General features: G+C 45.4%; 1 pseudogene; it reads right to left on the minus strand.

Moving 5' to 3' along the window:
* Positions 1–17,304: 17,304 nt before the first annotated feature.
* On the minus strand, positions 17,305–17,589 carry LOC100675401 (leydig cell tumor 10 kDa protein homolog; annotated as a pseudogene).
* Between the last annotated feature and the right edge of the window lie 54,500 nt (positions 17,590–72,089).

The raw sequence follows: 72,089 nt of genomic DNA on the forward strand, positions 1-72,089 counted from the left end.
AGGCTTCTCTGTTATAGCAGCTTAACATATACCCTAACACAATCATGTACCAGCTGTGTGAATTTGGGCAAGTTATTTAACCTCTCCATGTTTCTGTGACTTCATCTATTAAAGAAACTCGTTGCTGTCGAGTTGATTCTGACTCTAGAAATCCAACAGGACAGCATAGAACTGCCCCACAGGGTTTCCAAGCTGTTAATCTTTACAGAAGCAGACTGCCACATTTTTCTCCTATGGAGTGGCTGGTGGGTTTGAACAGCGGACCTTTCAGTCAGCAGCTGAGTGCTTAACGAGGGCGCCACCGGGGTCCTTTCATCTATTAAATGGAGCTAATAGTACCTACCTCATGGTATTGTTGTGAGGATTAAAGATATCAATACATGAAAGGGGCTTGTAACAAGCCCTCAATAAATATAAGCTATCATTATACATTTATCTTCATAGCTCTTACTGCTCACTGACATATTATATATGTATTTGTTTACTTGCTTATCGTCTATCTTCCCAACTAGAATGTAAGTTTCATGGGGCAGGGGCTATGCCTGTCTTGCTCAGAGCTATAATCCCAAATCCAGAACAGTGCCTCCTCCTGAGTAGAAACTCAACAAATATATGTTAAATAAGTGACCATGAATGCTTGCATGAATTCACTCCTTGTTCATCTTCTCCTTCTCTTATTAATTAATTGTTCTACTCGTTCCAGCTTTGAAGTTCTCTGCTTCTTTTTAGCTATTCATGGAGCCATCGCCCAAGAAAGGAGTGAGCACACGTTTTAGCTCAATCCAGCTTAACCGCCTCATGAAGGCTCTGCCTGCTGTTTAATCACAAACTGCCAGGACCTCTCATGGTTGCTCTCTTCCTGCCCTATTGCTCTGACAGCCATGCACTCACAATTTCCTCTGCTGATTTAGTCACGGGATGGAGACAAGCAGCATCCCAAAGCTTCCTCTCTCTGTTCCCACCCCTCCCTGAAGAAACAATCATCCTGTCTCCTCCCCTGTCTCCTCTCACTCGTCACTGTCTCCCAAGGCACCTTGGGGCATGTATCAGAGGCTGGCCGGGTAATGAGTCCTGTTCTTTTTGTTGCAACTCAGAAGAGGGAGCTTCCTGACCTGACCTTGCTTTGGTGCTGAGGGAGCAAGCAAGCAGAGATGCCAGAGGCCAGGAGTGAGTTGATCTCTCACCCACTCAAGCTACACTTTGTGCTGAGCTGAATAGATCCAAGCCCTGTCCTCACAGATCTGAGGGAGACAGACAAACATCAAATTATCAAATACATAAACCGCACAAACTGGAATAAGTTCATTGGGGAAGAGGTTCATTATGCCATGAGAGAGTGTAACAGGAGACGTGAACATTTGAGCTGAGAGAGCAAAAGGGATAGATTTTAATTAGGAAACAGAGGTAGGGTGCGTAAGAGGAGACAGCGTAACAAGTAGAGAGGTAATAGGATGTGCAAAGGACCTGTGTTAGGAGAAACAGAACTGCCTGGTGCACAGAGAGTGAGATTGAGACTAGTCATAGTTAGGGGCTGGACCATGTTGACCCCAAGAAGGATTTTGGTCTTTATCCAAAGAATAATTGTTTTGAGCAGAAGGAGGTGACATGATCACATCTGTGTCTTAAAGAGCTAAGTCTGACTGCTGTGTGAAGAAAGAATTGGAGAAGATAAAAGTAGAGCTGGAAATATGAATTAGCAGGCTGACAAGAGATGAAGCCCTGGCAAAAGATGAAGGCAGCTTAGATTCTGACTTACAAAAACCCTATTAAAAAAAAAAAAAAAAAACCCAGTGCTGTTGAGTTGATTCCGACTCACAGTGACCCTATAGGACAGAGTAGAACTGCCCCATAGGGTTTCCAAGGAGCAGCTGGTAGATTCAAACTGCTGACAAAAGTCCTCATTATCCAACTCCCCAGTCCCCGGAAACCTCTAACCTACTTTAGTCTCTACACGTTTATCTATGCTAGATATTTCATGTAAGTGAAACCGTACACTATTTGTCCTTTTCTGTCTGACTTACCGTACTCGGCATAATGATTTTAGGGTTTATCCATGTTGTGGCATGTATCAGAACTTCATTTTTTTATGGCCGAATAATAACCCATTGCATGTATGTACCACACACACATACATACAGTGGATTGTTACCAGGTTACCAGGGGCTGGGGTGGGGGCGGGAGAGTCATTAGGACTTATTGCTCAATGGGTACAGAGTTTCTGCTTGGGGTTATGAAAAAGCTTTGAAAATATTGTGAATGTAATTAAAACCACTGAATTGTACATTTTAAAATGGTTAAGATGGCAAATTTTGTTTTTTGTTTTGACCACAATTAAAGCCTTTCTATCTACCTACCTACCTATCTATCAAAATCCAAAAAGGGCTTCCACAGAAAGAGAGCCAGAAAGGACTTGTTCCCTATTGGCAGGCTGGGCCCGCCTCTGCCCCCTACTGGTAAACCCAAGCACGTAGCTACCAAGTCGATTCCGACTCATAGCAACCCTATGGGACAGAGTAGAACTGCCCCATAGGATTTCCAAGGCTGTAATCGTTACAGAAGCAGGCTGCCATGTCTTTCTCTTGTGGTGTGGCTGGTAGGTTTGAACTGCTGACCTTTTGATTAGCAGCCAGGTGTATAACCATTGTGCTACCAGGGCTCCCAGGTGTCCTGGGTGCTCGTTCTCCATTCCACATCCCTCTTTGTCCAGTGGCCTGCCACAGGTTGCTGGTTTATCCAGCAGGCATGGAAGCTGACCCCTGCTGGAGAGAAGTCACCTGGCACCACCGTAAGTGCTCTGACCTCCTGTTTAAAAGCACGTTGACTCCCCCATTCATTCACATAACCTGGCAGAATATTTTCGAATAAATCATAAGCAAGGCAGTTACATTCTCTAAACCACATTGGAAAAAGGATTATGGTATTTACTGTAGAGACAGGAAGATTGATTCTCGCACAGAAAATCTGCCAGGTTCCTGATTTAGGGTGCTGGTGATCAGCACAGGTTAGCTCTGATTTATATCAGCTTGGCTTTCCCAGAGGTTCCTCTCCAGCTCCAGGGGACATTTCAGGTGGGATGGCTCTGGCACAACTATCGTCCTGCTAGTTCCTTCCAAGATGGCTCATCGTGGAGGGCAGCTGTTACTGCAGACACGGGCACAGCTCATTGTCCCTAATCCTGACCCCTGCTTCAATGGCCCCTGTCACTTGCTGGATAAAGTCCATCTTTTTAGCCTAGAATTCTGGGACCTTCTTGATAGAGCCTCTCTGCTACCTCTCCAGCCCCTTCTCCCGTCACCCCTTTCCACCTGCGTACTCTGTAGCTTCCCCTCAGTGCACCTAACATGTGACTGACCCTTTCCTACAACAATGGACAAGTGTGGGAACCAGAGAGCATCCCTGCCCTTGATCTGTTCAGAGGCTGGCACAAGACCCCAACTTATGACGAGATCATCAATCCAGCATGGTAAGTTTCATGATAGGGTGGGCTGAGGGGGCTTGGAGGAGGTGGCACCTGCACAGCTCCACCAGGCATCACCTCTTCTGGGAGCTTTCCCTGACCTCTGTGCTCCCACAGTGTACCAGGGCCACCTTTGTCAAAACCCTAGCTCACCTTCTTGTCCTTGACTCCTTATTCATCATTCATTTATGCTACTTTCTTGTTCACTCAGTGCCTAGCATGAGGTCTAAAGTTAAGTGTAACTTACATTTTAGACTCAATAAATGTTCATTGACCTGAACTGAACCATCAGTGCCCTTGGTCCAGGACCAAATCTATCCTTGGCACTTCTTGTGGGGATCACTGCACTTCTTGTAGGGATCACTGAAGGGACAGTGGGCATGTAATCAAGACCACTCATCCAACAAGCCAACAGGGTTTGGAACTAGTAGACTCAGGTGCTTCAGCGACTGCTCAGGTACTGTTACTGGAATAAGGTTCTTGCCTCTCACTGGTCAAGAATGAGCAGGTAAGGCACGTAGAGTTTTCCACACGAGACGAACAGAGCTTTATTAAAGGGGCTTGCAAATGGACACGAGGAGGGCCTAAGCAATGCATGCCCCTGTCTCACAGAATAGAGGACTTGCCTGGGTTTTTAAAGTTCCTGGGCGGGAAAAGATTCATGTTTATTCAGAGTCATAGGCTTGGTTTTCCGGCAAGTAGCTCATTTGGGGTGGGGGTGGGTTAACTAAGGTCCATGCACAGCAGCTTTCTAAGATGGCTCCTGTCCCAGAGGCCTCTGGGATTCATAGCAGGACTTATTATGGGGTGTCATGCCTGCGCAGTCTCTCACTCCCCAAGTTCAATTCCCGGCTGCTGCTGCTGCCTCTCACTGCCCCTAGTGGAAGGTCATACAGAGGTCACAGGTGGATGTTCTGCACGTGTCCCTGGGGCTGGTTTTATCCAGCTGCTTCTGCAAGACAACTTTAAAGAAGTTTGTGGGCTATTTTCTGATATCTGGCCCCATTGTTCTGAGGGAATGGCTTTGTTTCTGCGCCCCGGCCCCTTTTTCTGTACTTTGTTTGCAGATTTTGGGGCCCCTCTGTTCCCTGTCTTAAAACCAGATTCCTCAGACTCTGCTCCAAACCCCTTGCCCAGCTGTCCCTCCAATGCTTCTGCTCATGATGGCTGGTGGAAGGCTTTGGTGTCATTGGACACTACTGTTTTCTACCAGGGACCTCTCAGCTACCACCTGTGCTTCACTCTTTAGTCATCCTGAACCCAAGTACAGGGCCAGCCCTCCACTTAATTCTCTACAGCTCAGCCTAAAAGAAACTTCAGCTTTGGATAACACTTTCCTAAAGGTTCTGGGATCATAGAAGGGAAGAACAATACAAAGAGGAAATTATGCCTGCTGTCAATATAGCTGTACTCAGATGCCAGGGCCCAGACCCCTCTCTGGGGACTCTACAGAGCAATGCTTGCTTTACTTCCAGCTGCCTCCACATGACAAAGACCAGCTCAGCTCAGAGAGAGGCTGGGTCTTCTCTCTTCCCCGATCTAATGTCTGCCTTCTTCCCATCCTCCACTTCCTGCCCTGAGATCAGGCACATCCACTCCTTTCAAGGGAAACCCTGCTCCATAAGCATATGGTAGTAGACATTCAGCGTTATTGATCTTACATAACTTCATTCAAAGGACAGTCCTATCCACTTCTCTTTCCCTCTCTTATCTCCATCAAGAAGTAAAGGAGATATATCAGCATGCTTTCTTTGAGGTCAGTTCCTTCTCTCCCATAAAGAATGGCCTAGAAAAAAACAAAAAAACTAGTTGCTGTGGAGTTGATTCTAACTTACGATGACCCCATGTATGTCAGAGTAGAACTGTGCTCTGTAGGGTTTTCAATGGCTGATTTTTTGAGGCAGATCACCAGGTCTTTCTTCTGAGGTGCCCCTGGGTAGACTCGAACCTCCAACTTTTGGGTTAGTAGCCGAGTGTGTTAACAGTTTCCATCACCCGGGGCCTCCATAGCCTGAGGTGGGGCGGGGAACTCCTTTCCCCGGGAACCAGCACTGGTTTCCAGCTCAGTTTGTTCAGAAGGAAGAAATAATTCTCTCTAACTTTTACAAACTGCCTCTCCTGTGCCCCTCGAAAGGGAGAAGGGGCAAGAAAGTCTCAGAGATATATGATACAAGGCAACTGTTCCCCAACTTATACTGCCAAGCAGAACACATTTGAATACTTAGTTTAAAACATTTGTATTCAAGTTAATGGTGATTTCATGGTTTTCTCCAAGAACAACCGGTGAGTGTTTGTGTAACTAAAAAGCACTTCGGGGTGATTTTCCTAAAAGGAAGGAAGAGCTTGCTCCCTAAAGATGAATGCAAGGTTCTTAGGGGGAAAAGTAAAGGTGTCCTGATGTGTTAAACAGCAGGGTCCCCTCACTCCCCAACTTGACACACTAAGGTTTCACGAGTTTTCATGTCCAGGTAGAGGGTCCCTCCTCTACTACATCAGTCACCTTAAGAAGTCCAGATTTCCAGGCAGAAAGGAACCCTAGAATTAGCCATTGTACACCCAGGAATCAGGGGCCTCCCTATAACATCCCCATCGATTAATCTCCCAGGCTGACTTGCATGCCTTTCATGAAGCAGAACCCCCTCCCTCCCAGACCAGTCCTTCACTGGTCAGCTCTGACAATAGAAATGTCTTCCTCAGCTTCTCCAGCTGGCTCCAGTCCCACCCCTTGGAACTACGCAGAATCTTACTGCTCTGCCTGGGACGTCACCCCACAGACATATCAAACGTATCGCTTGACCTAACCTTCTCTAGGCTGAGACAGAACACCCATTCCCTTATCCACCCTCCTGCCATCAGCTCTTAAAGCCACTGCCACAGTTTTCTGTGATATGACATCTCCCACCCCTTTCTCACTCTGGCCTTCTCCTGGGTGTATGGTCCATCTGCCTAGTTCCTTCCCATGACCTGAGCTGTGAGGGCAGACAAAGCATCAGGGCTGCTGCCCAGGTTCTGGAAAATGCATTCCTAAGACCCCTGCTCATTAGGTCTTTTTGACACTTATGTTATAGTCTGGCTCAGACAGGCCTGGGAGGTGACTGATACATGTAGGGCTTGCAGCTACAGATGTGAGTGAGTGTCTAGACATGCTCTCACTGACAGCTTTGAGTACACATGTGCAGTTCTTCTGGGTTGAAACAGAAGCAGATGATTCTAATGATGACATGAGATGAATTCTCGGAAGATGGTGGCCTGAGTGTCCATCCTACCTCCTGTTTACCGCCCATAAACCCATTGCCATCAAGTCGATTCTGACTCATAGCCACCCTATAGGACAGAGTAGAACTGCCCCAGAGAGTTTCCAAGGAGTGCCTGGTAGATTTGAACTGCTTTGGTTAGCAGCTGTAGCTCTTAACTACTACACCATCAGGGTTTCCTCTGTTTACCAACTACCCCTCAAACACGGCTTTGAACCAGTTCTCCCCGGTTCAGTCATGGTTGAGGAAGTGAAATTTTTAGAATTTTCTTTTTTTTTAATTTGAGTAAACCAGAACAGGAAAAATTACGGTTCGAAGCCCTGCTAGAAACCTAATCTCCCTGTTAGAAAACAAGAGCAGCTTGCTTGTACACTGCATACCAACCAAGTCTTTTGCCTGTTGGATTTTTTGTTTGTTTGTTTTTGAAATTTTATGGTGTTTTAGGTGAGAGTTTACAGAGCAAATTAGTCGATCATTCAAAAATGTATACACAATCAATAAATGCACACATACATAAAGAAGAAAGAGCCAAAATCAGAGAACTGTCCCTACAACTTGAACAAATACAAAGAGACTAACAAAAGAAATAGGCACCAGAAGAAAACAAACAATAAAAATTAGAGCAGAATTAAATGAATTAGAGAACAGAAAAACAGTTGGAAGTGTTAATAAGGCCAAAAGCTGGTTCTCTGAAAAAATTAACAAAATTGATGAACCATCGGCCAGACTGATTAAAGAAATGCAGGAAAGGAAACAAATAACTCAAATAAGAAATGAGATGGGCCATATCATCCAACTGAAATTAAAAGAATCATATCAGATTACTATGAAAAATTGTACTCTAACAAATTTGAAAACCTAGAAGAAAGGGATTAATTCCTAGAAACACAGTACCTACCTAAACTAACACAAACAGAAGTAGAACAGCTAAATAGACCCATAACAAAAGAAGAGATTGAAAAGGTAATAAAAAAACTGCCCCCCACCCCCGCCAAAAAAAAAGCCCTGGCCCAGACGGCTTCACTGCAGAGTTCTATTAAACTTTCAGAGAAGAGTTAGCACCACTACTACTAAAGGTATTTCAAAGCATAGAAAAACGATGGAATGCTCCCTAACTCATTCTATGAAGCCAGCATATCCTGATACCAAAACCAGCTAGACAGCAGAAAAAAAGAAAATTACAGACCTATATCCCTCATGAACATAGATGCAAAAATTCTCAACAAAATTCTAGCCAATAGCATTCAACAACATATCAAAAAAATAATCCACCATGACCAAGTGGGATTTATACCAGGTATGCAGGGATGGTTCAATATTAGAAAAACAATTAATGTAATCCACCATATAAATAAAACAAAAGACAAAAACCACATTTTATCAGTTGATGCAGAAAAGGCATTTGACAAAGTCCAACACCCATTCATGATAAAAACTCTCAGCAAAATAGGAATAGAAGGAAAATTCCCCAACATAAAGGGCATTTATACAAAGCCAACATCATCCTAAATGGAGAGAGCCTGAAAGCATTTCCCCTGAGAACAGGAACCAGACAAGGATGCCCTTTATCACTGCTCTTATTCGACATTTGTGCTGGAGGTCCTAGCCAGAGAAATTAGGCTAGACAAAGAAATAAAGGGCATCCAGTTTGGCAAGGAAGAAGTAAAATTATCTCTATTTGCAGATGACATGATCTCATACACAGAAAACCCTAAAGAATCCTCAAGAAAACTACTGAAACTAATAGAAGAGTTCAGGAGAGTATCAGGTTACAAGATAAACATACAAAAATCAGTTGGATTCCTCTCCATCAACAAAAAGAACATCGAAGAGGAAATCACCAAATCAAGACCATACACGATAGTCCCCAAGAAGATAAAATACTTAGGAATAAATCTTACCAAAGATGTAAAAGACTTATACAAAGAAAACTAAAAGATACTACTGCAAGAAACCAAAAGAGGCCTACATAAGTGGAAAAACATACGTTGCACATGGATAGGAAGACTTAACATTGTAAAAATATCTATTCTACCAAAAGCCAGCTATATACACAATGCACTTCGGATCCAAATTCCAGCGACATTTTTTAATGAGATGGAGAAACAAATCACCAACTTCATATGGGAGTGAAAGAAATCCCAGCTAAGTAAAGCATTACTGAAAAAGAAGAACAAAGTGGGAGGACTCACTCTACCTGATTTTAGAACCTATTATACCTCCACAGTAGTCAAAACAGCCTGGTACTGGTACAACAGCAGACACATAGACCAATAGAACAGAATTGAGAATCCAGATATAAATCCATCCACATACGAGCAGCTGATATTTGACAAAGGCCCAGTGTCAGTTAATTGGGGAAAAGATAGTCTTTTTAACAAATGGTGCTGGCATAACTGGATATCCATCTGCAAAAAGTTAAACAGGACCCATACCTCACACCATGCACAAAAACTAACTCCAAATGTATCAAAGACCTAAGCATAAAGACTAAAAATGATAAAGATCATGGAAGAGAAAACAGGGACAGTGTTAGGAGTCCTGATACATGGCATAAATGGAATACAAAACATTACTAAAAGTGCTGAAGAGAAGCCAGATAACTGGGAGCTCCTAAAAATCAAACACCTATGCTCATCTAAAGACTTCACCAAAAGAGTGAAAAGACCACCTACAGACTGGGAAAAAATTTTCAGCTATGACATCTCCGACCAGCACCTGATCATTAAAATCTACATGATTCTGCTAAAACTCAACCACAAACAGACAAACAACCCAATTAAAAAATGGGCAAAGGATATGAACAGGCACTTCACTAAAGAAGACATTTGGGCAGCTAACAGATACATGAGGAAATGCTCTCAATCATTAGCCATTAGAGAAATGCAAATCAAAACTATAATGAGATTCCATCTCACTCCAACAAGGCTGGCATTAATCCAAAAAACACAAAAGAATAAATGTTGGAGAGGCTGTGGAGAGATTGGAACCCTTATACACTGCTGGTGGAAATGTAAAATGGTACAACCGCTTTGGAAATTTATCTGGCATTATCTTAAACAGTTAGAAATAGAACTACCATATGACGCAGCAACCCCACTCCTCAGAATATATCCTAGAGAAATAAGAACCTTTACACAAACAGATATATGCACACCCATGTTTATTGCAGCACTGTTTACAATAGCAAAAAGATGGAAGCAACCAAGGTGTCCATCAATGGATGAATGGATAAATAAATTATGGTATATTCACACAATGGAATACTTTGCATCAGTAAAGAACAGTGAGGACTCTGTGAAACATTTCATAACATGGAGAAACCTGGAAGGCATTATGCTGAGTGAAATGAGTCAGTTGCAAAAGAACAAATATTGTATAGGACCGCTATTATAAGACCTTGAAAAATAGTTTAAACTGGAAGAACACACTCTTGTGGTTACGAGAGAGGGGAGGGAGGGAGGGTGGGAGAAGGGTATTTACTAATTAGATAGCAGATAAGAACTAAGTTAGGCGAAGGGAAGGACAACACTCAATACACGACAGGTCAGCACAACTGGACTAAACCAAAAGCAAAGAAGTTTCGTGAATAAACTAAATGCTTCGAAGGTCAGGGAAGCAGGGGCAGGGGTTTGGCGACAATGGTTTCAGGGGACATCTAAGTCAATTGGCATAATAAAATCTATTAAGAAAACATTCTGCACCCAACTTTGAAGAGTGGCGTCTGGGGTCTTAAACGCTAGCAAGTGGCCATCTAAGGTGCATCAATGAGTCTCAACCCATCGGGATCAAAAGAGAACGAAGAACACCAAGGACACAAGGTAATTACAAGCCCAAGAGACAGACGGGGCTACGTGAACCAGAGACTACACCATCCTGAGACCAGAAGAAGTAGATGTTGCCCGGCCACAACTGATGACTGCCCTGGCAGGGAACACAACAGAGAACCCCTGAGGGAGTAGAAGAACAGTGGGATGCAGACCCCAAATTCTCATAGGACCAGACTTAGTGGTCTGAATGAGACAGGAAGGACCCGGTGGTCATGGCCCCCAGACCTTCTCTTCCCCTAGGACAGGAAACGTTCCCAAAGCCAACTCATCAGACATGGGTTGGACTGGACAGTGGGTTGGTGAGGAACGCTGGTGAGGCGTGAGCTTCTTGGATCAGGTGGACACTTGAGACTGTGTTGGCATCTTCTGCCTGGAGGGGAAACGGGAGGGTAGAGGGGTTTAGAAGCTGGCAAAATAGACACGAAAAGAGAGTGAAGGAGGGAGCAGGCTGTGTCATTGGGGGGAGAGTAATTGGGAGTATGTAGCAAGGTGTATATAAGTTTTTATGTGAGAGACCGACTTGATTTGTGAACTTTCACTTAAAGCACAATAAAAATTATTAAAAAAAATATACACACAAATTGTTTTGTGATATCGGTTGCAATCCCCACAATGTGTCAGCACTCTCGGGCTTTCCTATTACACTCTGGGTTCCCCGTGTCGATTTGTCCAGGTTTCCTGTCCCTTCCTGCTTTCTCGTCTTTTCTTTTGGTAGGTGTTGCCCATTTGATCTTGTAAACTTGATTGAACTGAGAAGCACTATGTGTTATTGTTTGTTCTGTAGGCCTTTCTAATCTTTGGCTGGAAGGCGGGCTTCAGGAGTGGCTTCAGTTCTAAGTTAGAAGGGTGTCCGGGGTCCGTAGTCTCAGGGGTTCCTCCAGTCTCTGTTGGACCAGTATGTCTGGTCTTTTTTTTTTTTAGTTTGAATTTTATTTTACATTTTTCTCCTACCCTGTACGAAACCCTGTATTGTGATCCCTGTCAGAGTGGTCAGTGGGTGTAGCCAGGCACCATCTGGTTCTTCTGGGCTCAGGCTGGTGGAGGCTGTGGTTCATAGGGTCCACTAATCCTTGTTTTTTTTCTGATATTTGCCTTGTGTCTTTGGTTTTCTTCATTCTCCTTTGCTCTGAACATGATGGAACCAAAAGATGTATTTTAGATGGCCTCTTGCAAGCTTTTAAGACCCCAAGCCCTACTCACCAAAGTAGGATGTAGAACATTTCTTTATGAACTGTGTTATGCCAATTAACCTAGATGTCCCCAGAGACCATGGCCCCAGCCCTCAGCCCCTGTAACTCGATCCCTCAAAGTGTTTGGATGTGCCTAGGAAGCTTCTATGGCTTTGCATTGGTCAAATATACTGACATCCCCTCTACCATGCGCTCCTTCCTTTCACCACTTAGTGCTTGTCTACTATCTAGTTAGTGATTATCCCCCCGCCCCTCCCCTCCTTCTTAACCATCCAAGATTGTTTGTTTTTTGTGTGTTAACCTTTTCATGAATTTCTATAATAGTGGTCTCATGACTTATTTCATTCTTGTCCTCAAGATTCATCTATGTTGTGATGTTTCACAGATTCATCATTGTTCTTTATTGTTGCATAGTATTTCATTGTGTGTATTTATTTATCATAGTTTGTTTATCCATTCATCTGCTGATGGGCACTTAGGTTGTTTCCATCTTTTTGCTATTGTGAATAAAGCTGAAAAGAATATGGGTGTGCATATGTCTATTCATGTGACGGCTCTTATTTCTCTAGGATGTATTCCTAGGAGTGGGATTTGCTGGGTCATATGGTATTTCTACTTCTAGCTTTTTAAGGAAGCACCAATTTTTTTTTTCCAAAATGGTTGTACCATTTTCCATTCCCACCAGCAGTGCATAAGAGTTCCAATCTCCCCACAACCTTGCCAACATTTGTTAATTTCTGGTTTTTTGATTAGTGCCAGTAATGCCAGTAATGTTGGGGTGAGATGGTATCTCATTGTGGTTTTGATTTGCATTTCTCTAATGGCTAATGATCGGAAGCATTTCCTCATGTGTCTGTTAGCTGCCTCAATATCTTCTTTGGTGAGGTATCTGTTTATATCATTTGAATTATTTGTCTTTTTGTTATTGAGGCGTTGAAGTATTCTATAGATTTTGGAGATTTAACCTCTATTGGATAGGCCATAGCCAAAATTTTTTTCCCCGTCCGTAACTCTCTTTTTACTGTTTTGGTGTCATGCGAAACCTGGACAATGAATAAGGAAGACCAAAGAAGAATTGATGCCTTTGAATTATGGTGTTGGCGAAGGATATTGAAAATACCATGGACTGCCAAAGAACCAACAAATCTGTCTTGGAAGTAGTACAGCCAGAATGCTCCTTAGAAGCAAGGATGGTGAGACGACACCTCATATACTTTGGACATGTTGTCAGGAGGGATCAATCCCTGGAGCAGGATATCATGCTGGGCAAAGTAAAGGGTCAGCGAAAAAGAGGAAGACCCTCAGCAAGAGGGATCGACACAGTAGCTGCAACAATGGGCTCAAGCATAACGATTGTGAGGATGGCACAGGACTGGGCAGTGTTTCGTTCTGTTGTACACAGGGTCTCTATGAGTCAGAACTGACTCGACGGCACCTAACAACAGCAACAAGTGTTTAATTTTTAGGCGCTCTGATGTATTTAGTTTATCTTCTGGTGTTTGTGCGTTGTTATTTACGGTTTATATTGAATTTATGCCATGTTTTTTATTGTGTTGACTCTGTTTTTTCTTCCATGATCTTTATCATTTTAGGTTTTATATTTAGGTCTTTTATCCATGTTGCATTAGTTTTTGTGTATGGTGTGAGGTATGGGGTCTGTTTCATTTTTTCACAGATGGACATCCAGTTATTCCAGCACCACTTGCTAAAAAAACTGTCTTTCCTCATTTAATGGACTTTAGTCCTTTGTCAAAGATCTGTTGACCATGGGTGGATGGATTTATGTCTGGTTTCTTGATTCTGTTCCATTGGTCTCCATGTCTGTCATTATACAGTACTAGGCTGTTTTGACTACCGTGGCTGTGTAGTAGGTTCTGAGATCAGGTAGTGTGAGGCCTCCTACTTCGTTCTTTTTCTTCAATAATGCTTTGCTTATCCAGGACCTCTTTCTTTTCCCTATAAAGTTGGTGATTAATTTTTCCATGTCGTTAAAGAATGCTGTTGGTATTTGGATCGGGATTGCATTATCTCTGTAGATTGCTTTGGGGAGAATCGACATTTTGACAATGTTGAGTCTACCTATCCATTAGCGTGGTGCGTTTTTCCATTTATGTAGGGCTCTTTTCTTGCAATAGTGTTTTATAGTTTTCTTTGTATAGGTCTTTTAGGTCTCTGGTTAGATTTATTCCTAAGTATTTTATCTTTTTAGGGACTATTATTAATGGTATTGTTTTCTTGGTTCCCTTTTTGAAGTTCTTGTTTTTGAAGTTCTCGTTGGTGTATAGGAATCTAATTGATTTTTGTATATTGATCTCGTATCCTGCTACTCTGTTGAAGCTTTCGATTAGTTCCAGTAGTTTCCTTGTGGAATCTTTGGGATTCTTTATGTATAGGATCATATCATCTGTGGATAGGGATAGTTTTCCATCTTCCTTTCCAATTTAGGTGTTCTTTATTTCTTTTTCTTGCTTCATTGCTCTGGCTAGCACTTACGGCACAACGTTAAATAGGAGTGGTGATAAAGGGCATCCTTATCTTGTTGCCGTTCTCAGAGGAAATGCTTTCAGCCTGTCTTCATTGAGAATGATGTAGGCTGTTGGCTTCCTATAGAACAAAAACAAAACCCAAACCCGTCGCTGTCAGGTTTATTCTGACTCATAGTGACCCTATAGGACAGAGTATAACTGCCCCATAGGGTTTTCAAGGAGTGTCTGGTGGATTCAAACTGCCAACCTTTTGATTAGCAGCTGAGCTCTTAACCACTGCACCACCAGGGCTCCTGGTTTTGTATAAAAACCCAAACCCGGTGCCGTCGAGTCGATTCCGACTCACGACCCTATAGGACAGAGTAGATCTGCCCCATAGAGTTTTCAAGGAGCACCTGGTGGATTCGAACTGCCAACCCTTTGGTTAGCAGCCATAGCACTTAACCACTACGCCACCAGGGTTTCCTGGTTTTGTATAAATGCCCTTTATTAGGTTGAGGAATTTTCCTTCTATTCCTAGTTTATTAAGCGTTTTTATTAGGAATGGGTGTTGGATTTTATCAAATGGCTTTTCTGTGTCGACCGACATGATCATGTGATTCTTTCCTTTTGTTCTATTCATGTTGATTGATTTTCTAATGTTGAACCATCCTTACATACCTGGATTGAATCACAGTTGGTTGGGGTGTATTATTTTTTTGATATGATGCTGAATTCTATTGGATAGAATTTTGTTGAGCATTTTTGCATCTATATTCATAAGAAATATTGGTCTGTAATTTTGTTTTCTTTTTTGGTATCTTTTCCTGGCTTTGAAATCAAGGTCATGCTGGCTTCACAGAATGAATTTGGGAGTATTGTTTCCTTTTCTATGCTCTGAAACAGTTTGAGGAGTGGTGGTGTGAGCTCTTCTCTGAATGTTTGGCAGAATTCTCCAGTGAAGGGATCAGTCCCTAGAGAAGGATATCATGCTTGGTGAAGTAGAGGATCAGGGAAAAAAAGGAAGACCCTCAATGAGATGGATTGACACAGTGGCTGCAAAGATGGGCTTAAGTATAACAACAATTATGAGGACGGCGCAGGACCAGGCAATGTTTTGTTCTGTTGTACGTATGGTCACTATTAGTCGGAACCGACTCAATGGCACCTAACAACAACAGATGAAGGTTTATAGAACAAACTAGCTTCTCATTAAACAATTAATACATATATTGTTTTGTGACATTGGTTGCCAACTCCACGACATGTCAACACTTTCCTCTTTTGACCTTGGGTTCCCTATTACCAGTTTTCCTCTCCCCTCCTGCCTTCTCATCCTTTCCCCTGGGCTGGTGTGCCAATTTAGTCTCATTTTGTTTTATGGGCCTGTCTAATCTTTGGCTGAAGGGTGAACCTCAGGAGTGATTTCATTACTGAGCTAAAACGGTGTCCGGGGGCCATGCTCTTGGGTTTTCACCAGTCTCCGTTGGACAAGTAAGTGTGATTTTGTGTGTGTGTGTGTGAGTTAGAATTTTGTTCTACATTTTTCTCCAGTTCTGTCCGGGACCGTCTATTGTGATCGCTGTCAGAGCAGTCAGTGGTAGACTGGCACCATCTAGTTGTGCTGGACTCAGTCTGGTGGAGACTGTAGTGCTTGTGGCCCATTAGTCATTTGGACTAATCTTTCTCTTAGGTCTTTGGTTTTCTTCATTCTCCATTGCTCTAGACGGGGTGAGACCAGTGGAATATCTTAGATGGCAACTGACAAGCTTTTAAGACCCCAGATGCAACTCACTGAAGTAGAATGTAGAACATTTTCTTTATAAACTATTGAGCTAGATGTTCCCCAAGACCATGGTTCCTGTCTCATTTCTAATGTGGGTTTTTTGCTTCCTCTCCTGTTTTTCTTTTGTTAGTTTGGCAATGGCTTGTGGATTTTGTTGATCTTTTCAAAGGATCAACTTTTGGTCTTGATGATTCTTTATACTGTTTTTCTGTTCTCTTTTTCATGTATTTCTGCTCTAATCTTTATTATTTCCTTTCTTCTGGTGCCTGTGGGCTCTTTTTGCTGTTCTCTTTCTATTTATTTGAGTTGTAGGTCTAATGCTTTGATTTTGGTCCATTCGTGTTTTTTGATGTGTGTGTTTATTGCTATAAGTTGACCTCTGAGCACTGCCTTTGCTGTGTCCCAAAGATTTTGTTATGGTGTGTTTTCATTCTCATTTGATTCTAGGAATTTTTTTTTATTCCCTCTTGTTTCTTCTATTACCCCATCATTTAAAAAAAAAACCCCACTGCCGTCGAGTCGATTCCGACTCATAGCGACCCTATAAAAGCAGGGTGTTATTCAGTTTCCATGTAAATGATTTTTTTTTCTTGATCTTCTTGTTATTGATTTCTGCTTTTATGGCATTGTGATCAGAGAGAATCCTTTGTATTATTTTGATGTGTTAGATTTTATTGGGGGTTGTTTTGTGGCCTGAAATGTAGCCTATTCTGGAGAATGTTCCATGAGTGCTGGAAAAGAATGTATACTTTGTTGCTGCTGGGTGGGGTGTTCTATATATGTTTATGAGGTCAAGTTGGGTGATTGTAGCCTTTAGGTCTTCTGTATCTTTGCTGAGTTTCTTTCTAGCTGTTCTGTCCTTAAGGAGAGTGGTGTGTTGAAGTCTATTATTATTGTGTAATTATTTCTCTTTTCAGTGCTGTTTGTGTTTGTTTTCTGTATTTTGAAGCCCTGTTGTTGGGTGTGTAGACATTTATTAAGGTTATGTCTTCTGGATGAATTCTCCCTTTAATCATTATATAATGTCCTTCCTTGTCTTTTTTTTTTTTTTTTTTAAAAAACAAAGCCAATTTTTATTGCTCTGGGCTAAACCAGCAGAGAAAGACCTGGGAACACAAGAACTTGGGTTCTCGGCCTCCTGGGAAGCTAACCCTCTGTACTTGGGACCTGGTGACCACCTGCTCATGGGCCGGGTCCCCACCAAAGTCTATGTGCCACCAAGTCCTGGGAGCAGGGTTTCTCCTCTCCACAGTAGAGCTCAGGGTGCCACCTGCATAGATCTGAGCCTTGCCTGCAGTGCTGACCTCCACTGGGCAGTGTCTTTAGGAGGGCGTCTTAGCAGAGGCTGGCCCCTTCTCCTTCCCTGGAGTCTTCATCAGTGCAAGCTTCTTGGGCACACTGGTGCTGGCCTTCATCACCACGTCACGTTCAAGCTTCTTCTGGGTCCCAACCTCCAGGTCCTTCTTGAGCTTTCGCTGCTGCACCACGCACGCCTTCTTGGGGGTGATAACATGGCCACCCTTCCTCGGGCCCTGACTCTGCTCTGAAGCTGCTGCCTTGCTCTTCCCCAGCTTCTTTGCCTAGAATTTGTATTGCCTCTGCGCCATGGCCATGGGTGTGCAGAAAAAGCCTCCCTTGTCTGTTATGGTTGATTTTGCCTTAAAGTCTATTTTATCTGAGATTAGTATTGCCACTCTCACGATTTTTTGGTATACTGTTTGCTTGTTATATTTTTTCCTTTCTTTTATTTTTAATATATTTATGTCTTTGTGTCAAAGGTATGTCTCTTGTAGACAGTATATTGATGAATCATGTTTTTTTTATCCATTCTGCCACTCTCCATCCCTTTACAGGTGCACTTAAGCCATTTATATTCATTGTGATTATCGATAGGTATGAGTTTATTGCTGTCATATTGTTGTGTTTTTTTTTTTGTGTGTGTGTGGTACTGACATTTTCTTACTTCCTGTACTGAGTTCCTTTTGTTTGTGGATTTTGTTTTCTTTTGTTATTATAAATCTTCTGTTTACTGAGTCTTCATGTTTTTCTTTTTTATTCTGATGAGTAGATTTGTTACCTTGAAATTTACCCTTATCTTCCCAAGTTTGAACCACTTTTTTGTTACTTGATATCACCTTGTCTTCCTCTCCATTTAAAAGTTCTATATCTATACCATTTATTCCTCTTTTTTTTATTGTTTTGAAATTGTCATCATTTACAGATTGACATCTCTGTTTCAAGTCTTTTAGCTTTGTTTTATTATTGAGAATTCTTTACCTAGGTTGATATCTGACTGATGTTGTCCTGTGTCCCAGATTCCAGTTGTTGTCTGATGTTGTTTGTTCTCTAACTGAAGGACTCCTTTTAATATTACTTGTAAATTTGGTTTTCACAAATTCTCTTAATTTCTGTTTATTCGGAAATGTCCTAATTTCACCATCATATTTGAGAGAGAGTTTTGGAGGCTATATTATTCTTGGTTGGCAGCTTTTTTCTTTCAAAGTTTCACATGTGTCAGCCCATTGCCTTCTTGCCTTCATAGTTTCTGCTGAGTAAGTCTTCTTATCTCCCCCTTTTAAGTAACTTTTCATTTCCTCAAGCTGCTGCCAGGATTCTATCTTTGTCTTTGCTTCTGGCTAGCATGATTATGATATGTCTTGGTGACTTTCTTTTGTGGTCTATCTCCTATGGAGTTTGTTGAGTTTCTTGGATGCTCAGCTTTTTGTCTTTCATGATATTTGGGGAGTTTTCTGCCAGCAAATCTTCAACAATCTTTTCTGTGTTTTCCTTTCTCTCCCCTTGTTCTGGAACTCATATCATGTGAAGATTTTTGCTCTTGATTGTGTCCCACATGGTTTCGTAGATTTTCTTCATTCTTTTCTTTGATTTTTCCTAAAAAAAAAAAAAAAAAGGCATCCATGGGTTTGTCTTCAATCTTGCTGATTCTGTCTTTCATCATTTCAAATTTGCTCCTAAGACCCTCTATTGAGTTGCCCATCTCTGAAATTTTGTTATTTATCTTTTCTCTTTCTAGTTGCTGTTTTTATATGATTTCTAATTGTTTGTTTATTTTGACATTTTGTATTTTTTTTTCCAGAATTCTATTGCTTTGTCTGTGTTTTCCTTGATTTTGGCTATGTTTCCACTGGTTTTGTCTGTGTTTTCCATGATTAGTCTGTGTTTTCCTGGATCTTTTTCCTACTCTCTTGGAGACCCCCCAAATATTAGTATTTTGAATTCCATATCAGGTAGCTCCATTGCCTTTTCTTCTATGAAAAGGCAATCGAATTCTTTATTTCAGTTACTTGCTGGAACTGTCTTGTCCTCCTTTTTTAATGTTTTGATATTGTCTGTTGTCTCCGAGACATTAAGGTGTTGTTTTCTTTATTTATTGATTGTATGTTCATTTGTTTTGATTTGATATGTCAGGGCAGGCAGGCCAGGTATGCTTTGCTTCTTGCTCATCTGTGGGCATGATAGTTTCGCTACCTTGTGTGGGTGGCCAGAGCAGCAGCAGGCAGGGTGAGCCCACTTTGCTGTACTCTGGCTTGACAAGGTGGCTGGGGGTGAACTGGGTGGGCACTGCCCGCCTCTAGATGTTGGTCCAGCAGTGTGGGAGCATTCACAGCCCCTTGCCTGATGGTGGGGGTGTCAGATGGGGGTGGTACAGGCTCGCTTCCCACCATTCAGCAGCTGGTTGAGTGGCGGGAGGGGAGGGGTGGTACAGGCCTGGTGCAGCAGCAGCCCTGGGCACTGGAGACACTGTAGCCATGGTTTCTCTGGTCACTGGCTGCTGTGTCGCCTGTTGGGAGCTTCATGAAGTTGCCTTCCTGTACTCCCTGCCCAGGGTCCTTGCTGCCTGGGGTCTAAGATAATGACACCATGCCGTGTTAGTTAGCAGGGGACCGCCATTCCATATCTCTCCTCGTTCTCTGTTTTTCGTCAGTTTCTTCTTTCATTTGGTGTTTGATCTAGTTTCTTATCCCTTCATTTACATCTGTCTACGGTGCCATGTTGACTCCACCCTTGCCTGTTGGATTCTGAGCAGAGCCAGAAACGTGGTGTTTCACTCAAAGATGGTGAATGACCGGACCGCTTTGAATGTGTGTCACTCTCCACAGTTCTGCCAATGATCCAATCTCACACATCAGGCTTCTGAAAGGACTCATTGTGCTTCTTCCAAGTTTCCAATTCCAGGGCTTTAACCCATAATTTTTCCTGTTCCAGTTACTGCTCCAGGTCACCCAACTTGTAAAAATTCTCTTCTGTTCCAGTTTCACTTAAGTGGCCATGACTGAACCAGTTTGAAGCACTGCTCTCAACAGCCTGTCCAGAGCAAAGTGATGACATCAGTGAGCATCCTGACAAAATTAGATTGCCAGTGCTTTTGTGGGGAAGCAAACCTATTTAACAATAATTATTTCACGAATGGCCAATTAGCCATATGACCAATCTGGCCAATGACCAATTTGCAAACTGTTTTTTAAATCTTAATTTAGCTGCATCGATTTTGCCTTTTTTTGCCATTTGAGACTGAGTTGCTCACAGGTGTTGAGTTTTGGAGAGGGGTACGATTTGTACCCATTTCCCCCCAGAAGCAGAGAGGCATATTCCCCTGTTTCGACAGAGGTCTGCCACGTCAGTCACTACCAGCCCAGAGGAGCCAAAGCCCTTTTGTCTCTCATTCCTATTGGGCTGTGAGAGCTTGAACTGGCTGCCAAGTGTATATAGAGCCATGAGCTGGCAAAGAAACTAACTGCAGGTATGAAGGACAGAAATTAGAGGGAAGTAGACCTGTCAGAAGACCTGGGGCAGATGGTGTCTCTTTCTGAACTAGATCTGGGCAAGAGCCAGGTGACAGTTTCCACTTCCTGAGACTTAAAAGAAGTGATTCTTTAATTTCACAATTTTATACATGAGTAGAGATTCTCTATTGAGAATCAAAATAATACTTATAAGATGGGTGGGTGGGTAGGAGTATCTCAAAACACAGAATCCAAATACAAAGAGATAGAAAAATCAGGGAGAGAAAGAGAGAGAGAGGTGGATGAGAACTCCAGGAGACCAAATGAACACTTCGATGGTGGGACAGTGTGGGGTAATTATTGAATGCTGTTTTAATGTAGTAGTAGAAGAAGAATATAGGATACTTTGTGCATGTAAGGAGTCCTCGGGTGGTGCAAACAGTTAACATGCTCAGCTGCTAACCAAAAGTTTGGGGATTTGAGTTCATCCAGAGGCACCTCAAAGAAAGGCTTGGCGATCTACCTCTGAAAAATCAGCCACTGAAAACCCTATGGAACACAGTATACTCTGACACACATGGGGTCGCCATGAGTCAAAGTCAATTTGGCAACTGTTCTTGTTTGTCTTTAACACATGTAAAGCTTAGGACAGTAATCATGAATACAGTGAAAAACAAAGTAGAATTTCCAAAATAATGAGGGGGGCAGGTAGAAATAAATAGTTACTTGAAAAAGTCAGATAAATTAAGGAAAGAAAAAAGAAAACAACAAAGTAAATAGCAACCATAACATAAGAAAGAAGAAATTATATTAAGAGAGTCATTACTTCTGTGAAAGTGAGTTGACTGAATCCCATCACTGAAAGTCAGATACTCAAGATGGAGTTACGAAACAAAGCTTGGCTCTATGTTGTCTGCAAGAATCTTACCTATAATAGTGATTAAGAAAGGTAAAAAATAAAGGCATACATAAAAGATACATGGAACGTTTCCCAGCCCTTACAACAACCACAACAAGAAGGAAGGGCAAATAGTAATATCAAAGTGGTATTGAAGATGAAGGGCATTAAATGATATAAAGATAATGATAAAATGAAAGTAGAATGAATAATAGTAATAACTCACTGCCATCAAGTTGATCCTGACTCACGGCAACCCTACAGGACAGAGTAGAACTGTCCCATAGGGTTTCCGAGGCTGTAAATCTTTACAGAAGTGGACTGCCATGTCTTTCTCCCACGGAGCATCCGGTGGGTTCAAACCACCAACCTTTCAGTTAGTAGCAAAGCACCTAACTTCTGCGCCACCAGGGCTTCTTGGATAATAGTAGGAAGCACCATGTATTATTCCATGAGCACAGTGCTAAGGACTTTACAGAACGATGACATATAATCTTCACCAAAGACCCATGAGTAGATAAAATCATTATCCTCATTACACAGATGTAAACCAAGGCCTCAAAACTGGTAAGTGCTGAGAAGGACTCTTACCCTTAGAACCCATGCTCTGAACTAGCATGTTCTCCTTGCTCCTTATTTCACCAGACACTCTTCCTAGGCCGAGGTTCTGAATGGAGTTTTACATATTAGTTTCTTAGGGCTGCTGTAATAAATTACCACAACCTGGGTGGCTTAAAACAATAGTAATGTATTCTGTTACAATTCAGGAAGCCAGAAGTTCAAAATCAGGGTGTTAGGGAGACTGGTTTCTTCTGGAGGCCCTGATGGAGGATCTGCCTTTCTCCTAGCTTCTAGCGACTCTCGTCATCTTTAGTATTCCTTGGCTTCAATCTCTAATTCCGTCTTCAAGTGCCTTCTCCCCGGTGTGTCTCTGTGGGTTCACATAACCTTCTCATAAGGACACCAGTCATTGCCTTAGGGCCTACCCTAATCCACCATGATCTAATTTTAACTAATCACATCTACAAAAGCTCTATTTCCAAATAAGGTCTCATCCTGTAGTTTGCATGAACGTGAATTTGGGAGGGACACTATTTGATCAAGAAAGCAAAGATATCACTTTGATGACTAAGGTGTACTTGGCCCAAGCCGTGGTATTTTCAATAGCCTCATACGTACATGAAAGCTGGACAATGAAAAAGGAAGACCGGAGGAGAACTGACACATTTGAATGAATTATGAACAAATCCGTCTTGAAGGAAGCAGAGTCAGAATGCTCCTTAGAAGCAAGCATGGTGAGACTTTGTCTTCCTTATTTTGGACATGTCATCAGAAGACACCAGTTGCTAGAAACGGACATCATGTTTTGTAAAGCGGAGCATCAGGGAAAACCACTAGGAGATGTATCAACGTGGTGACTACTACAATGAGCTCAAATATACCAACGACTGTGAGGATGGCGAGGGACCCACAACGTTTCCTTCTGTTACTCATAAGGCCTCCATGAGTCGGAGCCGACTCAACAGCAATCAACAACAAGCTTTCAGCAAAGTACAGGAGACCATCCCATCTTTACATCATGTGGCCTTTGGGGGATATAACACATTTTTACATTTTTAACAATTGTTAAAATATAACAAATTGATCTCCTTTCAGTGGAACGATTCCATCTCATTAATCACGGCCACCCCACTGCTTGCATCCTGTACTCTTGTGACAGTCTCTTTGAAACTCGCTCAGACCCTGCCTCCTCCACCTTCAAAAAGACACATTAAAAGGATTCAGCCCCGTGTCCATCCAACCTTGACAGCAAGAATCAATGATTTTTTCCCATGTGGGACTCACGAATGCCTCTAGCCCCCTCATGATTTCCACGCATCGAAAACGCCTCCAAGGGAGGGGAGGTTCACCGCGATAAAATGAATCAGGTTCATGTGAGTTGGCATCAAGACAATTATAAAGTAATTCAATTAATTAAAAGGAAAACTTAATTGAGGTGGAAGGGATTTTTCAGCAGTCCTTCAATAGCTCGGCTTAGCCGAGATGATATATTAGACTAGACTTCTGCTTCTGGTACAGAAATGTGAAGCTGAAATAAACTCAGCAGTTTCTATTTTCAATGGGCAATTCAGACTTTGGATTTCCACCTGTCTAATACTTGTCAATGCGTTAGACGGACTGTTCCAAACAAGCAAGAGCCATTACTACAGAAGCTGGCGGAGGCTCTACCACACCTGCTTAGAGCAGATCTGAAAAACACCAACAAAAGTAAATAGTATTTAATGTGTCTAATTGACATCCAATTATCTTTATACGGAATTACTAGTCAAATCTAAGAGGTTTTAAATACCTGATATTGATAAGGAAATCATTATCGCTGAGCGTTTACTTACCACGTACGCCAATTTCAGTTAACTATATGACAGTAAGATTTATTCCCTACGTCAGCCCACTTCCAACAATGAATTGATAGCTAATTAACATAGGTCATCTCGTTAAAGTCCTATCTGGGACTGGAGGGCCCCCACCAGCTGTATTTCTAGAAGCCCCCTGGGCTTTCTTGTGTCCTTTGGGGGGCATCTCATGGTGGAGGTGAACGATGAATTACAGTGGTTCCCAATCTCGGCTGCATATTAGATCATCACCTGGGGAGATTTTAAAAATCCATATGCCCAGGCCGGGTCCCCCACAACAATTAAATCAGAATCTCTGGGAGTGGGACCCAGGGCTCAGCGTTACTTTCAATTACCAGGATGATTCCATCGTATCTCCAGGTTGAGAGCCAGGGGCGGATCAGACTTGAGATTTGAACTGGAGGTGGCTCCCCTGCAGTAACTGGCTTGTGGGCAGGTGAGTTCTGGGCACAGGTGGTGCAAAGGTCTGTCTCCTGTCCCATAAAGGCTGGATGGTCAGCCCTGAGCCCTGGCCTGGCTCAGCCCCTGTGCACTTGACCGCGTTCCTTACGATGGAGCTCTGCCCAGTCCTCCCCAAGCCCACTGTCTCCACTCAGCATCTTGTGACCATCTTTCAGCGGGTGCCCTTGAAGGAAGACTCACTCTTCTCCCAGCCTGCTGAACCTACCTGAGGTTGGTCTTCGGCTTTACCTCATACACCCCTCTTTTCCTCTCCCAGCCCACCCAACTCTCCTGTCTTCTTCCTTGTTCTCCTACTTTCACATCTATGAGTGTGCAACTCATTCATCACCCAGGCGGCAGTGCCCAAGTCTGTCCTCCTCTGGGAAGCCCCATAGCATGGAGCTGGGCACGTTGGCCTGGGAAGGGAGTCAGCGCCACAGGGGCAGGGACCACAACAGCTTATATATATATTTTTTTATGCAGTGCCCAGCAGAGTGGAGACTTCATAAATATTGTTAAATGAGCATTTGAAAAGCAAAGCTTTGAATAATTAAATCAGGGTCTATGTGTAGATAAAAGTCCCTGGGCGGTGCCAACGGTCTGCACTCGTTGGCAAAGGTTGGCGGTTTGAACCCGCCCAGCGGCCCGCAGAAGGAAAGCCTGGCGATCTGCTTCTGTAGAGATTACAGCCAAGAAAACCTTATGGAGTAGTTCCACTCTGTACCATATGGGGTCGCCATGAGTCAGAGTCGATTCCACAGCAATGGGTTTAGTTATTTTTTTGGCAGATGACAGTGGGTCCACATTTGACCTCGCGTAGGCTGTAAAGGCGAAAGGAGTTGCATCGTTTTGCTGGAAAACTAGTAGGAGTTCATTTTGCTATTTAGTGTGGCAAAATTCTCCCAGAGGAGCAGTGCAGATTGACAGATCCAGTGACGGGTGGGTGAATACGGGAATGTTCTCGTGTACACCGTATGCGGTTTGGAAGTGAATGCAGAGTGCACACAGGGGGTGTGTGTGCATGTGTGAGCCTGCACGTGGACACGTGCGTTAACCAGGATTCGTGGACACGTGCGTGCAGGTCTGAGTACATCCACACGTGTCTGTATTGTCTTTTGGGGGAGGCTCTGTAAGGGGCCATTACAAATACTACTTCTGCAGACAAAAGAGAGAACCTACTGCATGACTCCATTTATTAAAATTCTAGAAAATGCACCCTAATCTACAGTGACATAAAGCAGATCAGTGGATGCATGGGGGCAGAGGATGGCAAAGGACAGGAAAGAAGGATGAGAAAGAGGCACGTGGAAGCTTCTGGGGGTGATGGACGGGTCCATTATCTTGCCTGTGGGGACGATTCTATGGGTGTGTACACATGTCAAAGCTGATCCAATTGTATACTTTAAATGTGTGCAGGCTATTCTATGTCAACTATAGCTCAATAAAACTGTAAAAAAAAAAAAAAACTAAAGAAAGTGGCAAATTTTTTTTTTTTTTTAAAGCAAGGCTTCTAAAGTCAGCCTGGGTTCCAATCCTGGCGTCCCTGCTTCTTAGTTGGAATGACCTTGGGCAAGTTACTGAAGAGCTCTGTGCCTCAGTTTCTTCATCTGCAAAATGGGAACTATAATGTTATTTATTGTTCTGCTGACCCCTCATAGTTGTTTTGTGAACTGATAAGATAATCAGTGAGATAATAATGTGCTGAGTGGTTATGACCGTGCCTGGCACATTTTTATTGCTGAGTAAATGGCACCTATCACTCTTAATCCTATCCTTATCACTATTATTGGACGTGTCTGGGCATGCGTATACATGTCTGTGTGCACATCTGTGCATGCCAGTGTCTGTCGGTGCCTGCAGACATGCGGGGGTGTGGATGTGTGTGTCTGTGAGGGTGTGAGGGGGTTGTGGATCGTGCTGGGAGTGTGTGTATGTGTGTGTGCTGATTTCAGGCATGGACCCTCCTCCCCACCAGCCATTACAGCCCTCTCCCCTGCCTCCACCAGACCTGGTGGGTATTGACCTTTTTTTAACAGTTACTAAACTGCTACATTGACTGACTCATTCAGTCTTTTATCATATCCAATAATGCAGTGCATTTTGGAAATCCCATTGCCTCGGCTCCTTCATGGCTTCTGCAAATCAAATTTATTTTACCGTTGAAAATGTCAGAAGGATTCTGCCAAAGGAAACCGGGAGCTTTCTGGGGTGGCAGGACCCTGAAGCTGGCTCTTGGCCTGCAGTGAAGGCGGGTAAAGCTCCCCCTTGGATTCAATTTCTGCGAATTCCCTGAAGCTGGTAGGGAGTTAGCACATCACCCGTGAGAACAGAGGCCTCAGACCTCTCTGGAGTGGGCTCACCCAGGAGGAGGGAGTAGGCGGAGGCCTTTGGGTCTGCGTGCATGATCAGCCAGACTTCCCTGGGCCCTGTCTGAGCTGCCCTGTGCTGGGGAGGGGATGTACGAGGATCCTGGAAATCCTTGATGTGGGGTGGGGAGGGGGTGTGGATCACAGATGAGAGAGACAGAGGAGAGATCGGTGCTGCCCCCATAGCTCCCGGCTGTGCACACACCAAGCAATGGTTTCAGGTGGTGGGCTTTGGGATCTGGCTGCTCCGGGCTTGAGTTCCGGTGCTGCCACTTGGCACCTGTGCAACCTCAGTTAGGCTGCTTAACTTCTCTGAGAGTCTTATCTGTAAAATAGGATGAGTTGCCCCCCACTCCTGCCTGCTTCCAGGTTCTCAGTAATATACGTCGAGTCTGAATTTGAATCTATTCCTAGTCAGGGAATTAGGGCATCTTTATAGAAAGATCACAGCTGTACAAGGTCAAAAGCCTCAGGTGCTAGGAGTGTTAGTTTCCCAGGTTTTCAGAGGTGGGAGGCATCTCTGTCAGGAGGATAAAGCTCAAAAACCTTCATAGAGAATCCTCTGTGTGCCAGTGTCTGTCCTGGTCCTTGAGAAAGCAAACACAAATGGGGCCGAGTCTTTGACTTCCAGAACTCACCACTTTTAGGAACACGGGTATGACAGGACTCCAGGTGCTGTGTTAAAGGGACGAGCCAAGTGGGACAGAGCATGAGGCAGAGACATCTGGATTCTGGGAAAAGAGATCTTCTGAGAGGGCTTCCTGGAGGGGTTGGGTGGCGACGAGTCCTAGTGAATGAATGGCAGCTGTATACAGCAGTTAGGGATAGAAGCAGGAGTGCAGATGGCCATGGGAAGGTAGGCGGGGAACAAGGAAGAGGAGGCTGAAAGGACAGGCAGAGCCAGATCACAATGGTCCTGGTGTCAGACGGAAATGTGGGATTTGTCCTGGAGGAATACTTTAAGTGTTTCAAGCAGGGTGAGTCAAAGGTCCCTAAGACCATCCCTTAGATGATTTGCTAGGATCCTCAGGACTCAGTGTATAGTCTGTCTTAGGCTGGGTTCTCTAGAGGAGCAAAACCAGTGAGGCATATATGTGTGTGTACACATACATAAAAACATATATATACACATACATTTTCATATATATACATACATTTATATATATGTGTGTGCATATATATATAAATGTATATGTACAGAGATGTATTTCAATGAAATGGCTTATGCAGTTGTAGAGGTTGGCAAGTCCCAAATCTGTGGGTCAAGTATCAGGCTGGAGGCTTCTCCTGACTCACGTGGTTGCAGGGTCTGATGAACCCAAAATAGACAAGTCAGATGGTAGGCTGCTGGTTCATGGGACTGCGGGCAAATCCTAAAATTTGCAGGTCAGACAGCAGGCTGTTGGCTCAAGTCCCAAGAACTGGAGGTCAGAGGATGACGAGTCGGATGTGGGACTGAGAAAGAATGAGCTTTGCCAGGACATCCATATATATTGGGTGAAGGCCACACTCCCAAAGAAACTCGCCTTTCAACTGATTGACTGGTCACATCAGACCGCAAAATGGAGGATGATTACATAATATCTGCCAGACCACTGAGAATCGTGGCCTAGCCAAGCTGACACATAACCGTAACCATCACATAGTCACATTCATGGCTCAGAGTCATTGCTCACATTTATTACAGTGAAAGGATATGAAGCAAAATAAGCAAAAGGAAAAGGCATGTGGTGTGAGGTCCAGACGACACCAGGTGCAAGCTTCCAGATCCCTCTCCTGGTAGAATCACACGGGATGTTCTTAATCCCCCAGCAATGAGCTGTGACAACACATGTGAAAAGTGGTTACCAGGGAAGCTCCTGAGAGACTCGGTGCTCAGGGTTTAACTTAGGACAGGTCACCTGGGCACTCCCTACCCAGCACGTACTGAGACTCCAGATTCCGGGAAGGAAGCAGGCGGTTTGCACAAATCACGTGGTTTGCACACACAGATTAGGCCCAGTGAGCCACTCTTATCAGAAGTGTATTGCCAGGCCTTTCTTCCGGGGCACCTCTGTGTGAACTCAGACCTCCAACCTCTCAGTTGGCAGTTGAGCGTTGTTAACCAGGGAGCTGGGGATTATACAGTATAAACATGGCTGCCCCATGAGATGGTACAAAAGGGAATGAACTCATGGGATTTTGGAATCACTTACTCTGACTCTGTGATGTGTCCTCATGGTCTCCATGATTGAGTACCACCCTAAGCACCCTGAAGAAATCAGGCAATTTACTGAAAATGGGGGACAGCTAGGGCTTTGTGACATTTCAGTTCTCCTGGGAAGAAGCCAATTTCCAATTGCATTCCTATGAGTCTAGGAGAATAGGGATGTCCCAATGGGATTCAGTGTGTGTGTGTGTGTGTGTCCATGTATCCCCCAAGTGTGTGTATGTGTGTGAGTGTATGTATGCGTGTGAGTTTGTGTATGCGTGTGAGTGTGAGTACTGAGTTTGTGTATGAGTGTGTGTGTGTGTAAAATCAGAGAGCCCTCTAGAAGTGTATCTTTAGCTTGATCTTTTTTTGGCCAAAAGTCAGATTTACGTTATTGTTTTCGGTTCATAATTTCACTTCTTTTGGGTGAGGAGACATTATACTCAATATCTCTTTGGCAGTTTCACCTCTCCCATGTCCATGTCAATACCCTCCAGCTGAAGACCACCAGACACACATGTGTAACTTGACCACATCAGGTTTATTCGCTTGTCACAACAAAGGAGAAAGCCCACAGTGGGGAATCGTGACGCATCTCAGTGAGAGGCATTAGAAAGGAATTAGAGGATTTGGGCTTGTTTTGAGTGATTTGGGGAACAACGAAGTCCAGCTTTGCTCTGGATTGGATGCTGTCAGAGAGAGAGGGTAACTCTGTGATTTTGGTATCTTAATTCTTTTCTGTAAGGTGAGAAGAGCAGAGAGAGGCTAAAGGTGTGACTGATAAAGAAGCACCAGCCATATATTTACAACAACAAGAAAAAATAAAAAGAGTGCCTGCTGAGGCTGCTTATGTACAACCGAGCACCTCGCAGGATTTGGTTCCTTGGTTTAAAGGTTTAGGGTTATGGTTTCATGGGACATCCCAGTTAATTGGCCTAAAAATGTGTTTAGTACTTCAGTTCTACCTTCTTGTTCATTGAGTAGTGACTAGGGTCTTAAAAGCTTGCAAGTAGCCATCCAAGGCACAACAATTTGTCTCTATTCACCTGGAGCAATAGAGGAAGAAGGAGAGCCAGGAATAGGAGGAAGGTATGGAATGTGTGGCTAATGGCGTCTGTGAACAACTGCCTCCTTTGTCATGAGACCAGAAGAACTGGATGGTGCCCGGCTACCATTACTGAACATTTTGATCAAAGATTCCATAGAAGAATCCTGATCAAAAAAAGGAAAACGCAGAACAAAATTTCAAATTTTCATGGACTCCAGGCTTTCTGGAGCCATGGAGGCTGGATGAACCCCTGAAACTATTGCCCTGAGAAAATCTTTAAACTCTAAACCAAAAATACCCTCTGAAGTCTTAAAAACAAACAGTAGTTTAGCTTAAGTAGTAAAAAACATCTGCCTTGAGCATTATGCTGTTTTAAGAACTGTCTACATGGGATCAAGTTGACAACAGCAACTAGAAAGATTAGATAGGAACTTTGGGGGGCAGTGAGTTTATGTTAATGGAGGAGGAACAAACTCTGAAAAGGAGGGTGAGAATGGTTGCACAACTTGAAGAATATAATCACTGTCACTAAATGGTACATGTAGAAACTGTTGAATTGGTGTGTGTGTTTTGCTGTGTATATCCTCAACAACAACAACAAAATAAAATTTAGAAAAAAAGCAGCAGCAGTAGCAGTCACTCAGGTTAGTCAGCATTGGGGCTATTTAGTCACGTGCGTGTTTTGGATAACGTTCATGTTTCGGATTGGTCTTGCTTTTGTCTTGATCCATCACAGTCGTGGGGTCTCCTTGTCTGGTGTTGATGTCCTGTGAAATTGTTTATGACCCCTTGGGTGTCAAGTCACTGGAAAACAGGAAAAGGAAAATAAAGAAACAAAGGGAAAACTAAGAAAGTAGAAAACAAGGCAGCTGAAATCGGTGTGAGTAGAATCTCACTGAGGTGGATGGATTGACACAGTAGTCAAAACAATGGACTCAAGCATACCAGCGCTCACGAAGACAGCACATGGCCGGGCAACGTTTCGTTCTGTTATACATAATGTCGTCACGAGTCGGGGCTAACTCAAGGAAAACTAACAGCAACAACAAAGACAACAATATCATAAATGACAATAAGTGCAAAAATATTAAACCTACCAATTAAAAGAGATTCCTATATGTGACTTAAAAAAAAAAATAGCCACTTGCTATTTAAGAGCAAAATAGCTAAAAGTAAAAGACATGAAATTGTTAAAAAATAAAGAGATAAAACACAATAGTCCTGCAAAAGAAATACTAAAATCAGGGAAAAAAATTAATTTAACATGAAAGATATTAAAAAGGTCAGTGATAAGCATTTCATTGTGTCAATCTCACACACATAGGCCTGAAATACATAAAGCAAAAGCTGAAATAATTAGAGGGGAAAGCTGACAAACCTACGAATCTGCAGACAAAAGAAGCTGATAGATTAAGAGTCGCGTAAGGTCATGCAGGCATGCAAGTGTAAATTGAACTCAACAAATACAAAAATACATCGGGAACGCTTATAAAAACAGGCTCTGTATTAGACCACAAAGGAAGTCTCGATAAATTCCAAAGAATCTTCGTTACCGACAGGCTCGCCAGCCAGAGTACAGTAAAATTAGTAACCACCAACAAAAAGATGGTTTAAGTAGATGGTTGGACACTAAAAGACAAGCTTCTAAATTATTCCTGGGTTAAAAAAGAAAATCATAACAAATTAACAAGGGTTTTCAACGGAAAATCATGAAAGCACTACGGACCCACGCTTGTGTGGCCTGGTTTAACGGGCTCTTCAGAGGGGTGATTTATAGTCCTGAATGCCTTCATTAGGAATTCACAACAGCTGTGCCTACCGCCCCACAAGCCAATCAATCAGCTCAAGAATCTAGAAAAAGAAGAATAGAAACTAGAAAGAGGGAAATAATAAAGGTAAGGATAGAAATGAGTAAACGATAGAAGAAATGATAGCCCATCAACACAAAGACAAGACATCGACAAAACTAAAATAAGTTCCTTGGAAAGGCCAACGCTTTATTGACAAATCTCAATAAGACTGATCCAGAAAGAGAGAGAGAAGGCATTCCTCAGCCATATACAGAATACAGAGAGAAAACGGCCCCAGTTAGACTAGGGATTTTTTTTTTTTAACCGTAGAAGAATACCATGAAGCAGCATGTGCTCATCTACCTGAATTTCTGGAGAGTGCTCCCCCAGGACAGGGCACGGAAGCCTGGGACAGAACGCAATCTCCAGGGAGATGTGTTGATTTGCAGAACTGTATTTAAATCCTAGAGAAGAACAGCACTTCATTGTTTTAAGACTCCTTTCACTCAATTTTTGGGAATAAAACGCAACCAAGTGGTATTTGTTTTGGTGTGATGCATTGAGCCAGGGGAGTTTGATCAGAGAAGGTGAGGTGGAAAATCAGAGCGCGAAGCATTTACCAGGGTCTGAAGCAAAGAAAGGAACCCACTGCTAAGGGAGCAGCAATCACCTAGGGAAAGAGATGAGTCTAGGGACTGATGGGGAGTTCTTAGCAGTGTAACTTTGAGCAAGAGTCCCTGGGTGGTGCAAACAACCAGTTAGGCTGGCAACCAAAAGATTAGAGGTTCCAGTCCACCCAGGAGCACCTCAGAAGATAGGCCTGGCAACCTCCTTCTGAAAAATCAGACATTAAAAACCCTATAGAGCACAGTTCTACCCTGACACACCCGGGGTTGCCATGAGTCAGAGCTGACTTGATGGCAAGTGGTAAGTTTGAGGAAGTCCCTTAAATGAGCTAAGGCCAAGTATCCTCACTTCCGAACTGAGGATGGTCATAGCACCTACCTCATGGAACTGTGACAATGAAATACGATGAAGAATGCAGAGCTTTTGGTTCAGGGAGTCAGCGAGCAGTAAATGGAAGTGGTGGTGATGAGCGATGACAGCTGTTATTGGTGGTGGTAGGGAGGCACAGGATGTGTGGGAATGGAAAGAGGAATGTTTGAAGACAAAAAGGAAGAGCAGGTTCAGGCCAGATTGTGAAGGATCACAGATGCCACCCCAAAGGGGTAAACTTCGTTCCATACGTGCCACGGAGTCATCAAAGGCTTTGGAGTTAGGATCTGTGAGTAAAATAGGGCACAGCCTAGTGAAAGGGAGATGTGTGTGAGGGTCATCTATGAAGGGAGAAAGATCCCCAGGAAAGAAAACACTTTGTGGGTCTCGATCTGCCGATATGCCATAAGACTTGTTGTTGTCAGCTGCCATGGACTTGGCCCCTGACCAATGGCGACCCCATACACAACGGGATAGGACTATTGTGATCCACAGGGCTTTCACTGGCTGACTTTTCGGAAGGAGATCACCAGGCCTTTCTTCCTAGTCCATCTGCCTGGAAGTTCTGCTGAAACCTGCTCGACATCATAGCAACACGCAAGCCTCCCACAGACAGATGGGTGGTGGCTGCTCGTGAGTTGCATTGGCCAGGAATCGAACCCAAGTCTCTCACATGGAAAGCAAGAATTCCCCAACGAACCAGCACCGCACCCAAACCAGTCGCCATGCAGTCAGCCCTGGCTCATGGCTACCCTATGGGTGTCAGAGTAAAACTTTGCTCCATACGGTTTGCAGTGGCTGATTTTTTTGGGGAAGTAGATCAGCAGGCCTTCCTTCCAAGGCTCCTCTGGGTAAACTCAAACCTCCGACCTTTCAGTTAGCAGCCAAGCACGTTCACTGTTTGCACCATCCAGGGATTCCACCATGGATCTTGGTGCCACTAAAATCCCTGCTTTTTGATATTTTCATCCCTTTTCGATTTTCCCTGCTTTATTCTGTAGCATTGGAGCTCTCTCTCTCTCTCTCTCTGGGTGTGTGTGTAAGTCACTAAAAATAGAAGAGAAGCTTTATGCACATTCACTGTGTGGCCACGTTTATTAGGCTCCATCTATTCTTTAAACAAGAGCGCGGCGGAAGACTGTTAATCAAACATGGCTAATTAGGAAAACTCTGGCCCTGCCTGACTAGAAGGCCAGGATGGGAGCATATCTGGTGTTCTCCAGCCACGTGCGTTGTGGAATTGGCTGGCCTCGCTGCTGAAAAAAGCTTCAAAGGGTGCAGCCGCTGCATTTAATTTCCCTATCACTCTGTATCCTGAACACATTGGCAACCTCAGAGGACGCAAAGAGCTCCAGTCCTGATGATTCTTAATAAAATGTGCTACAGAAAGTCAATAGCCTGTCAACTGTGACCTGCTGGCTTCCTTCTGTTAAAATAACTTTTTTTTTTTTTTTTAAAGCTAATTTGTAGAAAAATATAGAGTCTGGTTGATGAGTTAGTGTTGCTATGCCAACTGACCCACATCTTTATTCCACATCCCACACCCCACTGGCCTCCACGTTTACACCTGGAGCCTCTCCCATGTGGATACCCTCTTCCTTTCCCTGTGCCTCCATCGGGTTTGCCAAGATAGAGGCTGAATTAATTTCTTGGACAAACATTCATGCGGCACTTACTGTGGTCCAGGTCCAATGGTGGGCACGAGTAATCCATCAATGCGGTACGTGGTCTAATTGGGGAATACGCAATGGGCAGCAGGGGTCCTGGACAGGCAGAACTTTCTAGACTGTCCAATAGAACCAGAGAAGACTTCCCTGAAAAGGTAGCATTTGAACTGAGTCTTGAAGAATTGTTGTTAGTTGTGTCAAGTTCGCTTTGACTCATGGTGACCCCAGGTATAACAGAATAAAACATCGCCCAATCCTATGCCATCTTCATGTTGGTTGGTATGTCCATTATTGCAGGCATTGTGCCAGTCAATGTCATTGAGGGTTTTCTTCATCTTTACTGGCCCTCCATTTTACCAAATACAATGTCCTTCTCCAGTGATCCGTCCTCCATGATGATACATCCAAAGTAAGCAAGTTGAAGTCTCAGACAATATTCTGTGATCCACAGTGTTTTTCATTGCCAGGCCTTTCTTCCTAGTCTATCTTAGTCTGGAAACATAGTTTTCCAGATGAGTGTGATGGGGAGACTATTCCAAGCAGAAGGGACCACATGATCCAAGATAGAGGTACAAGGCACCCTGGTGTGATTGGCTAACTTCAAGGAGGCCCCTGGGCTAGAAAAGCCACCTTGCTCAGCAGGGAGTCTACACGGGAAGCCCCCCAGCCTGTAAAGACACCAGCGCCACCAGCTGGGAGGATTTCCTGACAGAACTTGCTGAAAGGAAGCACCATTCTCACTGCCATCTTCAGTATCCTTGTCATTGCCACCATCACCACTATCTCCATTATGATCACTGTTGTTGTTAGCTGCCATCAAGTCAGCTCTGACTTATGGTGGCTTTATGTGCCACCGAAAGAAACGTTACCTGGTCCTGCATCATCATCACAATTGCCAGCATGTTTGAGTCTTTCATTGCAGCTTCCGTGCCAGGCCATCTCACCAAGGGTCTCCCTCACCCTCGTGGGGCCTCTACTTCACCAAATATGATGTCCTCTGCTGAAGATTGGTTCCTTCTCATGACATGTCCAAAGCAAATGCACTGGAGAATGTTCTGTTGTGATCCATAGGGCTTTCACTGGCTCATTTTCAGAAGCAGATCACTAGGCCTTTCTTCCTAGCCTGTCAGTCCGGAAGCTCTGCTGAAACCTGTCCACCGGGGACGACCCCTCCGGTATTTGCAATACTGGCAGCATAGTTTCCAGCATCATAGCAACACCCAAGCCACCGCATTATGACAAATTGACACACGGGTGGTAGATGATGATTGAAGGAGGAACCACTTCCTCCCTTCCCCTACATTTCTGCCAAGGTTCATAAAAAATAAAAGCGGGAATTTCAGGAGGTGTGGGCACATCGTTTCTGCTCTCGTCTCCACTCACTCCTCTGCCAGGGAGAAGTCTTATCTGGTTGTAAGATTAGGTTAGAGGACTGAGCGTGGGGTGGCTCAGTTTTTCTGGACCACTTTCTTTCTTGACCAGCCTGACCTTTCTTCCGCCCCTCTATGTGATAAGCTCACCTGGGCAGTCATGAACGGGTGTATTTAATTTAGGTAGAAACTGGTTTTGTTCACAAATTTCAAGTAGCAATCTCCAATCAAGTTTTACCAGGAAAAAAAAAATGTTTTGTTCCCTGTCTGTTTTGTGTATATATTTATTAATTGCTTCATTACTTATTGTCATAATAACAGTGCATAAAATTATCACGAAGCCTCAGTGGCCTACAGCCATAGGTATTTATTGTTCACGTGTCTGCGGTCAGCTGCAGCGGGCAGGTGGCTCTGTTGATCTTGGCTGGGCTCGTTCATGTATCTGGCAGTTGGTGGGCCAATGGCTGATCTAGAACGGCCTTGACTGGGGCAACTATCATGACTTGGCTCTCCTTCATGTGACTCTCATCTCCCACAGGCTAGCCCAGGCATGTTCTCACAGTGATGGCGGAGGTGCAAGAGAGAAAACAGAATCTCGTAAGGTCTCCTGAAGCTTAGATCAGGCCCATTATCACTCCCTCTGCATTCTCTTGATCCCAGCAAGTCATAAGACGCACACAGATTCAATGGGTGGGAAATAGACTCACCCTCTTTAGGGAGAGGATACAGGGCATGGATACAGGAGGGGTCAAGACCTGGGAGAATGGGCACGACTGTTAGAAATACACTTTCACCACATCATTAACTCCAGTATCATTCATACTGTCACTTCTGTGCTCACCTCCATTATGGAAACTTCTGTCCATGTGGCATTCATCTCACAACACCTAGTTCTTCTTCTATAACGGATGTGAGCATGTCTCGCAAACTCTGAAGTTAGAATCTAATGAGGGGATGAATTATATCCTTGAGGGAAGAAAGGAAGATGTCCCTTTCATTTCATACATGAGGAAACTGAAACCTAGAGAGGTCCACAGATTTGGCCAAGGTCACCCAGCTGGGCTGTAGCAAGGACCAGGCTCTTTTCCCCATCCTGTCATTGAGCTTCAGATATGTGCCTGTACCAGCATCTACAAAAGGGTTGGTGTGTCTTTTGCTTTCTCCCATCCACAAAGGCTTCCTTGTGCAAAGACTCTTCCAGGATTCGGGCTGCTGGGCTCCCTTGGATCTGGGAGGCTGCCTGCCTCACCCCTGAAGCTTAATTAAAATGAAGTGCTCTCCATGACAGGTCACGCTCCGTGGCAGTCGCTGTGCCAAGGACCCCGGCAGGGCCTCTGATGTTGAGAATTCTTCTCCAGCTTCTGCTCTGGCAGCAGCTTCCACAAGGAGCCTCATTATAATTCTTTTGGTAATTAAAACAACAGATGTTATAATTAAAAGGCTCCTCATTAAATCACAAATAACTGAAGCTTGAGGTGGGTCCTCACTGAACGGTGTCATCAAGTCACCTTTGGAGGAAATAAAAAGCATGTGAAAGGGAAGTCTCACCCCAGCTCAGAGCTGCAGAAGCCCGCTAGGTTGGGGGTGTTGTAGAGATGCTGACAGCCACTCTGAGAAAGCCCTCCAGGGATCCTTGGGCTTGAGTGGGAGAGTGGAGTTACCCCTGAGGGCTCCGTGGGGCTGAGATGGAAGAAACAGTCGAGCAGGCAGAAGCTGGTGAGATGCCTGCCTTGCTCCTTCTTTATTTGGGGATCGGGCACACTGGGGGGTCCCAAGACCAGTGGCATACTGAGATCTTGGCTCCATAGAGAAGGGAAATAGTACTCGGACTAGCGGCCAGGACATCCAGTTCTCATCCTGGCTGGGCTGTTTTCTCCCTTGCTGTCTCTGAGCAAACCCCTTCCCTTCTCTGAGTCACCGTTCCCTAGTCTGGGAACTGGACAGAATGACACCTAACTCTGAGCTGTGGGGGCATGAGGTGTTTGTCAGTCCTCTAGCTCAGGGTCTGGGGAGAGGGGAGGGACCTGAGAATGTGAACCACCTAGGCTGCTGTGACTTGTTTCTAGGAGGCACATCACCAAGGAGGTACTTGAGCACAGCTGAGGATGACGGCTGACTTCTGGCAAATGTCCACCTGGGGGTCTGTTGGAAGAGCTGTCTTAGGGAGGGATTTCTCAGGAGTGTGTGTGTGTGTGTGTGTGTGTGTGTGTGTGTGTGATGGGGGGAAACCAACCAGCTGAGGTCAAGTCACGTCCAACTCACGCTGCTGTTGAGTTGATTCTAACTCATGGTGACTGCATGTGTGTCAGAGTAGAACTGTGCTCCGTAGGGTTTTCAATGTCTCATTTTTTGGAAGTAGATCACCACGCCTTTCTTCTGAGGTGCCTCTGGGTGGGACTTGAACATCCAACCGTACAGTTAGCAGCCAAGCACATTAACTGTTTATACCACCCAGGAACTCCACGGCGGGGGGTGGGGGTCACTATTGCTGGATCAAACTGTCACAGAGAGGTAATGCCACTGACTTCATGTCTTCAGTCGTTCCTTCCTTCCCGCTGGCAGCATCACTCAGCTGGAGGGAACCATAAACAGTGGAATAACGGGTTTTTATTGAAAGAGCCTGACCTTGGTCCTTCACTGTGGTAGAGGAGAGGGTACTCTGCCAGTCATTCAAACTTCGTTTCCAGTCCCTCTTGCCTCTTCCTAGCCTTGTGTCCTTAGACAACTTTGGTTTGCTCTCTTAGCCTGTTTCCTCAGCAATAAACTGAGGGTGATATTGACCCTGCGCAAGTTGCCTTGAGCGTTACATGACACAATAGTGAAAGCCAATGCTCCAGGAATGCTCACTACTAGAACTTTACCCACATCAAGTCATTTAATCCTCACAACCTGTTGGGCGGGAACATTCTAGAACTTTACCCACCTCAATTCATTTAATCCTCACAACCTGATGGGGCAGAGGATATTATTATCTACATTTTATTGATAGTGAAATAAAGACAGGGAGTGATTAATTAACTTCCCAAGGCCACATAAGTAGTAAGTGTAGAAGTGGGATTCACTCCCTGGCACCTCCAGAGTCTGTGCTCTTAGTCTCTAGACTACAGGGCCACTCACATAGCAGTTGCTCAATAAATGGCAGTTCTTTTTCCTTCCTTCAGGATAATGAGCACTGTTTACCCATGTGATTGTCTGAATAATGCCCCTCCCCAAAGATACCTGCTTCCTAATCCCTGAAACCTGTGAAGGTTACCTTACATGGTAAAAGGGTCTTCGCAGGCGTGATTAAATTAAAGCTATTGTGATGGGAAGATTATCCATGATTATCTGGGGGGGGGTCCAATCCAATCACAAATAACCCCTTGCTGTCAAGATGATTTCAAGTCGTGGTGACCCCATGTGTTACAGAGTAGAACTGCTCCATAGGGTTTTCTTGACTATAATCTTTATGGAAGCAGATAACCAGGACTTTTCTTCTGTGATACTGCTGGGTGGATTCGAACAGCCAACCTTTAGGTAAGTAGTCGAGCACCAACTCTTTGCACCACCCAGGAATCCCAATGTAATCATAAGGGTCTTTATAAGACTGAGACAGAAGAATCGAGTTGCCATTGAGTTGACCCCAACTTGTGGGAACCCCATGTGTGTCAGAGTACAGCTGTACTCTGTAGGGTTTTCAATGGCTGACTTTTTGGAATTAGATCACCAGGCCTTTCTTCCAAGGCACCACCAGGTGGACTCAAACTGCCCACCTTTTGGTTAGCAGCTGAGCACTCAACCATTTGTGACACCCAGGGACTCCGGGAGGAATAGAGTGAGTAGTAAGAGATGAGACAATGGAAGCTTGAAGTTGGAGTGATGTGAGGAAAGGGCTGTGAGCCAAGGAATGCAGGCAGCCTCAAGAAGCTGAAAAAGGCAAGGCAGCGGATTCTCCCCTTGAGCCTCCAGAAGGAACGCAACTCTGCCGACAACTTGATTTTAGGGCTCCTGACCTCCAGAATGTAAGAGAATAAATTCACATTGTTTTCAGCCACTAAGTTTGTGGTAATTTGCTAGAACAGCCATAGGAAACTAATACAGTCCATGCCACTGATTACTGAGTTCAAAAAAGACAAGCCCCCCATAACATAGTTTACAAAGAAAATGTTCTACACTAAACTTTGGTGAGTAGCATCTGGGGTCTTAAAAGCCTGTGAGTGGCCATCTAGGATATTCCACTGGTCTCATTCTTTCCAGAGCAAGGAAGAATGAAGAAAACTAAAGATGCAAGGGAAAGATTAGCCCAAAGGACTCATGGACTACATCTACCACAGCCTCCACCAGATTGAGTCCAGTAACAGCGGCTACCACCACTGACGGCTCTGACAGAGATAACAGTAGAGGGTCCCGGACAGAGCTGGAGAGAAATGTAGAACAAAATTCTAACTCACAAAAAAAGACCAGACTTACTGATCTGACAGAGACCAGAGAAACCCCAGGAATATGGCCCCTGGACACCCTTTTAGCTCAGTAATGAAGTCACTCCTGAGGTTCGCCCTTCAGCCAAAGATTGGTCAGGCCCATAAAACATATTGAGACTATAGGGGCACAGCAGCCCAGGGCCAGGACTAGGAGGCAGGAGGGGGCAGGAAAGCTGGTAATAGGGAATCCAAGGTCAAGAAGGGAATGTGGCATGTCCTGTGGTTGTTAATCAACGTCATAAAACAGTATGTGTACTAACTGTTTAATGAGAAGCTAGTTTGTTCTGTAAACCTTCATCTAAACTACAATAAAAAAAAAAAAGAATAGAGTGTAATGAGAAAGAAAGAAAAAAAAAAAAGCCAGCCACTTCTTTCTCCACTCTTTGTTTGTATCCCTGTCCCTGCTGCACCCGTATCAGTGAGAATTCAGGTTGTTCACCCCAGCACCTCCCTGTTCAGACAAAGCTAGCTGTGGATGCCAGTGCCTAGGCACTGCAGCCTGACGCCATGATGGTGTGACTGCCACCACATGCGGGATCCCTGTCCTATCCGCCCAGACCTGTGGGTTGTGAGTAGACATCCTGTCAGGGCCTTGCTTCTTCCCAGAAAGCCTGAGAACCAAAGGTAACTTTCGTGGTCTCACCTGGATCACTTGCACATCCATTCGTTCATGGGCACTCACTTCCCCAGCCGCTCTCTGTGCCAGGCCTGGCACTGGGGGCTGAGGACGCAGCCCAGGGATGAAAGAGATGCATGATCTATCCTGGGAGCTTTTTTTCAAGGGGTGGGATGCATGTACTGTGACCCCAACACTGATGCAGACGGGGACTCTCTCTGTGGCCTGGCCCCCACCCTCTCTGGTCTTAGGTTCTCATCTATACCATCATGGGAGAGATGCACTCCGAGATTTCCGGTGACTTTCCAGCCCTGATTGGTGAGAAGGTGTGGGCCCTGCCAGATGGTAGAGCTCCGTGCTTTGTCTCCAGGCTGCTGTAGGCATTCAGAGGGGCCAGAGTCCTCTTCCTGCTGGGACATCCTGGGAAGCTTCTGAGAAGGAGCACTAGGGCTGGCCCTTGAGACAGACACTGAATTGGAGCCTGCTGACCTAGGAAGGTTCCAGGCTGAGGGAACCTATCAGTCAAAGGAGTGCAGTGGGGCAACAGTAAGGCAGGGGAGGAGTGAGATCAGCTGGGAGGGAGTCTGTGGGAGGCCAGACCATGGCAGGGCCACACAGGAGGCCTGCAGAAGTGTCTCCGTGTGGCTTAGTGGACATCACTCAGTGCCCCAGGCCTTGTCCAGCACAATATTGAGCCTTCTTGGCCATCTCTGAGGCCCACCTCAAGGTGGCCCAGGCCCACATGCCCAGGTGGACAGGTTCAGAGGGCCAATCCTCCCTCTTTAGGTGACCTGAACCAAGCCAGGCCAGAGTATCCATCCCGCTAGCTCAGAGCAACACCATGTCAGTCAGGAGTAGGGGAAATAGGAAGGGAGAGAGGCAGTGAGTGAGAATATTCCAGAGCCTTCTTGTCCTGCTTGCTCACTCCCTTATCCCCAGTCTAGCAGCATGTCAAGCACACAGTAAACACTCAATAAATATTGGTTGGTTGGTTGGACAGACGGACGGATGGATGGATGGGTCAATGGATGGAAGCAGTGATGGGTGGGCCCAAAGCTACCATTTACTGAGCACCTACTATGAGCTGGACACTATATACTTGTCTTATCTCTTCCTCACAGCAAGGGACTTTGCATGTGTGGTTAAGCGAATGTAATAAAAGTATTGTCCCCATTTTGTAGACAGAAAAGCGCAGTTAATTGACTTGCCTAAGTGCACACCCAGAGTGATGGCATGGGTATTTGAACTGGATGGGAGTGTCTCCAGTTCATATGTTTTGATCTTATGCTCTTACGGACGTCTCATGTTCTTCCCAGTATGCCATGCCACTCTTCAGGACCAGTGCTGAGATCAGTTCACTGTCCCTGTTTAGATGAATTGTGGGCTTCAATACGTGTCCCCAAGAAGCAGCCACCCAATATCATTATGCCTTCCATGCAAGTCCCTTTGCCGAGCTCCGGGAACACTGAGACGACTATAGCCATGTCTCTGCCCTGGAAGAGCCTGTGGCCTGGCAGCAGAGGGGAGCTCTGGGTTTGGGGGAGGTTCAGGGACCAGGGGCAGACTAATTCTTTCTGGTAGAGCTCAGAGAAGGATTCCCCAAGACTGTGGTATTTGAGCTGGATTTTGAAGGCGAAGTAGGAGCCAGGCAAGTAAAGGAAAGAGGAGAAAGGGCATTCTAGGTAGAAGGAGCAGCATTTGCAAAGTCAAAGAGGCATGAAGAAAAGGGCAGATTACTTGCCGGTGGCAGTAATGGGGCAGAGTGGCAGGGAGAGAAGATGAGGCAGGAAAGGAAGCTTGAGGCCAAGCTATGAAAAGTCAGGAAATGGAGACATGGTGCCATGGGCACTGAGGAACCATCAGAGGTTAAAACCGGGGTGTGTCATTAGAGGTGGGGTATGCCGTGCTCAGATGTGTGCATAAGAAAGCTCAGTAGCATTATGGATGATGATGGCAAGAGGCTGGGAGACCTGATCACGTATCTGGGCGATTCTAGTTATGCTTGTGAATTATAACATTATAGCAGACTGGGATGGAAATGATCCTTAAAGACCATTCACAACCTGCGGGTTGCGTAGATTATGAACCCAAAGCCCAGAGAGGGGTAGCAACTGGCTCAAGGTCACACAGCAACTGGGTCACTGCCCAGGACTGGAAGCAGCACAGGGGGAGAGGTGGGCATGCGTTCCCTTTGTCTCTCGTGGCTCTTGGGTGTTGAGTAGCAACCCAGTCAGTGGCTTCATGCATTGCAGATTCCTAGCACGTTTGGGAGGTTTTTGTAAAGTGATGCTCGTAATAAATTTTCCCCCTTGAGGACAATGAAGTACAAAAGGAGGGGGTAAGTGCTTGACAAGGGCTCTGATTAAAGCCAAATACAGACGTTTTCAACAATAAAGGCTGCTGGCGCCACCGAGACATGAATAACACAAAATGCAAAGCTCTAGGCCTAGTTGGAGAGAAGGGGGGTATAGGGTGACTGTGTCAGAGGCTCAACTGGAGGCAGGGAAGAAACCTGTGGTTGCTGGTCTCCTACCTCCCCCTCCAAGGGAGAAACTCTGCACTTCACACCCAGGCTCCCTCCCTCACTCCTGTGCCTGCACATCACCCTCATTTACAGCCCGACCGCCAAACATCCCCCTGAACATTCCTCTAGTCTCCAGTCCCACCCCCTTGAGCATCACCCAGCTATCACCTCCTCCTTGAAGCCTTCTTGGACTGCACCAGTCCATACTGCTGTCCCCAGTCTGAGCTCCACAGCCTCTTCAGGCTTTCCAAAGGATGGAGCTTCAGTTCTGTCCATTGCGAGCTATCTCCTCTGAACATACCACTACCCACCATCCCTCAGGGGTCAGAGCTGAGAAATTGACACAGTCCCACAGCCCAGATTCCCCTGGGCTCACTCTACCCTGGAGATACAGCTTGCAATACAGGTAAACTGAGGCTCTGACTGATCCCCCTCCCCCCCCACAGGCAGGGGAGAGCAGTCCTATACCTGGATTCCTATTTGTAAATACACAATGTGTCCCCATACCTGCCCAGCCACTCCAGGCCACCTTGTGATTTCCTGCTTCACCAGTGTCCGTCTGTCCTCCCAGGTTGATTTGAACTCCAGGAGGAGAGGGCCTGTGGTGCCTTCCCCCCTTACTCCTGCGTCTTCTTCTTCCAAGGTGTGGCCAAGGAGTACTCCGGGGAAACCAGACTCTGATTACTCAAGTGGGGTTTCGGAGCTCACTCTTCAATGGGCCTTAGTTCTCCTGCCTATAAAGAATTGGTCTGCATACCTTTCAAGTTTGCCTGAAGAATCAATGCATAGGAGATTGGACCCCAGACTGTCGTACAAGTGACACCAGCCAGCAGTTGAGATGGGGTCAGACACAGGTTCAGACAGGCTCATGCACGGAACCATAAGCCTGCAAGCCCCTGGGCCTGAGCACGAGCTTGGAGGGGCTCTAGAGAGGGCTGCCACCATCGGCGCTCGACAAGCACTGGGAGTAACAAGGGGCAGTGGGAAGGGCCCAAGGTGTGGATCCACAGGAATTAGCCTGGGCCCAGACACAGCCACTGACAAGCTGCTGAGCCCTGCATGAGACAGTTCTCTTCTCTGGGTCTCAGTTTCTTTATCTGCAAAGTGGGAATAATGCCTTCCAAGCTGTTGTAAGCACAGAATGACATCATGTGTGGGCAAATGGGTTTTTCTTTGTCTTTTATAATTAATAGTATTTGAATTATAGAATCCCTGTGTGGTACAAAACAGTTAATGCTCTCGGCTGCTAACTGAAAAGCTAGCAGTTGGAATCCACCCAGAGATACCTCAGAAGAAAGGCTTTGTGATCTACTTTCTAAAGGTCATAAAACCAAACCAAACCTGTTGGTGTCAAGTCAATTCCAACTCACAGCGACCCTAAACGACAGAGTAGAACTGCCCCATAGGATTTCCAAGGAGCACCTGGTGGATTCAAACTGCCAACCTTTTGGATGGCAGCCATAGCTCTAACCACTTCACTGCTAGGGTTTCCCAAAAGATCACAGCCTTTGAATAGTCTATGGAGCGCAGTTTGACCCTGAAACACATGGGGTCACCATGAGTTGGAGTCAACTCTACGGCAGCAGGTTAACTGGTTTTATTTAAATTAGTCAAGTGGCGAATATATTCTTACTGTAAACATTCAAACAATGTTTGGATAAAATATAAGTAAGGCTTCACTAACTCTCCTCTACCCCAGACCCAGCCCCTCCTCAGAGTAACTGCTATCATCATTTAATATCTATCTTTTCAACCCTTTTATCGACATGCGTTTGAGCGCAATTATGTATGCACATATTGAAATAAACAGTTTTATTTTGCATTTTTTTTTTAACATAATGAGATTATACTAGCTGGGTTCTCTGCTCAGGGTCTCAACAGGCTGCAATCAAAGGGTGTCTGAGCTCCATTCTCATCTGAAGGCTCAACGGGGAGGAATTAGCTTTCAAGTCATTCAAGTTGTTGACAGAATTTCTTTCTTTTTGAGGTGATAAGATTTTTGCATTGATAAAAATTATCCATGGTGATGGTTGCATCTTTCTGTGAATATACTAAAAAACATTTAACTGCACACCTTAAATAGGTGAATTTTATGGTATGTGAAATATATCTCAATAAAGCTGTTTTGAAAAAGTATTGCCACTGATATTTTGATCTCCATCTGCAAGACTTGTGTCTCTCCATCAGTTCTTCAGACGGCAATAACAATCATCAATAATAAGTAAGATGTGCCATTTTACCTATCAAAGTGGCAAAAATGAAAAAGCGAAAAACAATCCTAGTGACATTGCAATGAGGTGGTCATTCTCATATATACGTACGGTTGTTAGTGGAATAAACTGGGGCAAACATCTTGGCATATAATTTGGAAATATGAATCAGAAGCATTAAAAGGTTTGTAATTTTTGTGATCAGTAATTTCACTTTAGGATTTGGATAAGAAAGTGACCTGAGATCCCAGCAAAGATTTATGGGCAAAGATTAATCCCAGCGTGACAAATAAGAGGAAATCTGGAGGAGGGTAAATGTTCGTCAACAGGGAAATGGTAAAGTCAGCTACAGTATACCCAGCCCAAGAAATACTATGGAGCCATTAAAGTGATATTTGCAATGAGTAGTTAATGATGGGAAATCTGATTATGTTATGATGTTAAGTGAAAAAAGCAGAATAGAAAATTCTTGAGCACGTGAGACCAGTTATGAAAATGTGGAGGAAAAAAGACTGGGCTGATTCTGTGTGTCGGGTATAAGCCCATCTTTATCTTTTTCTGTTTTCCATTGTAAACACATATATCCGTGCCCCCCTTCCCCCATAGAGTTACAGAGGAAAAGAGAGACCACGTGCCATCCGCTTTCCGAGGATCCCTGACGTTATTAAAGGGTCATAGCGTGAGCTGCAAGATGTTTCTGCACGAGTATCGTTCCCTAGTCTTTGAAAACAGGATGCTGACTTCCTGATGTTCCTGGTGGTTGTGTCCAAGGTGCAAAGGCGGAGGAAATGCCCTCCTGAATGTTCTTTTCCTGACTTCTTATGGCACGGTTTCTGCCAGAGCTCCTGCTAGGTCTTTGTGAAACATTTCTCTTCGTGCCCTCGGAGGATGTTGGAAGTGCATTGTCCCCCTTGCACAGATTTTGCACTCCTGACATGCATTGTCACAGCGCAGAAGACTGGCTTTGAGTGCTTACCCTGGACACACATCCACACCACATGTACGCTGAACTTTGGTGTTCTCTTTTATGAATATGCAAAGTTGTGTTGCCACCCTGCCCTTTGCTCTGATAGAGGAGCCCTTGTAATCACGGAAATGACCCTGCTGTTCCGCCCTAGAGGAAGAACAGGAAGGGACCTCAGAAGCGGGAAAGGACCAGGGCCAGGAGAGCAGCACCATCTAGTCAGCAGACACTGCAAACCTGAGACCTGCAGAGAGGCTGCTGGAGCTGCCAGAGAGAGGAAAAGCCCAAATCTTGGTCATCTCACCAGCAGGTACCAGCCTCTCAGTCCCATTCCTGTCTGCTTTCAAGGACCCGGGAGGTCTGGGCAGCCACAATGGGAGAAAGAATGCTTGGAGAGGTGGCCAGAGGACCTGGGAAGAGCCAGGGCCGACCCAAGGTAGCCATGAACCACGAGCTCGTTATCAAGTATCCTCCAAAGATTAAACGTTACACATCTCTTCCTGTTTGAGATTGTAACTTCTGCTTCCCAGTTGCCATCAAGTTGATTCTGACTCGTGGCGACCCCACGTGTGTCGAAGTAGAGCTGGGCACCGACCCCACGTGTGTCGAAGTAGAGCTGGGCACCGACCCCACGTGTGTCGGAGTAGAGCTGGGCACCGACCCCACGTGTGTCGAAGTAGAGCTGGGCACCATAGGATTTCCAATGGCTGATTTTTTGGAAGTAGATCACCAGGCCTTTCTTCTGAGGCTCTCTGTGTGGAATCGAACCTCCAGCCTGAGGTCAGCAGCTGAGCACATTAACCCTTTATACCACCCATGGGCTTTCATGGTTTCCTGCAATAGAAAAGCTAACTCGTAGCGTTTGGTAGGGGAGGAAGTTGGTCGGAGATTCAACAGGATCCTACTTCATTAGCAGCTGGGTAATTTGGGGAGATGGGTTAGGAATGCTTAGACCTCCAGAGGGGTGTCGGGGGGGTGTGCCAAGCCACCTACACTGAATTGTGACATGGACTAGGGGTTGGAGTACAGTCTGTGGACTGTGTTAGGAGCTCAGTCTGGGGCTGAGATTGGACTCAGTCTTTGGCCAGGCCAGGCCTGCGTCTGTGAAGGGGGTGATGGCTTAATCTAAGCCCACGATTGGAGGCAAGTCAGTGACCAGAGTCAGGGCTCTCAGTCTGTGGCTGACCTCAGGGCCTACTGTGTGGCCAGTTCAAGGTCAAAACTCATCCTTACTTTGGGAGAACCTGTTGCTCAGTAGGAGAGGCACAATGATGGGCTGTTAGATTCCAGGCTGCTCTGCCCTACTCTCACCTTGATCATTGGACCTAAGAAATGAATCATTCTGAGAAGCTGAGGACTCAGAAACCCAACCTCCCATGGGGCAGTGCCCACCTGGCACAGCCCTTCCTGCCTCTTTCTCTCCTCTCACCTGGCCTTGCTTGCATGCCCTTGCCTCCTAACATGTGTTTCGTGAGCCTAGGCAGGTGTGTGGGGGAGAGCTCAGAGAGTAGGGTGTCTGGCCCCACCCTGGAGCACTTCACACTCTAGTTGGGGAGGATTCTGACCTGTGGAAACAAGAACAGTTCCGTAGCCTGTGGCCCTGATTTGGAGCCCTAGTGGGGCAGTGGGTAAGCATTCAGTTGCTAACCATAAGGTCAGCAGTTCAAATCCACCAGCCGCTCCTTGGAAACCCTATAGGGCAGTTCTACTCTGTCCTAGAGGGTTGCTATGAGTCGGCATTACTTGACAACCATGGGTTATGGGTGCTCTGAGAAGAGGCAACTTCAGGGGGCTGGAATAGCCAGGGGAGACTTCCTGGAGGAGGTGGCGTTTGCACTGCCTGGTGAGACTCTGACAGGCAGTGAAGAAGGCTCCAGTGTTGTCAAGAAATACATAAAAACCTGGCAAAACTACCAAAAGCCTTTTCTGGATGTTACTTTACTTCAGACACAATATTTTGATCATTTCCACATAAGATGAATCAGAAACATATGCATTAATTTCCCCTTGAAAATATACACTTGTTTTACTTGGCAAAATGCATAATGGGATTTGATGAATGTAACACAACTGAAGAATTGTATGGGATCCAAGACTGGAAGGTCTCAGCATCTTGTGGCCTCTCCCTGGAAGCTGCTTCTTCAATGCACACTTGGCTGGGGCTTGAGCCTTTCCACTTGCCCAGCTTCTCTTGCTAGGAACATCCTGGTACCCAGAAGCCCAAACCCAAAGCCAGACCAGATCTCAACTTTTACAGAGGGCCCAGGACACAAGCTAGGCCCATCCTGGCCAAGGGGCTGGTTTCTTGGAAAAGTCATGGAAATATCTGGTCCACTAAAGTTGTTTTTTTATTTTAATCAAGCCTCCTCTCCCCCTACAAATGTCCTCATGTCCCACAATGAGAAACATTGCCTACACAATTGTTAACCGACATCCATGTTGTTGTTGTCAGGTGCTGTCAGGTCGGTCCTGACTCATAGCAACCCTATGCACAACATGATGAAACACTGCCCAGTCCCGCATCATCCTCACAATCATTGTTATGTTTGAGCTCATTGTTGCAGCCACTGTGTCAATCCATCTTGTTAAGGGTCTTCCTCTTTTTCAATGATCCTCTACTTTACCAAGCATGATATCCTTCTCCAGGGACAGATCCCTCCTGACAACATGTCCAAAGTATGTGAGGCACAGTCTTGCCATCCTTGCTTCTAAGGCTGGTGAGTTGGTGCTGGCTGTTGGCAGGAGCCCTCTGTCCCTCTCCATGTGCGCCTCTCCACAGTGCTGCTTGAATGTCCCTATGACACAGTGACTGGCTTCCTTGGAGAGAGTGATTCAAGACAGCAAGGTACAAGCAATCATACTTTATGACCTAGGCTCAGAAGTCACACCCCATTCCAAACCAAACCAAACTCATTGAGGTCGAGCATATTCCAACTCGTAACGACCCTATAGGATAGAGTAGAACTGCCCTACGGGGTTTCCAAGGCTGTAACCTTTCTCCCGTGGAGTGGCTAGTGGGTTCGAACTGCCTACCTTTTGATTAGCAGCCGAGCACTTAACCACTGCTCCACTAGGGCTCCCTTACGCACACCATTACTTCTGCCATATTTTATTGGCCACATAGGCCATCCCTGATGCAATGTGAGAGGGGGCTACACAAGGGTGTGAAGACCAGATGGTGAAGGTCACTGGGGAATATGATGGGGACTGGAAGTCCTGTTTCCATGGGAACTCCCACCTATTCAGTTGGATACCCCATAAAAAAGGCAGTAAATCACCCAGATGCCCTCTGTTTTCCCTATTAAGCCACCAAAAGAGCTTCTCTACACTTGATTTGTTCCATTGGGATTGGTCTCCCACCCTGGGACCAACCTGTACTTTACAGGTGGTCACGTTATCATCATTGATCTGAGCCTTAGTCACTGAGGGAATGCCTAAATGCTTGGTGTCTGATGTTAATGATACTGGAGTCTTGGGGAGAAAACGCAGAGGCAGGCAATGGGCTAATAGAAGGGAGACTGGAGGGTTAGGAGTCAGGAAACCTGTGTCAGTAAACCAGGAGGCACTGCCCCATGGGCCAGACAGAGATAGGCATTCTCAGTTAGCAGTGGTCTAGTGGGATGGTTAAGTGAGCTGTTATGGAGCCAGATAACCCTGTCACTTTCCAGGGGACTGACTTAACTTCTCTGAGCTCTGTTTCCTCACGTGGAAAGGACATTAAACAAGGTTGTTGGGAGGTGGCTGCTGTTATTCCAGTGTTATTATGACTATGCTATCCCACCACTGAGTCCTCCTCTGGGTCAGGCCCGGTGCCACTGTGTGTTAGAGATTACCTTGTTTCACTCTCCTCAGCATGGATTTCCATTCCCGCCATCCTTTCACAAGGCCATGCATGGCTGACACAGATGCAGCCACAGGGCAGGTCCGGTTTAAATCTCCGGAAGTGGGGGTGCAGATGCAGGTGGACTGGAAGAATTGGTGGCTGGTGGAGAACGAGGTCTCTCTTGTCTGGTTGAGTCTTGGGTTGGGTTCCCTAGAGAAGCAAAACCAGTAAAGCTTGTAAATATATATAGAGAGAGATTTATAACAAGGAAATGGCTCACGTGATTGTAGAGGCTGAAACATCCCAAGCCTGTGGATCAGGATAGAGGCTTCTCCCGATTCAGGCAGGGGCAGGGGCTGGCGAAGCCAAGACTGGCAGGTTGGAGAGGAAGGCTCTTGCTCAGAGGCTGTGAAGATGGACGAATCCCAAGATCGGCAGATAGGCTGATAGCTCGAGTTCCAAGAACCGGAAAGTCAGATGAACAGGGGGCAGCCGCAGGATCCAGAGCGAGCAAAAGCCAGAACATCTGCTTATATTCAGATGCAGACAACATGCCCAAGGAAACTTCCTTTCAAATGACTGGCTACTCACAGCCTATCCCATCAGGGAGTGATTATATACAAACACTGAGAATCATGGCCCAGCCAAGCTGACACACAATCTTAACCATCATAGGTTGCTTCTATTTTCTGGGCCACTGAGAGGGGGCTGTCCCCTGGGCCTGGCCATGTGCCCTGGGCTAAGATCAGGGGAAGGGAAAGTCCCTTTGTCTGGAGTCCTCTTTCTGTAACAGCCTCCAGGACAATAGCCAGGTCAACAGCTTTACAGAGAGCAAATGGGAAAGTCCTCGGCAAAAGTCCAAGGCATCCCACCTCTTGGAACTCTGCCTGTAAAGTGCTTAGAATAGTGCCTGATGCATAAACAAGGTGCTATATAGGGTCAGCTCTGACTCATGGCAACCCCATGTGTCTCTGAGTAGAACTGTGCTCCATAGGGTTTTCATAGCTGATTTTTGGAAGCAGATCACCAGGTCTTTCTTCCAAGATACCTCTGGGTGAACTTGAACTGCCAACCTTTTGGTGAGCAGCTGAATGCGTTCACTGTTTGTACCACTCAGGGACTCCTCCTGGTGTGTAGTTAAGTGTTACCTAAGTATTAGCTGTGGTTGTGGTTGCTGTTGCTACTACTACTCTGTAGACATCCTTTAGGCAGAGATGGAAAAGTTGTGGGGAGCAGTGGTGGTGGACAGGCAATACCTGGTAGGTGTAGGGCAATAGCAGCCAGACAGCCACTAACCAGGCTCTACCCAGCAGGAGCCTGGAAGACCTGATCAAAGACCCACACTCACGCTGGTAGTATCAGAGAGTCCAGAGGCCATCCATACAAGTTTATGAAAGGGGTAACTGAGACCCAGGAAGAGGAAAGGACTTGGCCCATACATCGCAAAGAGCAGCAGAACTGGACTGGAACCCAGCGTTCCTGACTCCCCTGGCCCGAGGCTCTTTCTACTACTCGGCATTGCCTTTTCTTGTGCATCCATAAGTCTTCTTATGCATATAAATCTCATTATATATTATTGTTATGGAGCCCTGGTGGCGTAGTGGTTAAGGTCTTGGCTGCTAACCAAAATGCTGGCAGTTCAAATCCACCAGCTGCTCCTTGGAAACTCTATGAGGCAGTTCTACTCTGCCCTATAGAGTCTCTATGAGTTAGAACTGACTCAATAGCACCCAACGAGAACAATTAATCTTGTTGTCTTTGCAGAGCTCCCTTGACACTTAGCTTTTCTTTTGATTGATATCTTAGCTGTGGGCATTTCAGTCTGGACCATAGCAGTCTCCTTAGAAGTTCTGGCTCATTCATTCCTTAAGAGATACAAGCAGAATTTAAGAACCAGGCTCTCTGCTAAGCATGGGGTATTCCTAAATGAGTGAGGCATAGTCAGCCCCTACCTGAGAGGAGCTCAAAGAGCAGTGCATGGGGCAGACAGGTACATGGTCAACAAATAAATTGCAGTACCCAGTAATGAAGGCAGCAACAGAAGCACACCTGGGGTGTGGCAGGAGCCCGGGCGGGGGTGGTCACCCTGCCTGGCCACTTGGGGAAGGTTTGTCCAGGCAGTGACACCTGGGTCTTCAAAGATGAATAGAACTTTGCTGGGGAGGGCAAAGCAGGGAAGGGCATTGGAGACAGAAACAATGCATGAGAGAAGGCACAAAGTTGGGGAAGGGTGAACCTGCTGAGCAAAAGACAGGAGAATACTTGGCTTTGGAAGAGACCACCTATACTGGAGATGCAATTGCAAGGCTGGCTGGAGCAGAAGTGGGTAAAGACCTGGACCTCTGCAGCTAATGCCCTGCACTACCACTTGTTAGGCCTGTGACCTTGAGCAAGACACTTAAGCTCATAGTGCCTCAGTTTTCCTGGATGTAAAATGGGAATGACAGCAGCATCTTCTTCACAGTGCTATCCTAAGGATTGAAAAACACATGTAAAGTACTAAGCACGGGCTGACGCATAGCAAACACTCAACCAATTGTGGTTGTCGTTGTTACTGTTATCATCATGGAGGCCTTTACATGGGACCTCTTCATAGGCCAAGGGGAGCCAGAAAGCACCAGGGCAGGCATGTTTGAAGGGTAGAGGGAGCCAGGTGGACCTGAAAGACAGAACCAGACCAGTGGAGTCTGAATTCATCTCAGGAGGAGCTGAGTCACAATCACCGCTGACCAAAGAGCACAGGGTCTCACAGGGTGGGGAGCTCCATCATCACAAGTCAATGATGAGCAGTCACTCGGTGCCAGTTGCCATCAAGTCAATTCAACTCATGGCGAACCCACGTGTGTCAGAGTAGAACTGTGCTCCATAGGATTTTCAAGAGCTGTGATTTTTCAGAGGTATATATTTTTATATCACTAATCCTTTCTTCCGAGGCACCTCTTGCTGGACTCGAAATACCAGGCTTTCGGTTAGCAGACGAGCGGGTTAACCGCTTGCACCCCCCAGGGACTCAAGTCACTTGGTAGAAATGTGGAATGTGAGTGTGTGTATGTATGTGTGGGTGTATGAGTGGGCGAGTTGTCTTCCCTGAACTGGGAGTGCCCTGCCCCCTCCATTCCTGAGCATCCATTGTTCTATTTCTAAGCCCCAGGTGCCAAAGGGCTAGGTTAAGTTAGCTTTCTGGATTTATCACAGCCTCACACAATGGTCATGCTCCTGGCAGCTTTACAGAGGCTGAAAATCTTCCCTGGGTAATCCACAGCTCGAGCTAACGAAGGGGCAGATATTAATTAAAGCACAGATTAGCTGTCAGTCATAGGCATCAGTGCCAGGGCTTAGAATTGCTTAATAAGAGGGTTTGTTACACTGTTTTGCCTGGAGAAGGCAATATTGATCAGAAATCCCTGGCCTGGAACTAATTGAATATTCACCCACAAATTGCAGTTCCTGATTACTTCTGAGGTCATCTCTTTCATTGTAACTTGGGAAATTGCAGATGGGTTTGGGGCACAGCAAAAGAGAGGGGGAGGGAGCAGGAGAGAGAGGGGGGCACTGAAACAGGAAGGGAGGGAGAGGCAGAAAACGAGGAGAATGAGGCAGGGAAAGAAATGGAGGCCTTTTTGCCTGAAAAATCAGATATGACAAGGCAGATAAGGCCTTCGTCTTGAAACTACTTCTTATTCCTTGGAGAGGACTTTTCTTGTTGTCCAAGTTTACCAGGAAGTGTTTGCAGTACTGCAATTTTAATGAAGGAAGCTTTCACTATGTTAACCTTGGGAATAAACTAATATGAATTCATTCCTCTCCATTCCCTCCCTCCCTCCCCATAGCAGCTGCAAAGTACAATTATAAGGGGCTCTCAGTGATGTTTGGGGAATTCTGCCACTTCCAAGGGTGAGAGTGGGATCTTGGGGATGTCTGCAGGAGCTGAGAAAGGAGGAATGGGGCTTGGGGGCCTGAGGGCTCTGCAGTTCTCAGCTCTTATGATGGGACCACAGGCCTGGGCCTGATTGCCCAAGAGGCATTGGGAGGCCTGTGCATCTTCCTGACCGCAGCTTGATGACTTGCTACCTCCTTGCCTGAACATGGACAAGGCTGGGCACTGGTTCAGCCTCGGATGCACGAACATCTTGTCTCTCGTACACCCCAGTACATGCACCCTGATTTTCGGGTTTGTGGTAGAGTGAGGGAATTAAGAAAGCAATGGAAGACACACAAGCCAGGGTCACGCAACATGCCAAGTACTCAGAGGCAAGAGCCACAAGCTCTACCCCACTGAACATGGGCTTCAAGGATGAGTGTGAGGGCTGCTGGCAGAGAAGAGAGGAGAAGCTATTCCAAGGAAAAGTGAAAAGTCAAGGGCACTAGAAATGGCACTGTCCATGTGTTCAGGAGAAATCAAGGATCTTAACAGGGTGCAGGGTCTTGCAAAGTTAAGGGTCCCAGAAAACATGGGGTGTGTTCAGGAGATATCAAGGATCTTGATAGAGTGCAAAGATCTTTAAAAGTCAAAGGTTCAAGGACAGTGTGGTCAATAATAGTAGGAAATTCAACATACCACTCTCGGTAAAGGACAGGACATCTAGAAAGAAACTAAATAAAGATACAGAAGATCTAAAGACCGTAACCAACCAACTTGACCTCATAGACGTATACAGAACACCCCACCCCGCAACCGCAAAGTACACATTCTTTTCCAGTGCACATGGAATGTTCTTCAGAATAGGTCACATCTTAGGCCCTCAGAAACCCTCAACAAAATCCAGAACCTTGAGATAATACAAATTATCTTTTGTGATCATGACACCATCAAAGTGGAAATTAATAACAGGAAGAACAAGGGAAAAAAATCAAATACCTGGAAACTGAGTAACACCCTGCTTACAAACCACTGGGCAACAGAAGAAATTAAAGATGGAATAAAAAAATTCCTAGAAATGAGAGAGAATGAAAACACATCATATGAAAACCTTTGGGACATAGCAAAGGGTGTGCTCAGAGGTCAGTTTATAGCAATGGATGCACACACATCAAAAAAGAAGACAGGGACGAAGTCAAAACATTAGCTACACAACTCATGCAAATAGAAAGAGAACAGCAAAGGAAGCCCACAGCCACCAGAAGAAAGGAAATAATAATAAAGATCAGAACAGAAATAAATGAAACGGAAAATAGGAAAACAATAGAATCAACAAGGCCAAAAGTTGTTTCTTTGAAAGGATCACCAAAATCAACAAATCTTTGGCCAAACCGACAAAAGAAAAACAGAGCAGGAAGTAAATAACCCAAATAAGTTAAGTAGAGAACATTACAGCAGACCCAACTGAAATAAAAAGGATCATAACAGAGTACTATGAAAAACTATACTCCAACAAATTTGAAAACCTAGAGGAAATGGACAAATTTCTAGAAACGGAGCACCTACCCAAACTAACACAAAATGTTGAAAATCTGAACAGAACCATAACAAGAGAAGAGATTGAAAAGGTAATAATAATAAAAAAAAAACTCCCAACAACAACAACAAAAAACCCTGGCCCAGATGGCTTCACTGGAGAAATCTACCAAACGTTCAGAGAAGAGCTTACACCAGTACTACTCAAAATTTGAGAATGTAGAAAAGGAAGGGATGCTTCCAAATTTATTCTGTAAAGCCAGCATAACCCTTATACCAAAACCAGGCAAAGACACCACAAACAAAGAAAATTACAGACCAATATCTCTCATGAACATAGAGGCAAAAATTCTCAACAAAATTCTAGCCAATAGATTTCAGCCTTATATGAAAAAATAATACACCATGACCAAGTGTGATTCATACCAGGTATGCAAAGATGGTTCAACATTAGAAAATCAATCAGCATACTCCACTACATAAATAAAATAAATGAAAAGAATCATGTGATCATCTCAACGGATGCAGAAAAGGCATTTAACAAAGTCCAACACCCATTCCTGAAAAAAACTGTCAATAAAATAGGTATAGAAGGGAAATTTCAACATAATGAAGGGCATCTATGCAAAACCATCAGCCAACATCATTCTTAATGGACAGAGGTTGAAAACATTCCCCTTGAGAACAAGAACAAGACAAGGATGCCCTTTATCACCAGTTCTCTTTTATCATTGTGCTGGAAGTCCTAGCTAGAGCAATAAGACTAGAAAAAGAAATAAAGGGCACCCATATTGGTAACGAAGAAGTTAAACTGTCCCTATTTGCAGATGATATGATACTAAACATAAAAAACCCAAAAGACTCCAAAGAAAACTACTAGAACTAATGGAAAGATTCAGGAGAGTAGCAGGATATAATACAAACATACAAAAATCAGTTGGATTCCTATACACCAATAAAGAGAACTACAAAAAAGAATTCAGGAAAACAATACCACTAATAATAGCCCCTAAAAAAATAAAATACTTAGGAATAAATCCAACCAGGGTCCTAAAAGACCTATACAAAGAAAACTATAAAACACTACTGCAAGAAACCTACATAAGTGGGAAAACATACCATGCTCACAGATAGGTACACTTAACGTTGTGAAAATGTCAATTCTACCCAAAGCAATCTACAAATACAATGCAATCCATCTCATTCTTTAATGAGGTGGAAAAACTAATCATTAACTCTATGTGGAAGGGAAAGAAGCCCTGGATACTATTGAAGAAGAAGAATAAAGTAGGAGGACTTGCACTACCTGACCTCAGAACCTTCTACACAGCTACGGTAGTCAAAACAGCCTGGTACTGATACACTGACACACATACTGACCAATGGAACAGAATTGAGAACCCAGAGGTAAATCCACCCACTGATGGTTGCCTGATCTTTGACAAAGGCCCGAAGTCTATCAAATGGGGCAAAAGACAGTCTTTTAACAAATGGTACTGGCAAAACTGGATGTCCATCTGCGAAAAAAAAGAAACAGGACCCATACCTCACACCATACACAAAAAATAATTCGAAATGGATCAAAGAGCTAAATATAAAACCAAAAACTATGATCATAGAAGAAAAAATAGGATCAATGCTAGAGGCCCTAATACATGGATGGCATTAACAGGATATAAACCATAACTAACAAACACAAACCCAGAAGATAAGCTAGATAACTGGGACCTTCTAAAAATTAAACGCTTTTGCTCACCAAAAGACTTCAACAAAAGAAGAAAACGACAACCTATGGACTGGGGGAAAAAAAAATTGGCTATAACAAATCCAACGACGGTCTAATCTCTAAAATCTATAGGAAAATCCAACACCTCTACAACAAAAAGACAAACAATCCAATTAAAAAATGGGCAAAGGATATGAACAGATACTTCATCAAGAAGCCATTTGAGCAGCTAACAGACACATGAGGAAATGCTCGAGATCACTAGCCTTTAGAGAAATGCAAATCAAAGCTACGATGAGATGCCGTATCACCCCAACGTTACCGGCACGAATCAAAAAACAAAAAATAATAAATGTTGGAGAGGCTGCGGGGAGATTGGAACTCTTATGCACTGCTGGTGGGAATACAAAATGGTACAACCATTCTGGAAGATGATATGGCACTTCCTTAGAAAGCTAGAAATACAAATACCATATGACCCAGCAATCCCAGTCCTAGGAATATATACTAGAAAAATAAGAGCCATCGCACTAATAGACATATGCACACCCATGTTCATTGCAGCATTGTTCACAACAGCAAAAAGATGGAAACCACCTAGATGCCCATCAACAGATGAATGGATAAGCAAACTATGGTATATACACACGATGGAATACTACACAACGATGAAGAACAGTGATGAATCTGCAAAGCATCTCACAATATGAATGAATCAGAGGGCATTATGCTGAGTGAAATAAGACAATCACAAAAGGGCAAATATCGTATGAGACCACAACTGTAAAAACTCATGAAAAAGTTTATACACAAAAATAAACAATCTTTGATGGTTAAGAGGGAGGGAAAGGGTGGGGAAGGAAAAACACTAAATAGACAATAAACCACTGCCCACTGTTCTATAGACAATAGATAAGTGGTAACTTTGGTGAAGGATAATACAGTACACAGTACTGGGGAAGCCAGCACAGCTTGTCCAAAGCAGGGCTGTGGAAGCTCCAGAGACACATCCAAACTTACTGAGGGACTGAATTACTGGGCTGAGGGCTGTGGGGACCATGCTGTCAGGGAACATCTAGCTCAATTGGCATAAAAGTTTATAAAGCAAATTTTCTACATTCTACTTTGGTGAGTAGCGTCTGGGGTCTTAAAAGCTTGTGAGCGGCCATCTAAGATAATCTATTGGTCTCACCCCTTTGGGAGCAAGGGAGAATGAATAAAACCAAAAACACAAGGGAAAGATTAGTCCAAAGGACTAGTGGACTACAACTACCACAGCCTCCAGCAGACTGAGTCTATCACAACTAGATAGTGCCCGGCTACCACCAGGCTGCTCTAACAGGGATCATAATAGAGGGTCCCGGACAGAGCTGGAGAAAAATGTAGAACAAAATTCTATCTCACACACACACACACACACACACACCACACACACAAGACCAGACTTACTGGCCTGACAGAGACTGGAGAAACCCCAAGAGTATGGCCCCCAGACACCCTTATAGCTCAATAACGAAGTCACTCCCGAGGTTCACACTTCAGGCAAAGATTAGACAGGCCCATAAAACAAAACAAGACTAAAGGGGCACACCAGCCTGGGGGCAAGGACGAGAATGCAGGAGGGGACAGGAAAGCTGGTAATAGGGAACCCAAGCTCGAGAAGGGGAGAATTGACATGTCGTGGGGTTGGTGACCAATGTCACAAAACAATATGTATTGTTTAATGAGAAACTAGTTTGCTCTCTAAACCTTCATCTAAAGTACAATTAAGAAAACTAATTAATTAAAAAAAAAAAAGAAACAGTGTGGTACGTTCAGGGGATATCAAGGATCTTGACAGAGAGCAGGCGGGTGTGGCGAGGCCTGGGCGGGTGGCTGGACCAGGAAGAACTTCAGTTTTAGACTTCACCCTGAGTGCTGAGGGGGAATTGGTAGAGATGCTAAGCAGGGGAGTGATGGGTCAGGTTTGTGTTCTGGGAAGAGCGTGGATTTGGAAGTTGGGGAAGAGGTTTGGAAGGAGACTGGAACTGGTGAGGCTCTGATCCAGGGAAGTGACTTGAGGTGGAAAGGAGAGGGCTGTTGATGCAGGAATGAGTGACTGATTAGGTTAGCAGTGGGGGAGAAGAGAGAGAGAGGAAGAGGTCCAAGGTGGTGTTTCTGACTTAGGTAACTGAGTGGACCGAGAGGAAGAGCACATGTTAAGGAACACATTTGGAGAGAAAATGGCATATCCAGCCTCGGCTTTGCTGAGTCTGTGGACTCCTCGGGTGGTGCAAACAGCAACACACTCGGTAGCTAGCTAAAATGTTGGGGGTTGGAGTCCACCCAGAAGACAGCCTGGAGGTAACTTCCGGTACAGCAGCCACTGAGATCCCTACTGAGCCCAGTTCTACTTCGACACACATGGGGTCGCCCTGAGTCAGGATCAACTTGACGGCAAATGGTTTGATTTTTGGTTGGTGCCGAGTCTGAGGTCTTGGGAGGTGTCCAGGGCAATTGGATCATAGGCCTGGTGCTCAGGAGACAGGTACAAGACAGATAGTAGTTGAAGCCACGTGTGAGAAAGCCATTTGATGTCCAGGGGAGTGGAGAGAGTAGGAAGAGGACAGATCAAACCCCAAGGGACAGCAACACTTAAGGCAAAGTAAAAGCCTCCAGTGATAGAGAAGCCGCCACCCAAAGCCCAGGAGTGAGCATAATTAAAGGCAACACACTACTTTAACAAATTCTTTGTCCTACAGACCTAACAGGAGAGAGGAAGCCTGAGCTTTAGTAGTAATTTATCTCAATGTAGGCTTTTAAGCCTCAATTTATCATTGTCTCTGACAACACTTGGATTAATCTGTTGCTCAGTGTCTTTCTCGCTGCTGCGAGTCCCAAAAGGATAAAAGGGAATTGATATACATAAAGAACTGAATTTCAATTAATGCAAGCCGGGGCTAATTTTCCAACACATAACCTAGAAACATTCTCATTCATTACAATTTTGTTGTTGCTGATCCTCCAGGGAAAACATGCCCACGGATTTATTTATTTTTTCTGGCATCGAATTCATCATCAGGGGCATTATGGATGAGGGAGGAAGGGAGCTAGCCGGACCCCTTGCCTCTCTCCAGCAGTCCATGTTTTGCCGAGCAATAGAATGCAGTTCCAGAATGTTCCTGAAGTTTCTGGAGTGCTTTCAAAAACTCTTCACCATCTTGAGGCTTGGGTCCTGGGTGGGAGACTGTGGAAACGGAGACTGATGCAGATTCGGGTATTTTGAAATTGACCCAGTGCCTCCCCGTCTGTCAGGCCAGGACTCTACTAACTTGTCGGGGTGGGGAACCTCAGCAGAGGAATACAGTATCATGGCTTCTCTGAAGGCAGAGCTCTGATCCTCATGAGCTTTAATTCTGGTGGGGAAGATGAGCTTCACCCCAATCTGTGGGAAGAAGGTAATGTACTGAAGAAGAAGAGTGCTTCCCATTGGGCTGTACTTTCTCCTCCCCCTCCCCAACACCCCCAGTGGGCTACTTGCCATTTGCCAGACCCTGCATACGCTTGCCCACCTCTGAGCCTTTGCACTAGCACTTCCATTGGTCAGGAGTGCCCTTTTCCCATCTGCCTGTCGAGTCTTCCTTATTCACCAAGACCCAGCTAAGCTTCTGTATTAGTTTCCTAGGGCTGTCTGTAACAAAGGGACACACACTGAGCAGCTTAGAACAACAGAAATTTTTTGCCTCACAGTCCTGGAGGCTAGATGTCTGAAATCAGGGTGTGGATTGTGTTGATTCTTTCCAAGGGCTCTGAGGGAGAATCTGTTCCATGCTTCTCCCCTGGCTTCTGGTGCCGACCAGTGATCCTTGGCGTTCCTCGGCTTGCAGATGCATTACTCCAGTTCTGTCTCTGGGGTCACATAACCATTTTACCTCTGTGTGTCTCTTCTCTTTTATAAGAACAATACTCAGATTGGATTAGGACCCACCCTACTCCTGTATGATCTCAGTAACCTAACTGATAACATCTTCAAAGACCCTATTTCCATAGAAGGTCGCATTCACAGGTACCGGGGATTAGGACTTCAATATATCTTTTTCGAGGACACAATTCAACCCATAACAGTTCTTTTCAGAGACTCTTTCCTCAACATACTCTCTCAAAAATGCTCCCATAGATAGCTCTTTTTATATATTTTTTTACCCTCTACTCTCTTCTCCCACCAGTCTGGGGTAACCACTAATCTACTTTTGTTTCCACGCCTTTGCTTCTTCTAGATATCTCATATAAGAGGGATCATACAATATTTGTCCAGAACCTGACTTATTTCACTCAGCATAATGTTTTCAAGGTTCATTCATGTTGTAGCATGTATGAGAACTTCATTTCTTTTTATGGCTGAGTAACATTCCACTGTATGGATATACCACATTTTCCTTATTCATTCATGTTGATGGACACAGAAGCTCTTTGTTTATGCCTCAGTCCTAGCACGTGTCTTCTCATGGGATGACAACCCTCTGAAGGCGGACGGAAGCCTGCTGTGTACAATTGTGCTGCTGAAGTCTGTACAAAACTACCCACCTGAAGGGCCAGGGGAGGCTGTCTTCTGGTCCTCACTCTGCCCAACAAGTTGCTTGTGTCTCCTGGAGGAGGGAACACACTTTTTTTATTTTTAATAGTCTTTATTTTTTAGGGTAGTTTTAGGTTTACAGAAAAATTGCACAGGAAGGACAGAGTTCCCGTATACTCCTGCTCCTTCCTGCACACACTTCCCTGTTATTAACATCTTGTGTTCCTGTGGTATAGCTGTTATCAACATTGATACATTATTATTAACTAAGGTCCATAGTTTACATTATTGTTGTTGGGTGCCAGGAATCATGGCAACCCCGCCCATACCGCGTGTTATAGAGGGTAGAACTGCTCCATAGGGCTTTCTGGGCTGTAATCTTTGCAGAAGCTGATCGTCAGGTCTTTTTTCCAAGGAGCCGAAGGGTGAGTTCAAACCACCAGAGCACTTAACCATTGTGCTGCCAATACAGTCCTATGGGTTTTGACAAATAGATAATGTCATGTGGCCACTATCATAGCATCACGGGGAAATGTACTTTTTTTGCCCTAAAGTACATTACTTTGGCAACTGTTGGACCCAAGAGGCCGCACCTGCCCAGATGGGCAGTGTTTTTAATCTATCTATCTAATCTTTCTAAACTATCTACTAAATTGTCGAATCCACTCTGACTCACGGTGATGCCATGTATATCAGAGTAGAACTGTGCTCCACCGGGTTTTCAATGGCCGATTTATTGGAAGTAGATCGCCAGACCTTTCTTCTGGGTGGACTTGAACTGCCGACTCTTCAGTTAGCAGCTGAGGTGGTTAACCATTTGCGCCATCCAGGGACTCTCAGGGGATGCCTTATTCTGACAGGCACAAAGGCATCCATGCCTGCTGCCCTAGGCTGCCTCAGCTGAGGATATTTCTTCACTCTGGCCCCTGGGGATGTTTCTGGGTGGGGGCTGGCAATCTCGAGGAGCTGGGCCTTCCTGCCAAGCCAGACTCTGACGCTTCCCAAACAAGCTCATTACAATTCCTTTTCCACTGGGTCTCCCGTGACTGTATGTGATTGGCAGGAGCAAAGCCCTGTTTAAATTGACTTGGCCCAAACATAGGGAAGAATCAGAACAGTAACCCTTTGAGACCCTCCACACAACCTCCGTCCCTACGCATGGTTAGCTCCAGTCCAGACACTGGGACATCTCTGCCCATAAATCATAGCTTTTATCTGTTCTAGTTTTCCTCTGAGGTCCTCCCACTGCTGGCCAGAAGACCACTGCTTGCCTCCTTCATGTTTGGGGAATTGGAGCCTTTGCACAGGAGAAATCCCTTTGTTTTCACTCCAGAAAGTTAAAGGAGCTGTTTGCGCTTGACCACTAACCTAAACGTTGGTGATTTGAATCTCCCCAGTAGCACTGCAGGAGAAAGCCTTGGCAATCTGCTTCCATAAAGGTTACGGCCAAGAAAACCCCATGAAGCAGTTCTACTCTGTAACATATGGGGTCACCATGAGTCAAAATCGACTCAACAGGCAAAGGGCTTGGTATGATTTTATTCCTGTGTCACAATGGACCTCAAAACTGAGTTTTGTTTTGTTAAAACAGCAACCATTTATTTGCTCACAACTCTGTGGACCTGCAAATTGGGCAAGGGTCAGCAGGGACAGCTTATTTCTGTCTGCTCCACATGGTGTTGATTGGGCCTAGAGGATCCAAGATGGCAGCCCACTCACATGTCTGATGCCTCAGCTGGGATGGCTGGAACCTCTGGGGCCTGACTGGGCCCCTCTTCCACGTGATCTCCCTGGCAGGGTTGGTAGCCAGACTCCTTTACATGGTTGGGCTCAGGGTTCCAAAAGTACAAAAGTAGAAGAGCCCAGGTTAAGGCGTTGGCCTGGAGCTGGCACAGCATCACTTCAATGGCATTGGCCAAAGCCAGTCACAAGATCAGCCCCAAGGGGAACAGACTCTTCCTCTTGCTAGGAGGACGGCTTGTCCAGACAGGGATGGGAGGAATTGTTAGTGGGTATCTTTGCAAGCAATGTACAATTGATTATGGGTATGGTGGAGGGAGGGCCACTGGAGGAAAAATGTGTCCTATTTTTGTGTTAGAGAGCACAGGTCCCACGACTCCAAAGCAAGGAATAGTTTCCATGTTTCCAACACTTCAATAGCCAGCCTCACGGGAAACAGCATGATATGGCAGCAGGGGACAAATGCAGGCTTTGAATACATGTAGCCTTTGGTTCAAATCCTCTGCCTTTTACTAGATTGGAGCTGAGTCCATCAGTGACATCTCCTCTTGTTTAGAACAAGCCCCAGGTCCTTACTGAAGCTTCCGGGGCCAGGTGATCTGGGCCTGCTGCCTCTCTGCCCTCCCCTCCTCTGACGCTCCCCTTCACTCCCTGGCTCCGGCTGCAATGGGCTCCTTGCTGTACTTCCAGCGTTGCAAGCAGGCGCCGCCAGGTCCTTTGTACTCACTGCAGCATCTTCCTGGCCCTTGCTTTCCCCAGATAGCTACATGGCTCTCTCCCTGTGTTCACTCAGGTCACTGCTCAAACTTCTCCTCAGACAAACCTTCGCTGGGACCTACGTGGAGCACACCCCTAAGTATCCACTCTCTCTCCCGTGCCTTTTTCTTCATTGTTCTTATTACCACCTGACCTTATTATTCATCGTCTGTCTGTACTAGAATGTAAGGGTGAGACAGGCTGAGTTTTCTTTTGTTCACTGCTGTGCTCCAGTGCCTCCGCAAGTGACGCGCAGGATAGATGCTCAGTGTATCATCCGTCATGAAGATGGCACAGGATTGGGCAATGCTTTGTTCTGTTATGCATAAGGTCAACAGGAGTCAGGACTGACTACGTGGCAACCAGCAACAACATATCAATGGTAGAATTCTTGCCCTCCATGAGGAAGACCTGGCTTCGATTCCAGCCAGTGTACCTGATGCACGGCCTCCACCCATCTCTCAGTGGAGGCTTACATGTTGCTATGATGCTCAGCAGGTTTCAGCCAAGCCTCCAGACTAAGATGGGCTAGGAAGAAAGGCCTGGTGATCTGCTTCCAAAAATCAGGCAATGAAAACCCTAAGGATCACGACGATCCAATCTGCAACTTACGATGCGGATGGCTCAGGACTGGGCAGCATTCTACTGCCTTGTACATTGGTCACCATGAGTCAGGGGCTGGTTTGATGGCAGCCAGTAGCAACAGTAACATGTATGTGTTGAACGAATAAAAAAAAATCTGACCCTTGATCTTCTTACCTGTAAAATGGAGACGCCAATATCCATATCTCAGCGTTGTTGGAAAGAATGAACAAATGCTGAGTGGAAAGGCAGTGAGTGAGTGTCATGGATTGAATTATGTCCCCCCAGAAATGTTTGTATCACTTGGGCTGGGCCATGATTCCCGGTATTGTGTGATTTTCCTATATGTTGTAAATCCTGCCTCTATGATGTTAATGAGGGAGGATGGGCAGCAGTTGTGTTAGTGAGGTAGGACTCAACCTACAAGGTTGGATTGTGTCTTGAGGTAATCTCTTGAGATATAAAAGAAAGAAGCGAGCACAGAGACGGGGACCTCATATCACCAAGAAAGCAGTTCCGGGAGCAGAGCACATCCTTTGGACCTGGGGTCTCTGTGCAGAGAAGCTCCTAGTCCAGAGGAAGATTGATGAGAAGGCCAACAGAGAGAGAAAGCCTTCCCCTGGAGCTGATGCCCTGAATTTGGACTTTTAGCCTACCTTTAAAAAAAAAAAAAATTTTTTTTTTCTTACTGTGAAGAAATAAACTTCTCTTTGGTAAAGTCACCTACTTGTGGTATTTCTGTCATAGCAGCACTAGCTGACTAAGACAGTGAGCCTCTGTCACCCAGTGGGCCCTTGGAAGATGGGTGCTTCCCCCCTTACTGACTGGCTTCTTCAGAGGACAGCAGCTTTGGAGAGGCCCCCTCTGAGTGTCTGTCTTCAGCCGCGGTGGCTCTGCCGCTGTGGGCGCTTGCTGGCTGCTCAAGCTGCGCCTCCCCCAGCGATGACGCTATTCAACAAGTGCTGCCTCTGTTTGCCTAAAACACTTCAGGGTGTAGAGGCAACACTCCTCACAGGAGGAACACATTGTCTGCCGTCTGGGACTGAGCATGAGCGCTGGCTTCTGAACTCATCCTTACGCAGACAGTGTGCAGTAATTAGTATAATTATTAGGGGGGTTAATGAAGCTGGAAACAGCACTTCAAACGCACGTTTAAACAAAACCTTTTTTAGAAAGTGGGTGAGAAAGTTTGCCTGCTCGGCTTTCTCCTTTTTTTAGAATCAGGATTTCAGTGTTTGAACTCAATATGCCTACCTTCCCCCGAGCCCACCCAGCTCCCGGTCTCCAGCTGTTCATTATGGAATCACCACCCACCTGACACCTAGGGTGAAACTGTAGGGGTCTGAGATTCCCCCATTTCCGTCACCATCTGCATCCAGTCAGTGGCTGGTATGAGTTGAATTGTGTCTCTCAAAAAGATATTTTGAAGTCCAAACCCTTGGTACCTGTGAACATGATGTTGATTGGAAATAGGGTCTTTGATGATGTTATTAGTTGACTTAACATAAACTCATTCTGGCACAGGGTGTGGGCTCTAATCCAGTACGAGTGGGTCTTTAAAAAAAGAGAAGAGACACAGAGACAGAGACAAAGAGGGAAGATGGCTGTGATGATGGGTTGTGACGATGGGGGCAGAGGTTGGAATGAAGCATCTACAAGTGAAGGGACACTAAGGATTGCCAGGAACCACCAGAAGCTAGGAGGAGGCAAGAAAGGCTCTACCTAGAAGCTAGAGAGAGAGCAGGGTCCTTCTGACACCTTGAGTTTGCACTTCCAGCCTCCAGAACTGTGAGACGATAGGCTTTTTATTGCTTTAAGCCACCAAGCTTGTGATGCTTAGTTACTGAGACCCCAGGAAGCTAGTAAAGTGACCAAGACTGCTCATTTCAGCTCCTTAGTGTCCTTGAGTTGATCTCTTCACCATCACTATTCCCACTGCCCAAGGTGAAGGCTCCCACACCCTCTTCTGGATGACAACCTCTTATCTGGTCCCCAGGCTCCATCCAGATCCACTGCTTCCTGGTCACCTTTTTCTTGGGTGGGGTTTCCTAGAAGCAGACCCTGAGACAAAGATTCCTGTAGGAGAGACTTAGTAAGGAGTGTTCCCCAGAAAAACCAGGAGGCAAGCGTGGGGATGCTACTGCTAAATCAGATTCTGACTGGAGGAGTGGGGGCCCCGCACCCTAGCTGCCCACCCATGGAGTTGGAGATCCATGGCTGGCTTTCCCCAGGGCAAGTGAGTTCATATGATACGTACTCAGCACCCTGGGTCCACCTTTGCCCTGAAGTACACCAACGCTTTCATCCATGCCAACAGCTGCCATGAGCCTCAAGCTCAGTCTGTTCACCTGCAGAGGGGACAGAGGAAAGGAAGTGGAGCGACTGGGTTTTGGCATCAGCAAGGTCTGGGTTCGATCCTGGCTTCACCTCTCCTCTGGTTATGCATGTAATTTGCGCCGTTGTCCCCATTTCTTTACTCCTGGTGTTGAAATTAAACATCGCCACCCTTTGCTACGTGACTTTGTAGTACCTCCCAGTAGAATAATCAGTTGTCCCTGAGTCGTTTCTGATTCATGATGACCCCGTGTGTGTCAGAGTAGAACTGTGCTCCCTGGGGTTTTCAGTGGCTACGATTTTTTCCAAAGTAGATCACCAGGCCTTCCTTCTGAGGTGCCTTTGTGTGGTATCAAACCGCCAACCTTTGGGTTAGTAGCCAAGAGCTTAACAGTTTGTGGCACTCCGGATCTCCCCCAGTATAATAGGTAAAATATATTTTACCTTCCTGTTGGTGTAAGGCTTGGCCATAAACTTAGTTTTTACAAAAGGCTGTTATGCATTTACATGTCTTGGCTTGAAGTCTTGTTCTTCTGCCTACTGGCAAGTGGGAAATGCGCTCTGAGTAACCACTGGTCCCAGGAGAAGGAAGAGACTCCTGACACAGACCCAGCCCTCAGCCTGGAGCCAAGCCCGTCGGAGCCACAGCTGTCAGTGAGAAGTAAGTGCTCGTTGTCATCTGGAGAGTCTGGAGATTATTTGTTACAGAGATTATTGCCACAATAGCTGACCAATGGACTATGGGATGTTTGGCTAGTTCCTTATGTTAATCTCCGTGGGATGCTGTTTCCTCATCTGTAAAAAATGGGCAATAACACCTTGCAGCACTGGTGTGATGGTTTAATGGACTATGACATAAGTGAAGCACATGGCGCAGCCCCTGCTACGTGGCAGGCGTGCCATAAATGGAGATTTTTAAAAGAGGGTAGGGTCATCCCATAAAGCTTGATTTGTCAAAGGGTACTGAGTTCCCCTGGTGGAAGGCTCAGGGCCAGGCACCACGAGGGATGGATGTAAGCTCCCATTCTTGTTGCACGATTCACATCAACACCAGATGGGTCTTTGGACTGAAGCTGAGGCAGGATTGGGGACAGGGCAGAGGGAGCGAGAGAATCTCCTCCCCTGAACCTCAGCCCTCAGGACTAATAACTGAACGAATGTACTTCCTCCATTCTTGACTTGCTCTTTTCTGAGTTTCTTGGCAACAAAAGCAACTTTACCAACCTTCTGTCACCTCCATCAAACCCTGTTGCCATTGAGTGGATTCCAACTCATAGTGACCCTATAGGATAGGGTCAAATTGCCCCCTAGGGTTTCCAAGGAGCAGCTGGAGGATTTGAACTGCCGATCTTTGGGTTAGTAGCCAAGCTCTTAACCACTGCTCCGCCACTTCAGTAGGGAGCAGTTGTTACATCATCTGAAGGACATGAGCAACGGCAGCAATGCTACACAGGTCAGTTAAGGGCATAACGCTGGCAACTTGGAGGCTCTTCACATCTCCCCAGATGCCCTCCTCCTGTCCTGCTGGTACGGCCCTCCATGTCCACACCCCTCTCCAGACCCTAGACTCCATCACAAGATGACATGATGTTGACCCTTGTTTCTAGTAACCAAAAAACTCCCACATCTGTTGCTGTCAAGTCCATTCTGACTCATGGAGGTGCCTCTGGGTGAACTCGAACCTCCAACCTTTGGATTAGCAGCTGCGTGTGTTAACTGTGCCACCCAAACCCAAACCAAAACCATTGCTGTTGAGCCAATTCTGACTCATGGTAACCCCATGCGTTACAGTGTAGAACTGCTCCATAGGGTTTTCTTGACTGTAATCTTTACAGAAGCAGATTGCCAGGCCTTTCTTCTGAGGCACCATTGGGTGGGTTTGAATCACCATTTCAGTTCAAGAGTTTCTACAAAAATGGGACGGGGGGCGGAGTGCACTCTCAGGATATCACCAGGCCCTACTGGCTCATCTGGGCACATGCTTTGGTCACTCCTCTAAGGGCTCATGGGCAGAGGGCTGGAAGGTCAGTTGTGGCTAGACTCTGTCAGGTCTGGGCTTGGCTGTCTGCCTCGTGGCCCCACAGGCTTGGACTGGGAGAAGGAGCTGAGTCTGCTCAGGAGCTGGGAGTCGGGCGTGGGTCATTGTTGGATGACATCCAGGGCTGTTTTGGAGGGTGGAGCTTGGAGCAGGGGCTTGCTAACAGTGTTTCCAGGGGGTGGGAGGGGAAAGGGGCAGTGGTAAGCACTCGAATTCAGCTACCTGGATCACTGACAATATTTTTTCCCCCAAATGAAAATTGCTTCCCCTGCTCCCTGCTCAGAAGATGAATACATGTTCATGTTAGAAAATTCAAATAATACAAAAATATATCAAGAAGTAAAAGCAAAAAAAAAAAAAAAAAAAAAACACTCAAAATATCATTACTCAGGGAGAGGGGAAAAAAAAGAACTTAACATTTTGGTGAACATAATTCCAGACAGATTTGTCTTTACACATATGTGTGTGTATGTGTGTTGAATGCATGCTATTTACAACCCCAGCTGCTTTCTAAGGAGGGCAGGCTCTGTTTCGGGAAAGGCCCCTTGTGGGCTGACCCTGCCCTTGAAGGGTTGGATGTGTACAGGGTGGCCTGGATCTGAACGTTGGGGGGCAAGGGGCAGAAGAGGACTGAGTTTGCTCTGCTTGGGTAAGGGGAGAGCAGTGTGGAGCTCCCAGGTCGATCAGACCCAGAAGGAGAGCAACAGAGCTGGAAATAGAAAGAAAAAGAAGGGAGCAGAGCAGAAGCCAGCAGGAGGCTGGAGCCCTCAGCATCGGTGTGGCCAGCGCCCTTCGGGAAATCAGGGACACCTAAGGGCTTCTTTTCAAGTTGCTTGCTTGCGTTGTTGCTATGAAAAGCTTTGCATCTCTGCAAACCTTCAGTAATGTTTACCACGCACAGTCCTGGCGCGTGTTCTCTGACGGAGACGTTAAGGAATGGGTTCAATCCCTATCTGGGTTGTTGTGTGGAACCAAAGTAGGTGCATGGACAGCAAGGAAGACAACCCCCCCCACACCTCCACCCCAGCTAATTCAGCAGAAGAGGGGAGGAGGGAGGAGGGGGAGTGTTAAGGAAGAAGGGCTTGGGGAGGGAAGATCCAGATGTGACCATGAGAACAAAAGTCCTGGAATTCACAGAAATATTGGAATTGGGGGTTCTCCAATGTATGGATGGAAGATTCAAGCCAACTTTCTCTAGATCTCAAACTGTGAGCTGGTCCTAGATGTCTGGGATGTATTGATGTTTATAGGTTTCTACACCAATAGAGTTTTACTGCCCTTGCTGTTTGCCATGGATTGAATTATGTCCCCCCAAAAATGTATGTATCAACTTGGTTGGGCCATGTGTGGTTGTCCTCCGTTTTGTGGCTGTAATTTTATGTTGAGAGGATTAGGGTGGGGTTGTAACACCACCCTTACTCAGGTCACCTCCCTGATCCAAGGTAAAGGGAGTTTCCCTGGGGTGAGGCCTGGACCACCTTTTATCTCTCAAGAAATAGAAGGAAAGGGAAGCAAGCAGAGAGTTGGGGAACTCATACCACCAAGAAAGCAGCACCAGGAGCCAAGTGCATCCTTTGGACCCAGGATCCCTGTGCCTGAGAAGCTCCTCGACCAGGGGAAGATTGAGGACAAGGACCTTCTTCCAGAGGTGACAGAGAGAGACAGCCTTCCCCTGGAGCTAATGCCTTGAATTTGGACTTTTAGCCTACTTTACTGTGAGGAAATAAATTTCTCTTTGATAAAGCCATCCACTCATGATATTTCTGTTAAGGTGGAACTAGATGACTAAGATGCTGATATCTTTTTTCACCCAGCCCTGTCTTCCACATCTTTGCTTGTCAATAAGTCTATATATAGCTCACTCTTTTAATGTATGTGGGGGCAGCGGTGGTTCAGTGGTAGAACTCTCACCTTTCATGTGGGAGACTTGGGTTTGATTCCCAGCCGGGGCACCTCATGTGCAGCCGTCAGCCATCAGGAAGAACAGTACCAAGGTTATGGGAGCTTCCAGTCAATGATGGACTAGGAAGAAATGCCCGACGACCCACTTCCAAAAATGAACCAACGAAAACCCTATGAGTCCCCAGGGTTTGGGATGGCGTGGGACTGGGCAGTGTTTCATTCTGCACCTGGGGTCACCATGAGTCAGGGCTAACTTGACAGCAACTAACAACAATAACAACTTTTAATGTCTAGCTGGTAAATGATTGGAAGGAAAGTCTGCAGTGCTTACATCAGTGTGGCCACTCCCCTCCTGATAAGCGTTTAGAGGATTTTCGGTATTTCGGTGATAACATCCTTCTATTTGCATTTTGACTCATTTGCTGAAGTGGCCACTTTAAAAACTGGCCTCCGTTGTTAAATAGCAGAATGCCAAAAAGACAAAAGCTCAGAGACAGGGCGAAGATTAGTGGTTACAGGGTTTGAGGGGATGTCGGGTGGGGAGGTATTGCTTAACGGA

This window comes from Loxodonta africana, chromosome 18, assembly GCF_030014295.1.
Source record: "Loxodonta africana isolate mLoxAfr1 chromosome 18, mLoxAfr1.hap2, whole genome shotgun sequence".
Taxonomy (NCBI): domain Eukaryota; kingdom Metazoa; phylum Chordata; class Mammalia; order Proboscidea; family Elephantidae; genus Loxodonta; species Loxodonta africana.